This window comes from Gopherus evgoodei, unplaced genomic scaffold, assembly GCF_007399415.2.
Source record: "Gopherus evgoodei ecotype Sinaloan lineage unplaced genomic scaffold, rGopEvg1_v1.p scaffold_40_arrow_ctg1, whole genome shotgun sequence".
Classification (NCBI taxonomy): Eukaryota; Metazoa; Chordata; order Testudines; family Testudinidae; genus Gopherus; species Gopherus evgoodei.
The window spans coordinates 513619-582301 of NW_022060061.1; the positions used below are offsets into that span (position 1 = coordinate 513619).

The 68683-nt window shown below is 61.1% G+C and overlaps 1 protein-coding gene across 1 annotated transcript; it reads left to right on the plus strand.

Moving 5' to 3' along the window:
• The first annotated feature begins 1113 nt into the window (after positions 1 to 1113).
• Positions 1114 to 29498, plus strand: LOC115642400 (translation initiation factor IF-2-like). The gene is made up of 4 exons (XM_030545835.1): positions 1114 to 1156; positions 4364 to 4752; positions 18024 to 18149; positions 29262 to 29498. Exons 1-4 carry the CDS (start codon positions 1114 to 1116, stop codon positions 29496 to 29498), a joined length of 795 nt encoding a protein of 264 aa, XP_030401695.1.
• Positions 29499 to 68683: the final 39185 nt, after the last annotated feature.

Sequence of the window (68683 nt, forward strand, 5' to 3'; positions counted from 1 at the left end):
ATTTCAGGGACGTTCCTGGCTGGTGGAGGGTCTCGGGCCGGCCCTGCGCACCGGGCTGGCCATTGCTTTGGGGGTAGGGGGAGGGTGCCAGGCAAGAGTGACTCTTGTGCTCCAGGGGGATCTCAGAGGACGTCAGCCCCAGACAAAGTGGGCGCAGGGCAGTGCCAGTCTTCGTGGGATGAGAGGGAAGCACTAAAGGACTCTCCAGTTACTCACCCTCCCGTGGCCCGCCTGCAGAGCTCATGCTAGGCAGAGGCGACCAAGCAACTGCTTGGGGCTCCGAGCAGCTCAAGGGGCCCGTTTGCTCTTTATTATACGAGCCTGCCTGTTTTAGTGTGTGTGGGGGGGATATTCCTGCAGGGAGACCCCAGTGGGCTCGCCCAGCTCTGCCAAATTGGCATTACCCTGTGTCCTCCCCAGCGCCAGAGCTGGGCCTGATAGGATTCTGCATACTCCCTTTCCTTCCTCGCTAATTCATTCCCCAGCTGCAGAGTCTGGCTGACCAATGGCTGCGGGGCGGGGGGGGGGCTGCTAGGGGGAATTCTGTCTGTGGCTGCTAGTCACTGGGAGTCCCGCGCTGTCACGGCTCCCCGCAGCAGCCAGCTGAGCCCCTCCTGTGAAGGACCTGGGGATGAGCCTCGGAGCAGGGACAGCTGGGCTGTGCAGAGAGAGGCCCCCCACATGCCATCCCTGCCAGCATGTCCCTGTGAGCAGGTTTGGCCTGTGGGCGGGACCTACAGGCCCCCGCTGTCCTAGCTCACCCCCCCAGAAGGGAGGCAGAAGGTGAGCTGGGCTCCTGAGGACCGGGGCTTTCAGGGCCCTGGATTCAAGCCCTGGATGTGCCGCAGGCTCCCCCGTATGCTGTTGTCCTCTGGGGATGGGGGGCAGGGGGCTGGTGCTGCCAAGGAGCCTGGGAACCTGCTAGGGTGAGGTCCCTGCTGCCAGTTACAGAGCTGTCCCATTGACCCAATGGGCATGAATCAGGAGTGACTTCAGGTGTGAGCAGAGGAGAATTGGGCTCCTAATTCCCTCCTCCATCCAGCCCCTGGTGAATCCTCCCAGCAGCATTTCCACTTCAGGCTCCGTCTGTCTGCTTCACCATTTGTAATAGGGATGGGGGACGGCAGCCGCAGCATCCTGCCCCCTGAGCTGAAAGGCAAAGCCAGTGGCTGTTGCTCTGAGCTTGGCTGGAGCTGGGAGGACATATGCCAAGACCCCTTCAGCCCTTAAAAAGGGGCCAGAAACGGTCCTCGCTCACCTGGGGCCTCTTGGCTAGCGAGGAGATGCAGTAAGGGCCCTGCTTCCAGCCCCCAGTGCAGGGATGGATATGGGGCATTCCTGAAATACACTGCTTTGCTGGGTGGGAGGGGAGAGCATAGGAAGCAGAGTAAGAATTAGAGCAGCCCTGGGGCTGCTCTAACTGCCTCACAGGGGCACCACTGGTAGGGGGAGAGGGATGCTGCTACTTAGGCAGAATTATCCACCAAGCAGTGAGTCCGAGCTGGAGGCTGGAATAGCAGCTGAATTGCAGAAACTTCCTTCCCTCTGGGATCTGCTAGGAAAATCCCAGAGACAACTCACCACTGCCCCCAGCACTGGATTTGCAGGGCAGGCGGAAACCACTCTCTCCCCTTGGCCAATTTGCATAATCTAATTGCCATGTGCCTCATCAAGCCTCACACTGCAATAAATTCCATGCTGTGAAGCCAGGGATTCCAGTTCCTGAGCTAAAAGGGTAAGTACAAAGGCCGCCCGAAGCCTGCACTGCCCCTGCCTGTGTGAGAGGAGCCATATTTGGGGTAAGCGCCAGATAACGCAGCCCACTGACATTCTGCAGTTTGAAACCTTTGAAAATGGCTTGTTTTCCCCCAAACCATCAATTTTAATTTATAACTTTTTCCATTTTTGATGAGAGCGCTGCCCACACCTGAACTACTTCTGTTTTGAGAAAGGAAGAAAAGATGTTTGGTTTGTTTTTCTTTTCCTAGTTATTACACCCTGGCTGCCTGTTTCAGCAGGAAATCGGGGTATAGGGGGAGGTGAAAAACCAACAGGAAAAAATAATTTTAATTTTGTAAACTGAAAATGATCCAGATTTTCTGGGCTATTTTTCTTTGGAAAAAAAATCAGGAACTTTTGAGTTTGGGGTGAAAAATGCTTTCAGAATGTTTAAGAAAAATCTGTGACCCTTTTTCGAATGGCAGTGGTAGTCAAGTGTCACTACCCCTCTCTTTCTGCATTTGCTGGCACTTTCCCATTTTCTGTGGGGAAACTTACTCCTGGGTCATAAATATTCATTATTTAGGAACAGAAGAGCTGCCATAATGGGTCAGCCCAAAGGTCCATCTAGCCTGGTATCTTGTCTGCGACCATGGTCAGTACCAGAGCTTCAACGGGAATGTACAGAACAACCCGTCTTCTTGGTTTCTGTGAGTCAGAGGTTAAGGATGATGGGATTACATCCCTCACTAGCTTGGCTGATAGCCACTGATGGATCTTCCCCCCAGAAACTTACCTAGGCCTTATACTTTTGGCATTTACAACATCCCACAGCAATGAGTTCCACAGGTTAACTGTGCATTGTGTGAAAAAGTATTTCCTCTAGTTTGTATTGAACCTGTGGCTTATTGAAGGGGGTGGCCCCCTGGATTTTGTATTATGGGAAAGGATAAATAAGACTTCACTTTCTCCACACCATTCATGATTTTGTAGAGCTCTATCACAGGGGTTCTCAAACCTTTTTCTTTCTGAGGGCCCCCACAACATGCTATAAAAAAATCCACAGCCCACCTGTGCCACACAACATTTCCTGCATATAAAAGCCAGGACCGGCGTTAGGGGGTAGCAAGCAGGGCAATTGTCCTGGGACCCCCAGGAAACTAAGCTGCTCAGACTTCAACTTCAGCTTTGGGTGGTGGGGCTCAGGGCCCCAGACTTCAGCTTTCTGCCATGGGCCCCAGTGAGTCTGCCAGCCCTCCTTGGGGACCCCCTGAAACCCGCTCGTGGCCCCCAGGGGCCTCGGACCCCGGTTGAAAACCACTGCTCTATCACATCCCCCCTTAATCTTTATTTGTACTAGGGCAGCAGGGTTGTCACTGGAGCAGGTGGTTTCCACACAGCAAGAGACGGAAGGTCTTACCGCTGGACTAGACAAAGCAGGGGAAGGGTTATAGTTCTCGGTTTTCAGATGGGGAAACTGAGGCAGGAAGCGACTAAGTGTTTTAGAGGAATTGTTTTGTTCTGGGAGGTTGGACTAACGGGCTTTAGTCCAAGGGGACACTGGACATCTAATATCCCTTCCTTTGGGGAAGACGGAAGATCCCCCGCCTCATTTTCTCATTGAGGTAGCAGCTGTCACCGAGACTTACCCATGTGTCTGACCTGTCTGCCTGGGTGAGGCTAGCTAAGGCAGGGAGGTCCTGTGGCAGAGGGGCCATGGGGGTCCCATGTAAAGGGGCTGGCCTGGCTGGGGGAGGTGTCGCTTGGCGAAGGGGCTGGTCTGGCCGAGGGGGTCACGTGGTGGAGGGGCCAGCCTTGGCGTGGGGGGGGTCCCTTGGCGGAGGGGCTTGCTGGCCTGGCCAGGGGGTTCCATGGCAGAGGGGCCAGCATGACGTGGGGGTCCCTTGGTGGAGGGGTCGGCCTGGCCGGGGGGGGTCCCTTAGCAGAGGGGGTCCCTTGGTGGAGGGACCGGTCTGGCACTGGGGGGTTCCCTTGGTGGCAGGGCTGGTCTGGCTGGGAGGACACCTTGGTAGAGGGGCTGGCCTGGCACGGGGGAGTCCCTTAGCAGAGGGGCCCCCATGGTGGAGGGGCCGGCCTGGCACGGGGGAGTCCCTTGGCGGAGGGGCCCCCATGGTGGAGGGGCCGGCCTGGCACGGCGGGGTCCCTTGGCGGAGGGGGTCCCTTAGCGGAAGGGCTGGCCTCACACGGGGGGGGTTCCCTTGGCAGAGGGGCCCCCATGGTGGAGGGGCCGGCCTGGCACGGCGGGGTCCCTTGGCGGAGGGGGTCCCTTAGCGGAAGGGCCAGCCTCACACGGGGTGTTCCCTTTGCGGAGGGGCTCCTGTGGCGGAAGGGCCGGCCTGGCACGAGGGGGTCTCTTGGCGGCAGGGCTGGCCTGGCACGGGGGGTGGGTCCCTTGGGGGAGGGGCCAGGTGATGTGGGGGTCCCTTGGGGGAGGGGCGGGCCTGGCACCGGGGGGGCACCTTGGCAGAGGAGCTGGCCTAGCATGGGGGGGGTCCCCGGTGCAGGGGCTTGCCTGGCCGAAGGGGGTCCCTTGGCGGAGGGGCCGGCCTGGCCGGGGGTCCGTGGCGGAGAGGCCGGCCTGGTACGGGGGGGGGGTCCCTTGGCGGAGGGGGTCCTGTGGCAGAGGGGCCGGCCTGGCCGGGGGGTCCGTGGCGGAGCTCGCCCTTGCTGCGCCCTGCTGGGGGGCCGAGCCCCCGGGAACCCCGGCGCCGCGCCCGGCCGCTTGCTCGCTCCGGGGCCGCTCCCCGCCGCCTGGAGAGGGGGAGCAGCCGCCCGCGCTCGCTGCGCTCCCCCTGCGCCGGAATCTGCGCGCCCGTCTCCATCCCTGCGCCGCGCGGGGGGGCGGGAGGGAGCGGCCCCAGCCCCCGCCACTCCGGCCGGCGGCCAGCTGCCCGCTCCGCTGCCGTCGCCAGCTCGGCCCCCGGCCGCGAACAAAGGGCGAGCGGCCGGGGGCGCAGCACGGACCGACCTGCCGGCCGTGGGGACGCGCCGCCGGGGAGCCGTTTCAGCGAGGTAAGCGCCGCGGGCCCCTGCTCCCCTGGCAGCCCCCGGCCCGGAGCCGCTCTGCGCCCCGGGATCCGCCCGCCGGCTGCGGCAGCGTCCTGGGGCGCTGCCTTTGGATCCCCCCCGGGCCGGGCGGGCCACACGGTCTGGGGGCGCTGCCGGGAGGGAGGGGAGCAGGGCGAGGCGGGTCCCGGAGGGGAGGTGCGGGCAGCGCTCGGCCGGCGGGACCGCAGCCTACTGGAGCGTGTGTGAGAGTCAGCTGGGTGTGTGTGTGTGTGTGTAATGCACAGGGACAGTCAGGTGTGTGTGTGTGAAATTCACAGGGACAGTCAGGTGTGTGTGTGTGTGTGTGTGTGTGTGTGACATTCACAGGGACAGTCAGGTGTGTGTGTGTGTGTGTGTGTGTGTGTGTGTGTGTGTGTGTGTGACATTCACAGGGACAGTTAGGGGTGTGTGTGTGTGTGTGTGTGTGTGTGTGTGTGTGTGACATTCACAGGGACAGTCAGGTCTGTGTGTGTGTGTGTGTGTGTGTGTGTGTGTGTGTGTGTGTGTGTGTGTGTGTGAAATTCACAGGGACAGTCAGGTCTGTGTGTGTGAAATTCACAGGGACAGTCAGGTCTGTGTGTGTGTGTGTGTGTGTGTGTGTAATCCATGGGGACAGTCTGTGTGAATGTGAGAGAGCCATAAGGACAGTCAGCTCTGCGTTTGTGTGTGTGTGTGTAATCCATGGGGACAGTCGTGTGTGTGTATGTGTGTGTGTGAGAGAAAGAGAGAGAGAAATCCATAGGGACAGTCAGCTGGGGGTGTGTGTGTGTGTGTGTAATGCACAGGGACAGTCAGGTGTGTGTGTGTGAAATTCACAGGGACAGTCAGGTCTGTGTGTGTGTGTGTGTGTGTGACATTCACAGGGACAGTCAGGTCTGTGTGTGTGTGTGTGTGTGTGTAATCCATGGGGACAGTCTGTGTGAATGTGAGAGAGCCATAAAGACAGTCAGCTCTGCGTTTGTGTGTGTGTGAGAGAGAGAGAGAGAGAAATCCATAGGGACAGTCAGCTGGGGGTGTGTGTGTGTGTGTGTAATGCACAGGGACAGTCAGGTGTGTGTGTGTGAAATTCACAGGGACAGTCAGGTCTACGTGTGTGTGTGTGTGTGTGTGTGTGTGTGTGTGTGTGTGTGTGTGACATTCACAGGGACAGTCAGGTCTGTGTGTGTGTGTGTGTGTGTGTGTGTGTGTGTGTGTGTGTGTGTGTAATCCATGGGGACAGTCGTGTGTGTGTGTGAGAGAGAGAGAAATCCATAGGGACAGTCAGCTGGTGGGTGGGTGTTAGGCTGCAAACCATGGGCACAGTTAGCTAGAGGGGTTGCAATGCACAGGCACAGTCTTTTGCCCTGTGCACTGATGCTTTTCTGAGCACAAGGGCTCTGCCCCGGTCGCTCTCTTTAGTATCTGCAGCATGGCCCTTCGCCTCTCTCTCCACCTGCCCCGGGCTTTAAGGCTGGGTGTGCCCATCACACACCTCTCCCTCGGTTGTGTTCACCGTGGCTGTGGTCCCACTCCATTTCTCAGTGGGGGAAGGGAAGAGCCATATCCCTGTGTGTGCTGGGAGTTGTGGTTGTTTATTTTTCCTTTGGATTCACGGTGGATTCCACCCTCTCCATAAGCTGCCACAGAGACGGGCTGGCTGGATTGATGAACTCCAATCACCCCGTGGCTGTCAATCCTCATTCCAGTCTCAGGCCTTCCCCCTAGATCTGGGGCCTGCACTGCTCCCCACCTGCCCAGCAGCCACGGTGGCATTGGTGCTGTGCTGGAAAAGCCCCTATTTTTCCTCCTCCGGCAGCTTGGTGGAGTCTCCCCTGCAAGGCAGGGCATCCTGCCTCCCAGTGTGCAAGCATAGCAAACGTGCACCACATCGCCAGGCCAAAGCAAAAAAGGGACCAGGAGATTAAGGAGGAGCAGAAGCTCTGGTCTCATTTACACTGGCACAAATCCAGAGAAATTATACTGAAGGATCCAGATAGACACCAGCATTATGAGACCAGAATCTGGTCCCCCTGGTGGTTTCAGCTGATGGGTTAGGAATCCCTCAGGCTAGCACAAAGTGAAGCCTCTCCGTTCAGTGCAAATTAAATTCCTCGCAGCATGGAGGAGTGAATAACTTGAGTTGCCCAGTGATCTTTGGGAGCTAGGGGTCAAGTTCCCAGCATGCAACTTTCTCCATCTCATAAAGCCGCCTATAAACCATCATTTTTGTGCCTTTTATTAAAAATCCCACAAACCTCTGTGGGACTTTTCTGACTCACCACCTCTGACAGAAGCATGTGTGAGCTCTATGCTGTTCTTATGAACATTGCAAATACAGGATGCACAATTCTCCAGTATTTGTAGCCCCGCAGGGAATACCAGGGGACATGACTATTTCTCTGAGGACAGTTTGCTGATGGACATAGCAAAAAAACAATTCAAAGGTGCTGGTGGCATTCACAAAGCAGCTGCAAGTGGTGGAGTCCCACTTCTGAGCCCTAGCAAGGAGCACGGGCTGGTGGGGTCGCGTTGTGGTGCAAGGAGGACGAGCCGTAGCTACAGAACTTTTGGACGTGAAAGGCCACATTCCTGGAGCAGGGTGCCAAGCTTGCTCCAGGCCTCCAGTGCAGGGACACCGGAATAAGAGCTGCACTGGCAGCGGAGAAGCGAGTGGTGGTTGCGCTGTGAAAGCTTGCAATGCCAGATGGTTCCCGGTCAGTGGGAAATCATTCTGGAGCGGGAAAATCCTCTGTTGTGATGCAAGAGTGTGGGGCCATTTATCATCTCCTGCTCTGCAGGACCGTGACTCTCGGCAATGTGCAGGACAGAGTGGATGGATTTGCAGCAACAGGGTTTCTGAACTGCGGTAGGGCAGTCGATGGCCCACATATCCCTATTTTGGCATCTGCATACAGACAGGGCCACTTTCCTGTGGTTATGCGAGTGTTGGTGGATTACCGGGCATGCTTCCCCAGTGTCTGTGTGGGCTGGTCAGGGCATGTACAGGACACTCACATCTTTAAGAACACAGGACTGTTCAGAGAGCTGCAAGCGGAGACCTACTTTCTCAGCCGGTATTACCACTGAAATGCCAATAATGCTCCTGGGGGCCCCATCCTCCCCCTTGCTCCCCTGGCTCATGAAGCCTTACACTGGCCCCCTCAACAGCACCAAGGAATGATCCAACTTCTGGCTCAGCAGAGCAGAATGACAGCTGACTGTGCTTTCGCTAGCCTGAAGGGATGCTGGCAGTGTTTACTCACTGGATTGGATCTTAGTGAGAAATATACCCCCACGATTACAGCTGCCTGGTGTGTCCTGCGAAGTGTCTGCGAGGCAAAGGGGGAAATGCTGGCACTAGGGCGAAGGTGGAGCAGCTGTCAGCTGAGTTTGAACAGCCAGATCGAAGGGGTGGTACGAGAGCCCAGCGGGAAGCTGTGCTATAGAGGGAGCCTTGGAAAGAGAATGTTCACTGCCAGCCACATCTGCGTTCTGAGCCGGACTCTTCCCTGGACCCGGAACGCGGGGAGCTGCTAAGAATTGTGCAGTGCTGGCTGCATGTTTGTAGAGGTGGCTGAGTGTTTTCCTGAAGCCATGGATTCTGTGGTGCTTGCCGTACATTTACAAGCCCTGTTTGCTTTGATTACGGCTCTGCATTCTACAATATTTGTTGTGAACTAAGACGGACAATTTGATTCTCCAAAAATAGAACTTAATTGAGCGGGGGAAAAAACAGTGCAGAAAATCAATGGACACAAAACCACCCAGGCAATGCTTATATACATTCTAACATAAATTAATGTCATGAAACTTTAAAATAAGAAAGGGAGTAAACGTTTACGTCCATTCGAGTGCACAGATGTCGTCCGTTGTGGCTACACGTACACTGTCCTGTGAGAACCATGGCTTGTATATGTGAGGCTATAGCTTTCCTTGCTGGTCCCAAGGGTGGAGGGGTGGGGGTAGGGATATGGCCTGTGATAGAATCTTAGAACTGGAAGGGACCTCAAGAGGTCATCCAGTCCCCTGCACTCATGGCAGGGCTAATGCCATGTGAAATGATGCCAGGTGTAGGGAGCAGTGATCACGTTCTTCTAGGAGTGCAAAGGACGGGGAGTCAGAGTTTTGGACCTGTAGGTCAACCAGGGTCTGCAGCATTTGAGTTTGCTGCTTGAGAAGACCCAGTATGTCCTGGTCCATCTCCCTCTCCTTGTCTTGCTGGCAGTCCTGGGCGTTTCTTCTATCCACCCGCCTTCTCCAGGCTGCTGGTCATATTGGCTTTCCGGGCCCTTTGTTCACGGTCCAAGGCAGCACGGGCTTGCAGGATCTCGCTGAGCATGTTCTCCCTCGTCCTCTTCTTTCTCCTGCTCTTCGGGGTCAGGTGTTCCGTGAGCACGGAGGGGGCCCCCCTCAAGGCCGCAATGGCAAAAGCTGCTGGTAAAAACGGACCAATGTGCCGTTGGATTGACAGTCACAACAGAAAGGGAACAAGAAGTTTCAAAACTCCCTCCCTTTAGTCCCATAAACACTTTTAATAAGACGCTTTTCTTGACCCAGCTCCGCTCGCCAGCAGTAGCCACGTGAGTCTGGCCTGCAAGGGTCAAGGGGTGGGGAGGATTTTCTGTGGGTGATGCTATTATGTTTCCCTATTTCTGGCACTGAATATTGGCACTGCTGACAACAGCGCTGGTGGGTTTAGCTGACTTCTCACTTCTGAGGCTGACAAAGGCACAGAAGGCTCAGATGCTGCTGGTGTCCCGGAGCGGCCAAGGCCTGCCTGCCTGCCACTAGCCTGGTTGCTGCAATGGGGCCAGCGAGAATCGTCCCAGAGTGCTGTGAGGAAGTGTCCTACTGCAGAGGAAGCAATAAAGCAGTCGTCCCTGGAAACCGCTGGGTTGCAGAGTATCTCCCTGAAAGTGCCCCAGATCTCTCAGGAAGTGAAAGGGGACCTCCCTAAGCACCTAAACAAAGTGCTCCGAGTGGCCACCTCGCCCAGCCCTCCAGGGCAATGAAAAGCAGGTGACAACTGTTGTACCTCTACCTCTTCTCCTAGGAGTCAACCACTGACACGTTTGTCTTGTTAAAGAGGAGCTGGGCCATGTTTATTGGCCATAATTCTGAGGAAAAATGCATGGACACCCTTATCAAGGTCCCTTCTCTGACCCTGGGCTCACATGCACTCACCTGGCGGTACTGGTCAGATTGGTGTAGTCTAAAACAAGTCCTGAGGGCTCACGCCATGGCTGGACCCCACCATTGCCTCTTGCCAGGCCCCCTCCTTTTCTTCCTCCTCACTGTTCACGACAGGATCTCTGTCTAGGGTGCTTGGAGGGGCCCAGGGTGCTCTGCGGGGCGCTGGCGAGGGCTCCACCACCAGGTCTGGCAAGCGGCAGGTCCACGAGGCTGCCCCAGATCTATCGTGCCCTCCCTGGCCTAAGTTCCTTCACCTTCACGCAGCATAGCTGCTGCTCACTGTCCTGCCCCTCTGCCCACGTCCCCCAGATAGTCTGCTTGTAGGTGCCAACGTTTCTACAGCGGGCCCATAACTGGGCTTCTCCAACCTCTGCTCCCCACAGGCCCAGGGGTCCAACACGTCCTGTCTGCTCCTGCCAGGAGTGTGTCTACTGCTTGGAGCTGGTGTGGACAGCGGCACGCAGCAAGGGAGAGCTGCCAGGTGTGCTCACCAAGGTGGGTCACCAGGAAAAGGCATTTCAAAAACACACACGTGGCTTGAAAGGGTGTAGGGGGGTCCTTCCAGTTTTGACTCTGACCCCTGGGCAGAGGAGTTTAAAACTGAGCAGGGCAGTCGCTGTGGCAGGGAATGGGGCATTGTGGGACAGCTGCTGGGGGACTCTTAGGGTTGACACAGGTCATGCTGTGTCTACACTTGCACTGCGTCAACCACAGTAGGTCAGCCCTGGCTCCACACCTTTCAGGGAGGCAGTTTTCCTGTGTCACTTGTGCTGACTGGAGCTAATAGGTGACGCATGTCGATGTACAGCAACCTAATGTTGCAGCGTAGATCAGACCTTAGCTGCACCTCTGGTCCGATCCAGCCTGGCTGTTCCTGGGTTCATACCATTACAAATGCACCTCTTGTTTCCCGTCCAAATTTGTCTCGCTTCAGCATCCGGCCACTGGGTCTCATTCTGCCTCTCATCTACCGGATGGAAGAGCTCTCTGTTATCGGAAATCTCCCCCTGCTTCCCAGTGGGTACTTACAGACCTTCATCCCGTCCCCAGTCCTCCTTTCTCTTGGTGCTAATGAGCTGGTGCTTCGTAGGGCCCTGCCAGCAAGGCGGGTTTTCCAGTGTCTGTGTTTATAGATTGCTGGAGCGGGCAGATCTAGAGTCTCCCCCCATTGGACGCACGCTTGGAACAGTTCAGTTGCTTTAGTGCAATTGGTTCTGTGCCCATGAGGGTTAAATTCGCCCCATAGGGCCTAGATACCCCTTAAGTCTCGCTTCATTCCTTTAGGCAAGAAACCTGGGTCTTGTGTGGCTTCCTCTGCAACAGGCTGAATTTCGGAGCCCGTCTCTGCAGCGGAGGCAGGAGTGCATTTCCTAGCACCCGTCTCCCCCTGGCTGGGCTGTGCAGAGAGAGCAGCCAAGCCCCCCAGCCACGCTCAGGAGGAGCCCGTCTTTCGATCCCACTGCCACCCACGCAGGAGCAATCAGGCCACGTTTCCTGTTGGCACGTGGGGCACTGGAGCCAAGAAAATCCCCCCCCCGTCCCGAAACAGCATTCCTGCAGCCAGCCAGCTCTGCGCAAACAGCCCGACGGAGAAGCTGCAACAGTCTTTATATGGCAATTATTATTCCCCCACCCCACCCCTGTGTTCGCACTAAGGCGGGATAAGCCAGCGCTATGGAAGATGGTCAGACGTGTTTCCCTAATAACGCCAGCCATGCCTAGCTAGCGCCAGCGCCCAGGAGAGCGTGTAGATTCCTTTCCAGCTCAGCCATCTACAGCATAGAAACCCTCTAGTCCATCAGGGCAGGACTCCCTCCCCCCGCCCCCCAATCTGCTCCCTCCTCCGCAGCGTTGGGTAGGAATTCTTGATGTTGGGGACAGGGAAAGTAGACGAGGACAGATTGAAACTGTTGACCTTTGATTATTCTGTATCCCCCTATTGTCTCTCCTCTCTGTTTTAGGGTTTGTCTACACAGGGACACTCAGGCAAATTAATCCAAATGAATTTTTAAAGTGAATTAGTTGAACTGCGTTAAACCCCTGCATGAACGCTCTCATTGAGAATTAAAGTGGTCTGATTTTGATTTAGCGTAATTCACTTTGGAAGCTAAAGCAAATTAAGGCCACGTTAATTCTGAATGAGCATGTCCATGCAGAGATTTAACGTGGTTTAACTAATCCACTGTAAATTCACATTTATTCAGATTCATTTTCCTGAGTATCTCTATCTTAGTACTTAGCTGGCTCCTGTCACCGTAGGATCTGAGTACTGCTCTGACACACTGAACCTCGCAGTGTCCCTGGGAGGCCAGGCACTGCTATTACCCCCATTGTAGAGATGAGGAAACTGAGGCACAGATCCTCTAAAGTGCTTAGGCTCCTCACTTCCATTGGAGCCTAAATACCTTTGAGGGCCTGGGCCAGAGAGCATAAGGGGGCATCTGCGCTGTAATTCCCAGCTTGAGGCCATGCAGTCACGTGCGGTCTGATCCAGCCAGCACACTAACAGCAGCAGGGTAGCTGCAGGAGGAGCCACCTGCCCGGACTGTCTCCCATGGGATCATGCTCCTCCTGCTGCAGCTCCACTCCCTACTGGCAGCGTGTGGGCTGGGTCAGAGCTAGCACAGCTCTGGCTCCTTGAGCTGGCAAGGACGGGGACGTAGCCAAGGGTGCAGAGGGATGCCGAGGCAGTGCCGGGAATTGAACTCACGTTGCTCCCATCCCAGCTGGCACCCGAGCCACCAGCCTGCCCTTCTCTGCAATAGTTGGGGGGGAGGTCAACTCCTGTCATTGCACCGGCTGCGGATCTGGCCCCGTGGTAGGAAATGGGGAGCTCCCGTGTCTGCCCGCAGCTCCAGTCCCATCCCAGTTCGACACTCCTCCGGTGCTCGTGTTCTGGGGGCCAGCGTGAACGGAGGGCCCTCTAGGGGCTCGTGAGGGGAGCGCTGGCCCCTGACGTGCGATTTGAGATCCCCATAGGCCTCAGCGGGCCAGTCCCAGCGTACGGCCTGGCCGGAGAGAAGGAATCACTCATTCGTGTTGGCTGCTCCGTTACCTCCTGGGGTGGGGGCAGGGATGGACCCATGCGCTGGGAGGTGGAGATGAGTTGGGATGGATCCATGTTGCAGAATCGGGGCTGGGCAGGGAGTGGACCCGTGCTGCAAGAGTGGGGCATGGGTGGGGATGGACCTGTCTTGGTGCGGGGGAGGGGCAGGGGTAGTGGGGGACAGCAGGGTGGACCCATGTTCGAGGAGGGGAGGGGCAGGTGGACTCTTGGCCACCCAGCTCTGGGCGTCTCAGCTGCCCCTGTGCAATGCTGGCATTTAGGACTGGCAGCAAGGGGCCAGCTGATCTTGTTGCCAGTCAATGAGACCCTCCCTGGGGCTGGTGGGGGCCGTGCCTACGCCCGGTGAGAGAAATGGCCATGTCTCCTGCAGAGGAAGGGGCCCTGCACCCTGGGTCTCAGAGGCCCTGAGGTCTGTCCCTCCCCCCAGCCTGGCGCCCTGCCGTGGACGTGACGTCTGGCCTTCCTGGGGCAGCGTAAATATTTAGGTGTCAGCGGATTTATGGGGAGATGGCTGGGGGCGGGTAGAGTCAGAGCGAGCGGAGGTGGAGGTGGACCTGCTAGCGAGCCTCCCTGAGTGCAGCCGGCCCAGGTCAGGAGCGATGGGGGCTGATCCCATCCGACAGTCCTGCAGGGGCCTCCAGGCGCAGTGAATTCAAAGGGTCTCCACCCGCTTCCCATCGAGTGGGGGGTGACGTCTTCCAAACTCAGCGTGGCATGAATGGGTGTTGTCCCACAAACTTACACAGGATCGTTTTAGGGGTTAAGATAAAGATGCCACATTTATTATTAATTTGTAACTATTAGGAAATACCCTAATGCTTATACACATACACTTACACACACACACACACACCAAAATGTTTTGCAGCTGCTGGGTAGTTACCAGTCCTGATTGCAGTTTGAGTTCGCAGCTTGGGATCGGAGCTCGTGGCAGCTAACTGGCCAGGAAAGCTGAGCACGAGGAGGAGCCGGGTCTCTGTCGGGCGCGCACCGATGCTCCTTGACATTGGTAGCAGAACGTTACCCAAAATCTCTCATTTCACCCTTCCCTTTTTATAGGAGTTTAGTTTGGATTTAAAGTTCCTAGGTCTTGCTGTGTCACGCCGCCTCTGGGTTTGCTTGATCACCCGTCAATTGCAGGCGTGACTGTCAGCCTGGGACCTGGCTTTGATTTTTCTTTTGTTGTTTCTTTTTAGGGTGGATGCTTTTTGCTTGAGTTAGGGCTGTTGTTTAGTTCTTCAGCCGTTGGTATTTGAACTTTATCTCATCAGGACGGGCTGGTGCTGGAGGTTGATTCTATCACCCATGCATACCTCATTCACACATTTCAACTAGACTAATAAAATTACAGTATGGCTTACAAAAATGGGGGCTGCAGCACAAACCTTCTACAAAATGGAGTCAGCATTTTAAAATGGGTTTTGAGTTACAATATTGCACAGAAGTTACAATATTACAATGTAGGCAAAATGAGAAGTTACAATGTTACAATGTAGGCAAAATGGCAAGTGTAATAAAATGGTGAACAGAAGTTACAATGGTACAGTGACTAACTAAAAACAATTTTATTTACATTGGTTCTACATGGGTCCCGGGCAGGGAAACAGCAGAGACTCCCAGGAGCAAGGGGCCACACTCAGGGAGGTGGGGATTGGGACACGGGGTCTTCCCCCCCCAGGGGGCCAGGCTCCGATCTGACGCAAGGGCGGGGCAGGGAATGGGGCACTGGCTTGGATCCAGCAGGGGGCTGTGGCCCTGGGGGGTGCAAGTGGTGCAGTTATGTAGGGGAATAGCCTGCTGAGAAGGTAGATGAAGGCTGCTAGCTGCCATCACTCGGATGGGCTGTCTGGCCTGGCACGGCCGTGCTCCGAGGATGCTTTCTGCCCTCCAGGGTCTGCAGAGTGCCGCTGGGCTACCCACTGGAGGTGTGTATAACAGTGTTCTAGTGCTGGCAGTGTGCGTGTGTGTGTGTGTGTGTGCGCGCGCACACATTCCTGAGCCACTGCAGGGTAACAACCTCCTGCTGCTGCCAGCTGAGATACTCCTTAGTGCCAAGGGTCTGTGCTTGGGCCAGCGGCTTCTGCATTCAGACCCTGGCTGGGCCCCCCGAGCGCTCTTTGCGAACTCAGACCATCCTTTGAACGACGGACCTGCCCCGCTGAGCAGCGTCACCACAGTGCTTCCGCTGCTGTTCCCCCCCAACCCCCCGTGTATGCAATGGAGCTAAACAATTATTCAGGAAATAACTCCCCAGTCTGCTGCTTCATGCAGGGGATTGATTCTGCGAAGGCTCCTTGGCCCGCTCCTCCCCGGCTCGGTGCTGACTCTGGGCCCTGGGCCAGGGGCTGTTTTTGTAGCTCTATAATGTGAGCTGAGAGCGGTGGTGTTGAAATAAGGGAGAGCAGGAGTTCCGTGCCGCCCGCTTCCCTGAGGACATTGCCGCTCTGGGATCCTGCCTACCCCTGCACCCCCCTGGCACCACAGAACGACCCCAGGGTGGGAAGAATCTTCTCTGTGTGTCTTGTAGCCAGCAGAGAGCAAGGGGTGCCAGAATGGGCTGGTGGGTGGGACTCAGGACTCCTGGGTTCTATTCCTGGCTCTGTCACTCACCTGCTGCATAACCTAGGCCAGTCCCTTCCTCTGTTTCTCGTCCCATCCCTGATCTCTCTGGACTCTTTGGGGCCGGGCAGGGTCTCTGCAGTGCTCAGGACTCTGATCTACAGCCGCTAGGTACTGATGTAATGGTCCCGGGATTCCCGGGGCCAGGGGAGAGGGAGGAATCCCAGCGTGGGGTTGGTCTGACGGAGGCCAAATCTGCCAATTGTCCGGACACTTTGCTGGGGTTGGGGCCAGCCTGAGCCCATCCTCCTTTGGACTCCTCGCTCTCTGGTTGACAGCAGCCTAGCCTGCCCCAGAGCCCCCTTTTCCCCGCATCCCCGCCCCACCCCGGCCTTCTCTCTCCAGCACGTCCATCTCTGGGGGAGTCCCTGGCCCCGGCTGGCGAGCTGCAGGACTCTCCAAAGTCTGTCTGATGCGGTTCCCCCCTTGGCTCAGCACGGGGTCCACACGGCTCCCTACTGGGCTTGCCCTGTTAGCACCAGGCCCACAGGCCCCTTTGCAGGCCTGTCCCGGGCTGCTGGGGTTTAGAAACAAGCGCAGGAGCTGCAGGAGGGGGCGGCCTTGCCAAAGCTCTCCCAGCGTCCATCCTGCATCGCTCCCTGGGCCCTGCCCTGCCATTCCCAGGAGAACACCCCTGCCCTGGTGCCCCTTGTTTCTGGGGGGGTGTGATGGAGTAGGGGCTGTCTGCATTTGGGATGGGAGAGCAGGGGAGGACTTTAGGGTATGGACAATACCTGAGCCTGTAACCTGAGCTAGGCAAGGGAGGTGGGAGGTCAACACCTTTGCCCAGGAAGCTGGACAAAGGAAGGGGCTGGCTGGAGGGGGTTAGTTTCAGTTTCGGTTTTGGGCTGGATGAGGGGAATTCAGGGGATCCCAAGCTGGGATCCAAGCACCCTGAAAGCCCAGAAGGACTCGATGGAGGGGTACTTACTGTGCCTGCAAGCCCTGCTGTAACCTGTGTTCCTGTTGTCCAATAAACCTTCTGTTTTACTGGCTGGCTAAGAGTCACTGGGGGTCCCAGGAAGAGGGGTGCAGGGCTGGACTCCCCCACACTCTGTGATGGGGGGGAGGGCAAGTGGGATTCCCCTGCCTACACAGGTCTGTGAGCTGCCAGCTGAGGGTGGGTCTCTGTTGCAAAGGCTCCTGGGGCTCCAGGGTAGAGCTTGGGGGCCCCCGGCTTGCAGCAGAGTTGCACCCGTCTTGGAAGGGCAGCTCAGAGGCTGCTGACTGGCCTCACCTGCTGCTGCTTTCGCCTGCTTTCCCCTGGCTGGAGGGCTATTGAGAGACAGATGCTTCCTGGCAGCGTCGTCCCCCAGGCAGGTGAGAACCGTAAAGAATGAACAAGTGCCAGGTGGGACCTGCTTGGCACAGGCGCTGCTGAGACTGACATCTCACCCATGCACGGATCCTTCCCTTGCCTTCCTCCACCTCCAGAACCAGCTGATCCTCAACTGGGGCTGAGACAAGAATTCCCCACAGTCCCATCTCAGCCCTTCTTGGGAGCCACGTGGTGTTTTTAATTATTTATATTATGGTAGAGTTGCACAAAGCACGTCTGAGATCAGGGCCCTGTTGCGCTGGGCGCTGCCCAGACCCCAACCGAGATCAGGCCCCGTTGCGCTGGGCGCTGCCCAGACCCCGACCAAGATCAGGGCCCAGTCGCGCTGGGCGCTGCCCAGACCGTGGCCGAGATCAGGGCCCAGTCGCGCTGGATGCTGCCCAGACCCTGACCAAGATCAGGGCCCCGTTGCGCCAGGCGCTGCAAATGTGTGTGCACGGTGCAGAGAATTCCGGTTGTGCATGTGTGCGGGGCTGTGCAGGCATTCACATGTATGGTAGGTCCACGTTACACAGCATCCGTCCTGCCGGCCCTTCCCCTGGGTCCTCTGTGGCAGGGTCGGGGTGAACTAAGTGAACCTGCTGCCCCATTTCGCACAAGGGTGTTTCTGGGATGAATTTTACCGCCCGGCCTATCTTGAGCTGGGTCGTTAGCTCATGAAATCGCCCACTGGCGGAGGCTGCACCCGGGCATGGGGAGTGGAGAGAGACGTTGAGGGTTTGGTCTGAGTTGGGCATGCACCAGAGGGCAGCTGGGCTGGTCCTGTGACATGCACAAGCCCTGCCTGTCCTGGGTCTGGCCCCGTTCCCCTCATCGCTGGGGGCTGGGACTGGGAACCAGGACTCCTGGGTTCTGTTCCCATCTCTGGGAGGAGAATGGGGTCTAGTGGAGGGTGGGTGAGGCCGGGGATTTGGAGGGGATGGGGCAGGATCCTGTCCTAAGGGACTTGTCTGCAGGGGGCCCCTGTTGCTGGGGAATGGGAGGGGAGGGGGAGAGCAGCCAGGATCTAACGCCCCCACCCCCGTCACTGTCTTTCAGGTTCCAGGCAGCCAGGAGAGAGCAGCGTTTAACCCTGGCCCTTGCCCTGTGTCCTGGGGCCGCGTGGCTGAGAGCAGAAGGGACATGAAGAAGAGCCGGAGTGTCCTGGCTGTGACGGCGGACGAGGTGAGAGCGGCACCAGGGGGTGTCCCCTCCATCCTCAGTGTCCCTCTTGGGGTGCGGCCTGGCAGGGAGCTGCCCCCTACAATGGGGGGTGAGACCCCATGAGCTCGTGGCATCACCCAATGGGTGAGCAGGTGGCAAGCCAGTCCCCTTGACAGGCACGTGGACAACACCTGCCAGGGCCAGGGCTGGGTGCCTGGGGGGAGCTGCAGGCTCCAAGGGGGCCCAGGCTGGAGTGAGAGGACGTAGTTAAGGCCCTAGGCTGGTGGGCAGGACTTTCTGTGCCACCTCCACTGGGCTGGTCTCCCAGCATCCTGGGGCAGCGAGGGCTCCCAGGCACAAGGCAATGCTGAAACCAGCTGGGCCTGGGCTCTCTTATCCCTCCCTGAGGCAGCCCTGGGGTCCCTGAGCTGGGCCCCCCTATGCACAGGTCTCTCTCCTGGACACCCCTACGCTGAAGGGAGGCGCTTTAGTTGTTGGTGTTTAGCTGTGAGCTTGCACTGGTGCCAGGAAGTAGGCACGGTCTTGCACAAGCACTGGGAAGGACGTGTGGCTTTGCCTGAGAACCAGGAAGTGGGCACAGCCTTGCACTAGCACCAGGAATCAGGCACAGCCTTGCACTAGCACCGGGAAGTGTGCGTGGCTTTGCCTGAGCACCAAGAACCGTGCACAGCCTTGCACAAGCACTGGGAAGCATGTGTGGCCTTGCCTGAGAACCAGGAAGCAGTCACGGCCTTGCACTAGCACCAGGAAGTGTGCGTGGCTTTGCCTGAGTACCAGGAAGCGTGCACGACCATGCACTAGCACCGGGAAGCATGCTTGGCCATGCACAGCCTTGCACATTGGCACACACGTGTGGATTGGCGGGTTCCCTTTGCAGCTACTGGCCTTGGAGAGGGTGGAGGGAGGGCACGCGCAGGGAAAGGTGGTGCGGGGGCGCCCTCTGCTGCCCCGAGAGCAGAAGAACACCAGTAGCTGGGCAGACGAGTGTGCAGCTGTTACCCCTGTCAGTACAGGCTCTTGGGGATCCCTAGCAGCGTGGGGATATCTGCAGCGGGGGGTGGGGGGGGGGCTGATGAAGAATTCGGGAGGGTAGCTGGTTGCACTCGGGGTGCATTGGGATGCGTAGCTGGCTGTGTTCAGGCTGCATTGGGGTGCATAGCTGGCTGCATTCGGGGTGCATTGCGGTGCGTAGCTGGCTGTGTTTGGGGTGCATTGGGGTGCATAGCTGGCTGCATTCGGGGTGCATTGGGGTGCGTAGCTGGCTGTGTTCAGGCTGCATTGGGGTGCATAGCTGGCTGCATTCGGGGTGCATTGGGGTGCGTAGCTGGCTGTGTTCAGGCTGCATTGGGGTGCATAGCTGGCTGCATTCGGGGTGCATTGCGGTGCGTAGCTGGCTGTGTTCAGGCTGCATTGGGGTGCATAGCTGGCTGCATTCGGGGTGCATTGCGGTGCGTAGCTGGCTGTGTTTGGGGTGCATTGCGGTGCATAGCTGGCTGCATTTGGGGTGCATTCGGGGTGCATAGCTGGCTGTGTTCAGGCTGCATTGGGGTGCATAGCTGGCTGCATTCGGGTGCATTGGGGTGCATAGCTAGCTGCATTTGGGGTGCATAAGTGTCTATTGAGGTGCATTGGGGCACGTAGCTGGCTGCACTCAAGGTGCACTGGGGTGTATAGCTGGCTGTGTTTGGGGTGCATTGGGGGGCGTAGCTGGCTGTGTTCAGGGTGCATTGGGGCACGTAGCTGGCTGTATTTGGGGTGCATTGGGGTGCGTAGCTGGCTGTGTTCGGGGTGCATTGGGGCATGTAGCTGGCTGTATTTGGGGTGCATTGCGGTGTGTAGCTGGCTGCACTTGGGGTGCATTGGGTGCGTAGCTGGCTGTGTTCGGGGTGCATTGGGGCACGTAGCTGGCTGTATTCGGGGTGCATTGGGGTGCGTAGCTGGCTGTGTTCAGGGTGCATTGGGGTGTGTAGCTGGCTGCACTCGGGGTGCATTGGGGCACGTACCTGGCTGTATTTGGGGTGCATTGCGGTGTGTAGCTGGCTGTGTTCGGGGTGCATACCTGTTTGTATTTGGGGTGTGCTGAGGATGATCACACAGTCACCTCCCGCGTCTCACATCCGGCGTGCCTGTTACTGCGCCCTGACTGCTACTAGCCCCTTGGCAACGGCAGCACACTGGGGGCTCACATAGTGCTGGTCTACATAGAGGTGACAACCTACTACTGCTACCAGTTCCTCCTTTCACTCAGATGGCAGGGGTCTGTGCAGTTCTAGCCAGGGGGCCTTACAGGCAGCAGCCTCCTTGAGTGCACGGCCCGGATTTATCGCCAGAGCATTGCCCAATGGCTCCTGCCTGCCAATTGCCCTGCTCCCTGCTTCCTGGCTCCCCAGGCCCTGCAGCGTCACAAGGCCCCCCCCAACCCCCATCAGATGGTCTGTGTGGTGGCTGCAGCATGTTCGCGTCTCAGGCTCAGCCGCTGTCTCTGGTCAATGCCCCAGCAGGCGGGTGGGCGGCCTGACACCGTGGGTGCTGAGCACGGTCTCACGCCGTGGCCGGGTGCTGCGCGTCAGGTTAATCCCAGCCGGCTCTGATAGCGGGGCTCGCATTTCCCCTGTGTCCCGGCTGTTCTTGCCAAGCGTCTCACAGGGGGCCGGCGTGCTGGCATTATCCAAGTGCCGGCACACCAAGTGCCGGGCAGGGGGTTAATGAGGGATAAACAGCCCCCTTATACTCACACCAGTTATGTTAGTTTATTAAGAAAATGCCCCTAGGGAAACTGGGCTGGTTCCAGGCAAATGGACAGACATTGTGGGCTTGGGGTTCTATGCCCCCAGTCAGCCACCTCCGCACACCTGCGCGAGGCAGAGGCCAGAGGGGGAGATTCCAGCACACAGGCGCCTAAGGTGTCTGCGCCCAAGGCCTGGAGCTTCCCACTGCTCTGGGGGGGTCTCTACACAGAGCAGGAGCTGCCTTTAGGATGATCTGTGAGGCAGAGACATGGGCAGCTCCCGGCACAACAAAGTTCGTGGTCTGCACAGCGTCCGGCATAAGAGGGCCCTGATCTCGGCTCGGGTCTGAGCAGCACCCGGCATGACGGGGCCCTGATCTTGATTGTGATCTGGGCAGTGCCTGGCACGATGGGGCCCTGTTCTCGGTTGAGGTCTGGGCAGCGCCCGGCACGACGGGACCCTGATCTTGGCTGGGGTCTGGGCAGCACTTGGCACAATGAGGCCTTGATCTCAGCGGGGATCTGGACGATGCCTGGCATGATGGGGCCTTGATCTCAGTTGGGGTCTGGGCAGCACCTGGCACGACGGGGCCCTGATCTTGGCCGGGGTCTGGGCAGCGCCCAGCACGACGGGGCCCTGATCTTGGCCGGGGTCTGGGCAGCGCCCAGCACGATGGGGCCCTGATCTTGGCCGGGGTCTGGGCAGCGCCCGGCACGACGGGGCCCTCATCTCAGTGGGGGTCTGGGCAGCGCCTGGCACGACGGGGCATTGATCTCGTTGGGGGTCTGGGCAGCACCTGGCACAACGAGGCCTTGATCTCGGCCGGCATCTGGGCAGCGCCCGGCACGACGGGGCCCTGATCTCGGCCGGGGTCTGGGCAACGTCCGGCGTGACAGAGCCCTGATCTCGGCTGGAGTGTCAAAGAGCTATTGTAATAGTAGCAATGATAAGAGACAGGTTTTGGCTCTGTTCCCTCCCACTTCTGTGGGAACTGGGGAGCCCTTCCTTTGCCTGCGGGATTCCCCAGTTTCTGTCCTTGGAGTGTTTGTGTTGCTCTGGCTGCAGATTTGGGCCATTTGGGCCTGTCACGGAGCTCAGACGGTTTGGGGCCTTGTGATCTGGTGAAATCATCAGTGTCCCGGCTGGGATCTCCTGGGAGGTGGGGCACAGAGCCCCGCCCCCTGCCTGAGCTGCTGGGGAATCCCTGCTTGCAGTGGAAGGACTAGGACACACAGCTGTTCCCTGCTGCAGAGATGGGGGCGGCTGGGGAAACCCGGGAGATGTGATTCCCTTTCTGCCCACTAGAGGGCAGCGCTGCCCGTCCATGCGCGCCCAGTTGAATGAGTTATTTCCACTAATTCCCTCCCCCGGGTCTCTCCGCCGTTTAATTACATTTTCTAATTAAAAAACCGAGTTCAGATAGGGCTGGAGGGGGAACTCGGTGCTGAGTGTTCCAAGGGTGGAGTGATGATAACCAGCATCAGTGCTTCAGCAGAGGGGTCATACCCAGCCTGGGTTCCCCTGTGAGGGCCAGGAGGGGAACCCAGGAGTCCTGGCTCCCAGCCCCTCCCCAACCCACTAGTCCCCACTCCCTTCCCAGAGCCAGGGGAGAACCCAGGAGTTCTGGCTCCTAGTCCCCCTCTAACCCACTCGAGCCCTCTGCTCCCCAGAGCCAGGATAGAACCCAGGAGTCCTGGCTTCCAGCCCCCCCAGCTCTATCCTACTAGACCCCCACGCTCCTCCCAAAGCTGGGATAGAACCCAGGAATCCTGACCCCCCAGCATGGGTGGCAAGTTTGTAGAAATTTTGGTGGTGCTGAGAACTCGCCCCCCAAACTCTGCCCCCACCAGCCTAAGGCTCTGAGCAGGGTTTCAGGGGGAGGTCTGGGGTGCAGGTCCTGGGCTGGGGATTAGGGTGCAGGAGGGGTGCAGGCTCTGGGCTGGGGCTGGGGGTGTAGGAAGGGGTAGGTGGTGCATGCTCTCGGAGGGAGTGCACGCTCTGGGAAGGAGTTTGGGGATAGGGAGTGCAGGGGTGAGGGCTGTGGGGCTGAGGATGAGGGATTCATGATGCAAGAGGGGGCTCAGGGCTAGGGCAGAGGGGTGGGGTGTGGGGTGAGGGCTGTGGGGCTGAGGAGGGGTTCATGCTGCGGGGGGGCTCAGGGCTGGGGCAGAGGATTAGGGTGCTGGGGGATGAGGGATTCATGCTGCGGGGGGCTCAGGGCTGGGGGCAGAGGATCAGGGTGTGGGGGGGTGAGGGTTGGGGCTGGGGGATGAGGGGTTCATGATGCAGGAGGGGGCTCAGCGCTGGGGCAGAGGATCAGGGTGCGGGGGGATGAGGATTGGGGCTGAGGATCAGGGTGCGGGGGGATGAGGGCTCTGGCTAGGGCTGGGGGATGAGGGGTTCATGCTGCGGGGGGCTCAGGGCTGGGGCAGAGGATCAGGGTACGGGGGGATGAGGGCTCTGGCTAGGGCTGGGGGATGAGGGGTTCATGATGCAGGAGGGGGCTCAGGGCTGGGGCAGAGGACCAGGGTGCGGGGGGATGAGGGCTCTGGCTGGGGCTGAGGGGTTTGGGGTGTTGGGGAGGCTCAGGGTGAGGGCGGAAACACGGGGTAAGGGCAGCCTGCCTTGCCATATGCGGTTGGCAGGCACTAGGACCCTGGGGCAGCAGACAGCAGTTCTGCCGGGAGCCCAAGCAGGTAGGGGAGAGACCCACGAAGCGGCGGTGGGGGGGGGCGGGTGGCAGGAGGGGGCTGGGACCTGCTCCAGGCAGGGACATGGGGGGGCGGGGTGGCAGGTGGGGGCTGGGACCTGCTCCAGGCAGGGACGTGGCGGGGGGTTGGATGGCAGGCGGGGCTGGGACCTGCTCCAGGCAGGGACGCGGCGGGGGGGGTGGGGGTGGCAGGCGGGGGCTGGGACCTGCTCCAGGCAGGGACGTGGCGGGGGGTGGGAGTGGCAAGCGGGGGCTGGGACCTGCTCCAGGCAGGGACGCGGCGGGGGGGTGGGGGTGGCAGGCGGGGGCTGGGACCTGCTCCAGGCAGGGACGTGGCGGGGGGTGGGAGTGGCAAGCGGGGGCTGGGACCTGCTCCAGGCAGGGACGCGGTGGGGGGGGCAGGTGGCAGGCGGGGGCTGGGACCTGCTCCAGGCAGGGACACGGCGGGGCGGGGATGGGGAGACCCGCGGGGGCCAGGGCCCAATCCAGGCAGGGGCTGGAGCAGGGCACCCGGCCCTGACTATTCCTGGAGCCCAGGCACCGCAAACACATATAACCCGCCGCCTATGCCCCCCAGGTCCTTCAGCCACTGGACCCTGCGCCCCTCCCTGAACTGGGCCTAGAAGAGGGCGGTGCTGGTGCCCCCACATCTGGGGCAGTTCCGAAGGACCCCTAGTCACCTTGCTCCGTGCTGGCTCTGCCCCCTTCCCCACCTCTGCCCCAGCCTGGGCTCCCAGCTGCTGTCCCTGCCTTGTCTGCTGTGGGGCTGAGGGGCAGCCGGCTCCCGGCTGGAGAGGGAGGAATCAGCCTGTTTGGGAGCCTGCGGCGATGGCCCCCTTGCTGTGTGCGAGGCAGGGGAAGGACCCGGTGTGTCCTGGCAGCGTCTCCCACCCTCTGGCCAGCCCCGCTCAGCAGACAGGTCCCCACGCGGTGTCCCACGAGGCCGTTCTGCCCTGGCCCAGCTTGTCTGTTTGCTGGGGGCGGGGGGCAGCAAGGGCTGGGCCCTCAGGCCTGGGACTTACCCTTCCTGCCCTGCGCTGCCCCGCTCTGGCAGGGTGCTGATAGACCCCCCCCCCCGGTCTGGGGATGGCTCAGTGGGGGCCTTGTGGGGCAGCAGCCGCCCAAAGGTTTGTGGGAATGTAAGGGGCCCTCTGAGCCAGCACTGCCCCTGTGTGACGCCAGGGGGCACCGCCCCGCATGGAGCGGGGTGGAGGCGCTGCCCTCATGTGACGCCGGGGGACACCGCAGGGAGGGGGGTGGGGGCACTGCCCCCGGGTGACGCCAGGGGGCACCGCAGGGAGTGGGGTGGGGGCGCTGCCCCCATGTGACTCCACGGGGCGCCACCCCGCAGGGAGTGGAGTGGGGGTGCTGCCCCCGTTTGACTCCAGGGGGCGCCGCAGGGAGCGGAGTGGGGGTGCTGCCCCCATGTTACTCCAGGGGGCGCTGCCCCTCAGGGAGTGGAGTGGGGGCACTGCCCTGTGTGACTCCAGGGGGTGCCGCAGGGAGCAGAGTGGGGGTGCTGCCCCCATGTTACTCCAGGGGGCACTGTGCTGCAGGGAGCAGGGTGGGGGTGCTGTCTTCATGTGACTCCAGGGGGCGCCGCCCCGCAGGGAGTGGAGTCGGGGCGCTGCCCCTGTGTGACTCCAGGGGGCGCCGCAGGGATTGGAGTGGGGGCGCTGCCCCTATGCGCCTCCAGGGGGCGCTGTGCTGCAGGGAGCAGGGTGGAGGTGCTGCCTCCATGTGACTCCAGGGGGCGCCGCCCTGCAGGGAGCGGGATGGGGGCACTGCCCCCATGTGACTCCAGGGGGCCCTGCCCCACAGGGAGTGGAGTGGGGGCGCTGCCTCCATGTGACGCTGGGGGGCACCGAAGGGAGTGGGGTGGGGACGCTGCCCCCACGTGACTCCAGGGGGCACCACAGGGAGCAGAGTGGGGGCACTGCCCCCGTGTGACTCCAGGGGTGCTGTGCTGCAGGAAGTGGGGTGGGTCGCTGCGTCCGTGTGACGCCTGGGGGCACGGCAGGGAGCGGGCTGGGGGCTCTGCCCCCATGTGACTCCAGAGGTGCTGTGCTGCAGGGAGTGGGGTGGGTCGCTGCGTCCGTGTGACGCCTGGGGGCACGGCAGGGAGCGGGCTGGGGGCTCTGCCCCCAGTGTGACTCCAGAGGTGCTGTGCTGCAGGGAAGTGGGGTGGGTCGCTGCGTCCGTGTGACGCCTGGGGGCACGGCAGGGAGCGGGCTGGGGGCTCTGCCCCCATGTGACTCCAGAGGTGCTGTGCTGCAGGGAAGTGGGGTGGGTCGCTGCGTCCGTGTGACGCCTGGGGGCACGGCAGGGAGCGGGCTGGGGGCTCTGCCCCCATGTGACTCCAGAGGTGCTGTGCTGCAGGGAGTGGGGTGGGGCGCTGCGTCCGTGTGACGCCTGGGGGCACGGCAGGGAGCGGGCTGGGGGCTCTGCCCCCATGTGACTCCAGAGGTGCTGTGCTGCAGGGAGTGGGGTGGGGCGCTGCGTCCGTGTGACGCCTGGGGGCACGGCAGGGAGCGGGCTGGGGGCTCTGCCCCCATGTGACTCCAGAGGTGCTGTGCTGCAGGGAGTGGGGTGGGTCGCTGCGTCCGTGTGACGCCTGGGGGCACGGCAGGGAGCGGGCTGGGGGCTCTGCCCCCATGTGACTCCAGAGGTGCTGTGCTGCAGGGAGTGGGGTGGGGCGCTGCGTCCGTGTGACGCCTGGGGGCAGGGCAGGGAGCGGGGTGAGGGCGCTGCCCCACGTGACTCCAGGGGGCGCCGCAGGGAGCAGGGTGGGGGCGCTGACCCCATGTGACAGGCCCCTGCCCCATTCCCTGCCCCCCTAAGCCAGCCAGTCCCCGCCCTGGGGCCGAGTGGGAGCTGGCACCCCCTAGCGGGGACAGGCCCCTGCCCCATTCCCCACCCTCCAAGCCAGCCAGTCCCTGCCCTGGGACCAGTGGGAGCCGGTGCCCCCTGGAGCTGAAAGGCCCCTGCCCCATTCCCCACCCCTGAGCCCTCCGGTTCGCCTCTCGGCACTGGCTCCAAGGCCCAGGCTGCTCAGCACAGAGGCCGTGTCCCGAGCGCGGCGGGTCCCTCCAGCTGTGTGAGCAGCCGCAGCTGAGAACCGGATTCCATCCTTCGCTCCCCGCCGCAGTCGGGAGGGACAGGGGGCTGATCAGTGCAGCCTGACGATGCTGAGCATAAGCATCCGCTCAGCCACCCCCCACCCGCCTCTGAGATGGGCTGGTAAACAACAGCACAAAGGCAGCGGGCAGGGAATGGGGCACGGGGCCTGTCCCCTCTGGGGGTGCCAGCTGCCATCCGGCCCCAGGGCAGGGCCTGGCTGTCACCAGGGAGCAGGGAATGGGGCACAGGGCCTGTCCCCTCTGGGGGCGCCAGCTGCCCTCTGGCCCCAGGGCAGGGCCTGGCTGTCTCCAGGGGGCAGGGAATGGGGCACAGGGCCTGTGCCCTCTGGGGGTGCCAGCTGCCATCCGGCCCCAGGGCAGGGCCTGGCTGTCTCCAGGGGGCAGGGAATGGGGCACGGGGCCTGTCCCCTCTGGGGGTGCCAGCTGCCATCCGGCCCCAGGGCAGGGCCTGGCTGTCTCCAGGGGGCAGGGAATGGGGCACGGGGCCTGTCCCCTCTGGGGGCGCCAGCTGCCATCCGGCCCCAGGGCAGGGCCTGGCTTTCTCCAGGGGGCAGGGAATGGGGCACGGGGCCTGTCCCCTCTGGGGGCGCCAGCTGCCATAGGGCCTGGCTGTCTCCAGGGGGCAGGGAATGGGGCGCGGGGCCTGTCCCCTCTGGGGGCGCCAGCTGACATCCGGCCCCAAGGCAGGGCCCGGCTGTCTCCAGGGGGCAGGGAATGGGGCACAGGGCCTGTCCCCTCTGGGAGCGCCAGCTGCCCTCTGGCCCCAGGGCAGGGCCTGACTGTCTCCAGGGGGCAGGGAATGGGGCACGGGGCCTGTCCCCTCTGGGGGCGCCAGCTGCCCTCCGGCCCCAGGGCAGGGCCTGGCTGTCTCCAGGGGGCAGGGAATGGGGTGCGGGGCCTGTCCCCTCTGGAGGCGCCAGCTGCCCTCCGGCCCCAGGGCAGGGCCTGGCTGTCTCCAGGGGGCAGGGAATGGGGTGCGGGGCCTGTCCCCTCTGGGGGCACCAGCTGCCCTCCGGCCCCAGGGCAGGGTCTGGCTGTCTCCAGGGGGCAGGGAATGGGGCACAGGGCCTATCCCCTCTGGGGGCACCAGCTTCCCTCCTGGCCCCAGGGCAGGGTCCTGACTGTCTCCAGGGGGCAGGGAATGGGGCACAGGGCCTGTGCCCCTCTGGAGGGCGCCAGCTGCCATCCGGCCCCAGGGCAAGGTCTGGCTGTCTCCAGGGGGCAGGGAATGGGGTGCGGGGCCTGTCCCCTCTGGGGGCACCAGCTTCCCTCCGGCCCCAGGGCAGGGTCTGGCTGTCTCCAGGGGGCAGGGAATGGGGCACAGGGCCTGTGCCCTCTGGGGGCGCCAGCTGCCATCCGGCCCCAGGGCAAGGTCTGGCTGTCTCCAGGGGGCAGGGAATGGGGCACGGGTCCTGTCCCCTCTGGGGGCGCCAGCTGCCATCCGGCCCCAGGGCAAGGTCTGGCTGTCTCCAGGGGGCAGGGAATGGGGCACAGGGTCCTGTGCCCCTCTGGGGGCGCCAGCTGCCCTCCGGCCCCAGGGCAGGGTCTGGCTGTCTCCAGGGGGCAGGGAATGGGGCACAGGGCCTGTGCCCTCTGGGGGCGCCAGCTGCCATCCGGCCCCAGGGCAGGGTCTGGCTGTCTCCAGGGGGCAGGGAATGGGGCGCGGGGCCTGTCCCCTCTGGGGGCACCAGCTGCCCTCCGGCCCCAGGGCAGGGTCTGGCTGTCTCCAGGGGGCAGGGAATGGGGCACAGGGCCTGTGCCCTCTGGGGGCGCCAGCTGCCATCCGGCCCCAGGGCAGGGTCTGGCTGTCTCCAGGGGGCAGGGAATGGGGCGCGGGTCCTGTCCCCTCTGGGGGCACCAGCTGCCCTCCGGCCCCAGGGCAGGGTCTGGCTGTCTCCAGGGGGCAGGGAATGGGGCGCGGGTCCTGTCCCCTCTGGGGGCGCCAGCTGCCCTCCGGCCCCAGGGCAGGGTCTGGCTGTCTCCAGGGGGCAGGGAATGGGGCACGGGGCCTGTGCCCTCTGGGGGCGCCAGCTGCCATCCGGCCCCAGGGCAGGGCCTGGCTGTCTCCAGGGGGCAGGGAATGGGGCGCGGGTCCTGTCCCCTCTGGGGGCGCCAGCTGCCCTCCGGCCCCAGGGCAGGGTCTGGCTGTCTCCAGGGGGCAGGGAATGGGGCACGGGGCCTGTGCCCTCTGGGGGCGCCAGCTGCCATCCGGCCCCAGGGTAGGGCCTGGCTGTCTCCAGGGGGCAGGGAATGGCATGCGGGGCCTGTCCCCTCTGGGGGCACCAGCTCTAATCTGGTCCCAGGGCAGGGCCTGGCTGCTTCAGGGGGGTGGGGAATGGGACATGAGGGGGAGGCTGTCACCTCTGGGGGGCGTTGGCTGTGATCCAGCCCCAGGGCAGGGCCTGGCTGTCTCCAGGGGGCAGGGAATGGGGCAGAGGGCCCATCCCCTCTAGGAGATGGAGGATGAGGAAAGGTTGTGGGTCACCCCCCCCCAGTCCTTGGCCTGACGCTCGCTCTCTGCTCTCATTGGCAGAAGCCCAAGGACCTGCTGGACCCCGGGCTCTGCAGCCGCTCCTACACCGCTGGCAGCATGCTGGGCGCGGACCTGCGGCGTGGCCGGCGCCGCCTCTCCTCCAGTCTGCAGGTGCCACCATGGAGACCCCTGGACCGGGCACGATCGCCAGAGCCCGACAGCGTCCAGAGGCCGACCACCCTGCCCCTGTGCATCCCGCCCCGCATCGCCATCACCCACGCCGAGCTGGACAGGTAGGGCACGGGGGGATCACGGTGTGTGTGCACAAATACACCGGGGGAGCGGCTGGTTATCCTGCCCTGAGTGTGCAAACACCCAGGGGGCTGGTTATCGTGCCTTGAGCATACAAACACCCGAGGGAAGGGCTGGTTATCATGCCTCGTGTGTGCAAACACCCGGGGGAAGGGCTGGTTATTGTGCCTTGAGTGTGCAAACACCCAAAGTAAGGGCTGGTTATCATGCCTAGAGCGTGCAAACCCCCGGGGGAAGGGCTGATTGTGCTCTCAGTGTGCAAACACCCAGGGGAAGGGCTGGTTATCATGCCTAGAGCGTGCAAACACCCTTCGGAAGGGCTGGTTATCGTGCCTTGAGCGTGCAAACAGCTGGTGGAAGGGCTGGTTATCATGCCTAGAGCGTGCAAACACCCGGCGGAAGGGCTGGTTATCATGTCTTGAGCGTGCAAACACCCGGCGGAAGGGCTGGTTATCATGCCTAGAGCGTGCAAACCCCCGGGGGAAGGGCTGGTTATCATGCCTCGTGTGTGCAAACACCCGGCGGAAGGGCTGGTTATCATGTCTTGAGCGTGCAAACACCCGGCGGAAGTGCTGGTTATCATGTCTTGAGCGTGCAAACACCCGGCAGAAGGGCTGGTTATCATGCCTAGAGCGTGCAAACCCCCGGGGGAAGGGCTGGTTATCATGTCTTGAGCGTGCAAACACCCGGCGGAAGGGCTGGTTATCATGTCTAGAGCGTGCAAACACCCGGCGGAAGGGCTGGTTATCGTGCCTTGAGCGTGCAAACAGCTGGTGGAAGGGCTGGTTATCATGCCTAGAGCATGCAAACACCCAGGGGAAGGGCTGGTTATCGTGCCTTGAGCGTGCAAACAGCTGGTGGAAGGGCTGGTTATCATGCCTAGAGCGTGCAAACACCCGGCGGAAGGGCTGGTTATCATGTCTTGAGCGTGCAAACACCCGGCGGAAGGGCTGGTTATCATGTCTTGAGCGTGCAAACACCCAGGGGAAGGGCTGGTTATCATGTCTTGAGCGTGCAAACACCCGGCGGAAGGGCTGGTTATCATGTCTTGAGCGTGCAAACACCCGGCGGAAGGGCTGGTTATCATGTCCTGAGCGTGCAAACACCCAGGGGAAGGGCTGGTTATCATGTCTTGAGCGTGCAAACATCCGGCAGAAGGGCTGGTTATCATGCCTAGAGCGTGCAAACACCCGGCGGAAGGGCTGGTTATCGTGCCTTGAGCGTGCAAACACCCGGCGGAAGGGCTGGTTATCATGTCCTGAGCGTGCAAACACCCGGCGGAAGGGCTGGTTATCATGCCTAGAGCGTGCAAACACCCGAGGGAAGGGCTGGTTATCATGCCTCGTGTGTGCAAACACCCAGGGGAAGGGCTGGTTATCATGTCTTGAGCGTGCAAACACCCGGCGGAAGGGCTGGTTATCATGTCTTGAGCGTGCAAACACCCAGGGGAAGGGCTGGTTATCATGTCTTGAGCGTGCAAACATCCGGCGGAAGGGCTGGTTATCATGCCTAGAGCGTGCAAACCCCCGGGGGAAGGGCTGATTGTGCTCTCAGTGTGCAAACACCCAGGGGAAGGGCTGGTTATCGTGCCTTGAGTGTGCAAACACCCAAAGGAAGGGCTGGTTATCATGTCTTGAGCGTGCAAACAGCTGGTGGAAGGGCTGGTTATCATGCCTAGAGCGTGCAAACCCCCGGGGGAAGGGCTGATTGTGCTCTCAGTGTGCAAACACCCGAGGGAAGGGCTGGTTATCGTGCCTTGAGTGTGCAAACACCCGGCGGAAGGGCTGGTTATCATGTCTTGAGCGTGCAACCCCCCGGCGGAAGGGCTGATTGTGCTCTCAGTGTGCAAACACCCGGGGGAAGGGCTGATTGTGCTCTCAGTGTGCAAACACCCGGCGGAAGGGCTGGTTATCATGCCTAGAGCGTGCAAACCCCCGGGGGAAGGGCTGATTGTGCTCTCAGTGTGCAAACCCCCGGCGGAAGGGCTGGTCAGGCCAGCGCCCCCTGCAGTCGGGTCTCAGCAGTGCTTGTGGCCTGCCAAGGGTGGGCCCTGCAGATCAGCCTCCTCTGGCTAAGGGGCTGGCGCTGGGGTGCGGGGGCAGCATGGTAGGAGGGGGGGGCACAGGGGAGGGTCTCTCAGGGTCTCTCTGATCCAGGGCGAGTGGTGATTTATTCTAGCTCTCAGCCCAGCTGCACTATTTGGCTCAAATAGAGATTTATTGGACATGGTGGAAATCTCCCTAAAACCATCATCTTCTTCCTGCCCCCCCTCCCCCTCCTGCCCATGGGGGATCCCAGCCCATAATCCTTCTGCTGCCGTTCGGCGCCCTGTGGCGGCGTCAGGGCTGGGAGACAGTTACACCTGCAGGGCCATGCAGGCTCCAAGGCAACTCCCTCAGCGGAGTGGGCACCACGACCCGTCGCCTGCAGAGACTGCCAGGGGCCTGGCTCCTTCTCTCCTTCCCTGGGGCTGGGCTAACCCACCACCCCTGGCAGATCCGCTCCCTCCCTTGTGCGGGGCAAGGAAGGACGGCAGTGGAGGCTGTAGTTGCTGCTTCCTGGCAGGCGCGGGCAGGAGGAGCTGTGCCAAAGTGTGTTTATTTGTCGCGGGGTTTGGGGGGAGCCCTAGGAAGCCCGATTAGCTTTGGGCCCCCCATGGGGATTTGTCTGAACCGTGGGCGGTGGCGGCTGAACGTTGAACCTCCCACTCGTCAGCTGGGAATCAATCGTCTTTTGACACTGGAAAAGCAAAGTCCTTGTTCCTTCAAGGTTCCTTGTTTGTTCCAGTCATTTCACCTCCCCTGGGGCCCGGGCCCACGCCCAAACGGCGTTCCCACGCCCGCGGAGGATGATCCGCGCTGGGGGGAGCTGCGGTTCACGCTGGTTACCTCTGGGCTTTTGTCATGAGCGCAGACAAGCCAGTTGCATTCCCTGCCTGTTCCTCTCGGAGCCTGGGGCCCCTGGCCAGGGCTGAAGCACTGATTGTGCTACAGAAGACTACAAAACGAGAAAATCCTGGTCGAAGTCCCTTTGTCACAGGCTGCTCAAATGTGGGAAGGTGGGCGCTGGAGGGAGGAGACAGGGGGATGATGCCAAAGGCAAGAGCTTTCTGATTATCCACGAAGAAGGGAGTTTGGGTCTAGTTCGTGGGAGGTGATGCCAGAGTTTGGAACTAGGGTCGTGTGATGAACTAGGAATGTTCTTAATGTTTTCTCTGAATACGGTGTTGGTGCCTCAGTGTCCCCATGGCAGTTCTTAAGTATCTGGCAGAGCAAAGGGCCAGTGCCCCTAAATGCCTGACACTCTGTCTCCTAGCAACTGATGGCCTGGGCCCCCCCCCTCTGCAAAGGTGCCAGCTGAAGGTGTTGGAGACAAAGGGATCAGGTGACCTCCTGGCCCGGGAAAGGAGCTGAGCAGAGCGGAGGGGCTGGAGGGGGTTGTTAGTCAGGAGCTGGCTGGGGACGAGGAGTGAAGTGCAGACATGGGGGTCTGGCTCACTGCCCCCCAGAATGGACCCAGCCGAGGGGTCTGGTTCTCTGTACCTACAAGCTCTGTTTTAAACCCTGTTCCTGTCATCCAATAAACCTCTGTGTTACTGGCTGGCTGAGAGTCACATCTGACTGCAAAGTGGGGGTGCAGGTCCCTGTGGGTTCCCCAGGACCCCACTGAGATGGGCTCGCTATGGGAAGCACACGGAGGGGCAGAGGATGCTGAATGCTCCAAGGAGAGACCCAGGAGGTGAAGCCGTGTGAGCTTCTTGCCCTGAACAAGTCTGCTCCAAGGGAGAGGAGGCTCCCCAAAGTCCTGACTGGCTTGGTGGGGAGCAGTTCCAGAGCATCGCCCGGGGACTCCGTGACAGGTTGCTTGGGTGGTTGAGGCCCCAGCTCTGCCCCTGGCTGCTGGCGTGATCCTGGGCAGCGTTTCCCTGGGGCTCAGCCCCATTCAGCAGAAGTGAAATCTTGGTTTGAAATAACGTTTGGGTTCACCATTTTCCCCCCGTTTGTTAAAAATGAATCACAAACATTTCACAGGGTCCCAACAGAAACAGTGTTTAGTTCAACCCGAAACAATTGTCTTCAACTCTTTGCTTCACTGAAAATTTTGAAAGATGTCCTTTTCAGTTTGACCTGCAACGAGAATTTAAAAAAAGCATTTGGAATCGCTAGTGAACCACAACATCTGTTCTTCAGTGGCTCTAATGAAGGGTGGCGTTCCAAGCTTTTCTCTGCAGCCAAAAGGGCCAGAAACTGACTTTGCTTTTTTCAGTGCAAACTGTGAGTCTTCCTCATTCACGTGACTCCAGGAGCTGGGGCTTTAAGCAAAGCCCCCAGGGTCTCGCGCTCCCAAGAGCTGCCAGTGCGGATGTGACTGACTGGCCTCGGGGCTAGCTGGACCTTGGAGGTGTGTGTCTGTTTGCTAGAGGGGCAGCTGCCAACCTGGGAGGGAGGTGACTACTGGAGCTGCACCACTGTTGGTTGTCAGCGTTAACTCTCAGGCTAATTAAGCCAAGCTAACATTATGCTAAGCATGAGTGCCGTAATTGGACCCAAGGTGCTGCTCAGGAATTATAGGCAAGAGCTCAGCAGCGAAATGTCGCCAGAAGAAGCCATTAGAGCAGCTGTTCCTCAGCGCTGGGAGGTCTGCATGACAGGCTGTTTTCAGTGACTGGCGTGTCACCCCAGCCCCGTCCCGGGATGCAGCCCCGTGGAAGGATGGGCCTGGGGCTGAGGTGGTGGGCGTGTAGCCCCAGCCCCGCCCTGGGACGCAGCCCCATGAAAGGCTGGGCCTGGGGCTGAGGTGGTGGGCGTGTAGCCCCAGCCCCGCCCTGGGACGCAGCCCCGTGGAAGGCTGGGCCTGGGGCTGAGGTGGTGGGCCTGTAACCCCAGCCCCGCCCTGGGATGCAGCCCCGTGGAAGGCTGGGCCTGGGGCTGAGGTGGTGGGCGTGTAGCCCCAGCCCCGCCCTGGGACGCAGCCCCGTGGAAGGCTGGGCCTGGGGCTGAGGTGGTGGGCCTGTAACCCCAGCCCCGCCCTGGGATGCAGCCAGGTGGGAGAGCTGGGATCAAGGCCTGGCTCCATGATTAGCTCTCTCAGTGGCCGCCGGGCGGCGCTGTGCTGCAGTTCTCCGCCTGGGAGCTGGGAATTCGAGCTCAGCCTCACTGGGGGTGCCCTGCTGCTTAGGGGCTGGCCGTGTGGGCAGGACCCCTGGGTTCTGTTCCCTGCTGTGTGACCTAAGGCACCTCCCTGCCTCACTCGCTGCCTCAGTTTCCCCTCCCACCCTGTGTTTGTCGCCTGAAAGCTTTCCAGGGCCGGGGTTGGCCCTAGCTCTGTGCAGCGCCTGGCCAGTCAGTGTGGTCTAACGCCTGGTGCTGCCCTGGGGACAGGCAGTGTGAGTCCGAGCCAGACTCAAGCAGGGCAGTTTCCGTCTTCCCTTGCAATAGACTGTGCCAAGCACCTGGACGGCGATAAATGGGCACCTCTGGCAGGATCCCGGGGGGACTTTCTTGGAGTGCGAGCCTCAGATTCGTTGGTATTAATCACTCCCCACAGCCAGCCGTCGATCTTCCCTGCCGCGCCGGGGCCAGGGCCGGGGCAGGGGCCAGGACTGCCTGGGAAGCTGAGGGGCACTATCACACTCTGCTGAAGTGTGTCTATGTCCTACATCCTGGCTGCTGCCATGGGAAGTGAAGGCTGGGAAAATCCTGCTTGGCACAGGCGGGGGGCAGAGCTAGGCAAGCAAGGGATAGCGTGATCTAGTGGGCCAGGGACTAGACAGGGGCCCAGGCAAGCTGGGTTCTGTTCCTGGCTCTGTCACTGACCTGCTTGGAGACCTGAATCAGCCACTTCCCTGCTCTGTGCCTCGGTTTCTCCTCACACCCTTTTTCCTGTCCGTTTAAACTGAGCTGGGCAGGGCAAGGTAAATGTGTGTATCTGTGCCGGGACTGCTAGGATCTGCCATAGCCCTAAGAACTGTCTGGTTAGGACCCGGTCTCTCGGAGGCAGGGCCTGTATCTCACTGTGTCTGGGAGCGCCCAGCACAACAGGGCCTTGCCCCCTGGCTAGAGCCTCTAGGTGCCACCGTAATAACAGGGCTGGGGAACAAACGGAATCGTTAAAGCCTGGTTAAAGCCCAGCAGTTGTGCCTCTGAAGGGCTCTGTGGTTTTTTCCTGGTTCGGTGTCTCCTGGCTGGATGCGATTGGGGTTGAACTTCACATGATTTTCAGTGCATGGTTCCCCCCACCCCTGCTGCCCTGTTTCCCCTCGAGAGGGGAGAGTGTTGGCTCCTGTGGGGCCTGAGTTGGTGACCTCACACTGAGTGAGTTTCACACAGCGTGGCAGGGGGTGCGTGTGTGTGTGTGGGTGTTCACGCCTCTCAGCCACACAGCTCCCGAGCCCTGGACGTAGAGCCTCTGTCCCCGTGTAACCTCGAAGTCTCTGCAGTCCCCCAGGAACGCAGCCTGCTGTGCAAAGCCCAGAGCTTTCCCTTTCTCGTTGGCGCCCCCGGGGAGCAGCTGGCTGGAAAATCCCCTGGCTTGGTGGAAAGGGGGGATTCCTGCCTTGCCCAGTTGCCAGGGCTCACAGAGGTTGGTGGGTGAGGGAAGCAGCTTTCGATTGCTCTGCAGATTGGCCCCCCTGGGTAGTGAAGTGACTGGAGCAGACGCGTGAGCAGCGGGGCTGCAAGAGGATGCAGTGACCTTTCCGTGTCCGCCCAGGGCAAGGGAAGCTAGGGGGGTGGGAGGGAGCTGCCTCCATCTGCCTCGTGCTGCCAAAGGAAGCCGGGGTGGGGGTGGTGGGAGAGCCGCCTCCATGTGTCTTGTGCTGCCAGGCTGCGTCACCCAGGCCAGGAGAAAGGGTTCCCTGGGGCAGTGGAACTAGCTGGGGCAGCTGGGTGGGGCTGGATGCAGGACTGGTGCTCTGGGTTCAAACCCTGGCTCTGCCGGTCACTGCCTGGGGTGAATCCCTGCCTATTTCTCTCCTTCCCTCTGTGCCTGTAACGCAGGGCTCTCAATGCTGCCGGCATCTGTCACGGAGTGTGGGGAGTCCAGCCCTGCACCCCTCTTCCTGGGACCCACAGTGACTCTCAGCCAGCCAGTAAAACAGAAGGTTTATTGGACAACAGGAACACCGGTTACAGCAGAGCTTGCAGGCACAGTCAGGACCCCTCCACCGAGTCCTTCTGGGCTTTCAGGGTGCTTGGATCCTAGCTAGGATCCCCTGAATTCCGCCCACACAGCCCCAAGCCCAAACTCCAACTGCTTCCCTCCTGCCACTCCCTTCCTTTGTCCCCTTCCCGGGCAAAGGTGTTGACCCTTCCCCTCCCTTACCTAGCTCAGGTTACAGGCCCTGGCATCGTCCATCCCCTAAAGTCCTTCCCTGCTCTCCCACTCCCCACACAGACAGTCCCTACTGCATCACAGCGTCTCTGAGCCCTCAGGGCAGGGCTCGCACCCGCTAGGTGCTGCTGGACATTAGCTGTGGCTCTGCGGGGCCAGTACTGCCCCTCACCCCAGTGGCCGCAGCTCTGCCCTGAGCCATTCCGAGAGGGCTTGGCGAGCCACCGGAGAAAGGAGTCACAGAGGTGGCCGCCTCTAGCGTCACTTTCATTCCATGGCTTGTGTTATTACCTGTCCTTGCCTTTTATTCCCCAGCCGGCCGTGTGGGCCGAGGGCCTGGCCCGGGGCACTGGGCGCCACTCAGCCCCGGAGCAGGACGGGCAAGCCCCGATCCCGTCCTACTGAACCACACCAGTGAACGAAGCCACTACCAAACTGGCTCGGGCGGGGAGACACGTCTCACCCCCTCTCCCTTCACAGCCCCACTGCAGCATAAAGCTAAGCATGTGCTTGGGGCTTCGCAGGGCCCGGCTCAAATCACTCTCCAGGGCCGGAGGGTGGTCGCGTCGTGCAGGGTTTCTTTGCAGCCGTGAGGGATCTGACAGGAGAGCTCAGGCTCTGAACTTAGCTTTGCAGCCTGGGGGGGTCAGGAGCCAGACCCCATGGCTGCGAAATTCATGTGGCCATGGCTGCCTCTGCAGCTTATTGCCGAGCTCTTTCCTTGGTATTTGCTTTGTCCATTTATTCTAATAACTTCAAGGAGCTCCCACGTCGCCCGACCTCTCGCGCCCTGTCTGGGTGCAGCCAGCGCCCACTAGCTATGGGAGATGCGTGGCCGTTTCCTGAGGGCTAGGAATTACCCATCAGGGCTGGGCCCTGCACCGTCGGTGCCTCCTTGCTGCCCGCGGGGTGTCGGGCCGGATCAGAGCACCCAAACAGTGGGGCTGGTGCCACACGCATTGCGCCTCTGCTCATTTCGCTCAGCAAGTCCAGTGGAGTTTAATTAGCGAGGAGAACACTTTGGAACGGGCCTAGCGGGATGTTCCTTAGTGGATTTTGTACAAATGACTGAGGTCCTGGGAAGCAGGCAGCTTTCAGCCAGGCTGTGCTGGTCCGTCTCTGCTGTGCGCGGGGGCCTTTGCTGTGCGCAGGTTAGAAAGCCTGGACAGTAGCCATGTTCCAGAGGGCAGTGGTGAGGCAATGTAGGGTGCAGAGCTCTGTTGGGGGAGCTTGTGCAAATCTCTGCCCTGCAGGCACCTCGCTTCCCCTCTGGAGAGTGATCTAGAGCTGGGAAGCGGGTGCAGCTGGAGAGGATGTGAGATCGGTCCCGTCACTAGCAGCTGAGGAGGCGTTTAGATCTGAGACAGTGACAGAAACCTGGCGCATGAGGACCCAGCAGCCAGGGCTGGCTGGGAAACAAGAACTCCATTTGGCAAAAGGTTCCAAAGATTAACAGCTGGGGGAAGGAATGCAAGCCAAAGCAGTGAAAGGTCGGGTTAAAGAATATTCAGGTGTGTTGAAGTCGGCAGGAGCTGAGGAAATTCATCTGAGGCACCTAAGGAACTGGCTGAAGGAATCTTGGAACCATTAGCAATGATCTTTGAGACTCCTGGGGGTGGGGAGAAGGGCAAACAGAGCCCCTAGCACAGAGGACCCAGGGACGACAGACCACTCTAACGCCGGGAGCTGGACAGAGACTGGACCAAGTGATGGAACAATCCGCCTGCCAGCACCTGGAGCCTGGCGGGGTTAGGAGGAATAGCCAGCAGGGCTTTCCCAAGGACAGACCTACCAAACAGCCCTCATTTCGTCCATCGACGCGGCTCCTGGCCTGGTGGATGGATGTGATCGATCTTGGTTTTCGTCAGGCTTTTGACGCAATCCCACGTGATGTTCTCAGGGGCAAACTAGGGAAAGTTGGTCTAGATGAAATGACTGTAAGGAGGGGGCGCAGCCGGCTGGAAGGGAACTCCCAGCGTTGTTCTCGCTGTCGAGCAGGGAGGGGTGTCTACTGGGGTCCTGCAGGGGTCACTCCTGGGGCCGGGACTGTTCAGTATGGTCATTAACGACGTGGGTAACGGAGTGGAGAGTGGGCTTATAAACTGTGCAGATGACACCCAGGTGGGAGGGGCTGGGAGCACTTGGGAGGCAGGTTTAGGATTCAAAATGACTGTGGCAAGTTAGAGAGTTGGTCTGAAATTCAATAAAGACCAGTGCAAAGTGCTGCACTGGGGAAGGAAAAGTCAAAAGGACAACCACCGAGTGGGGACAACCCAGCTGAAAAGGATCCAGGAGTCACAGTGGGTCACAAGTTGAGCCAGAAAGAGGAGTATCGTTCTGGGGCCAGGTGTAGCGACAGGCGTGGGGGGGGGGTAAGACACGAGAGGTCGTTTCCCTGCCATGCGCAGCACCGGGAAGGCCTCAGTCCAGTTCTGGGCAGCGCACTTGAGGAAAGATGGGCACAAACTGGCGAGTCCAGAGGAGAGTAGCCAGAATGATTAAAGGTTCAGGAAACCTGAGCTCCGAGGAACCGCTAGGAAACCTGGGCATGTTTAGTCCGGAGAAAAGACTGAAGGGGGACCTGGTAAGTCTTCAAATATGTTAAGGGCTGGCACAGAGAGGACAGTGACAGTTGTTCTCTGTGTTCCCTGGAGGTAGGAGAAGCCGCAATGGGCTTAATCTGCAGCCGGGGAGAAGTAGGTGAGAGATTAGGAAAAACTTCCCAACTCTCAGGCTGTGCAGCTCTGGAGCAGGCTCCCCAGGAGGCTGTGGCATCCCCAGCACTGGAGGGTTTAAGGACAGGTGGGCCAATCCCTGTCAGGGCTGGTCTCACTTTACTCGGCCTGGCCTCGGTGCGGGGGCTAAGCTCGGTGACCTCTCGAGGTCTCTCCCAGCCCCACGTTTCTGGATTCTGTGATGTTCACATTCGTTCTGTATTGAAAGGAAACAGAGACCTTGTGAAACGTTTCATGAGACACAGGCGCAAGCAGTGAGGCTGCTGCTCACGTCACTCCCCGGGGCCAGGGAGATGCGGGTTCAAGTCCCGGATTGGGAGCCCTGGCTCTGACTTGGAGAGCCGGCTCTGGTCCCAATGCCCGGCCTGCCACAGGCCTGGTTCCCCACTGTGCTGCTCTTTGGAGCCGCTGGCGTTTGCTGCTCACTTTGCACAAGGAGAGTGAGGAGCTGGGCAATGGTGAATTGGGCTCCTGGTGTGAAGGAGATTCCCATTGGCCAAGCAGCTTCCCTGGCACCGGCTCCGCACTCTCCCGGGTTCCTCCCTGAGGCTCAGCCTGGCCTGGGTCTTGGGGCAGGCAGCATGGTGCCCTTCATGTGGGTGGTTGGTTGTTTTTACAGCAGGGCGCATTGAATAATTACAGCAGGAGCGTAATTCCCCCCCAGGCAGGCTGGAGTGACCCCCCCCCCGACCACAGCTGGGCCATTAAGTACTAATTAGTGATTTGAGGGCAGGAGGGAGAGGGACAGAGGCCTAGTTGTGTCCCTTGGAATGGCCCGACCAGATCAGAACCATGGCCCACCCAGCCCAGCCTCCCACAGTGACTGGCACCAGCGATTCTGCCCATGCAGGGCAGTGATGGTGCCAGCAGAGTGCCTGGGGTGAGGCAGGTGAGTGGTGTGGATAGGGCGAAGCGCTGGAAATCTGTGTTCAAATCCTGGCTCTGCCACAGACACTCTGGGGGACCTTGGGCACATCCCTGCATCTCTCTAGGCCTCACATTCCCCGTCTTAGTACAAGCGACTGGGCACAGGATATGGGCAGCTGGGTGGAAGCTGATGGCTTGCGGCACACAAGAGTCGGCTAGTGTCTTTCCTGGGCCTGTTTGGCCCTCGGGGCTGTAAACCTGGTCACAGGTGTTTCCTAGTGTGTGTGACTTGTTCCCAGCGTGGCAGAGACGTCCCGAGCGATGATGCCTTGCTGGAGTGGGGGAGGGAGCGGGTTTCAGCAGCTCCATCAGAGCGTCTGGGTCGGCTGCTGCGCTGATTACCCAGCAGCGAGCCCCTTGGGGCTGAAAGGATGGGGGGCTGCTTTTTAGCAGACGCGGGCAAGTCTCGTGCCCCATGGCACTGCACTAGCCGTGCTGCTGCTCTGGCGAAGGCTGGGTGCTGACCAGCCTCACCAGCAATGCTAACCCAGCTCTGAGCAGGGACCTGCCCCCAGGTGTATTTCATACGGTGTCGGGGCCTGGGCTTTGTCATGACACGAGTCTGTCGCTTCCTCCTAAATCCATTCCCAAGCAGGTTCCAGTCTTGGAGTGTGGGGGGGTCAGGGCTCTGCACCCCTCTTCCTGGGATTCACCGTGACTCTCAACCCGCCAGTAACACAGAAGGTTTATTGGACAATAGGGATGCAGTCTACAGCAGAGCTTGTAGGTACAACCAGGACCCCACAGTCAAGTCCTTCTGGGGGGCAGGGAGCTTAGACCGCAGCTTGGGGTTCCCTGCATTGCACCCCCGAGCCGAGGACTGAAAACAAAACCTCCTCCGTCGGCTGTCTTCCCCCTCCCCCTGCTCCTCCTCCCCTTTGCTCAGTCTCCAGGGCAGAAGGTGTCACTTCTCCCAGCCCCCCTCCCAGCTCAGGTAGCTTCCTTCAAGGGAAGTCCCCCATCCCCATGTAACCCCCCTGTGACGTTCCCAGGTCAGATCCACCCGGCTCCCTGCTCTGTCACAGTTCCACGGTGGGGCCCTCGGGCACAGATGATGCGTGCAGAGGAAAGAGGATTTAGGTGTCTCAGCTCAGGGGAAAGCGTTTGTGCTAATGAGATGCTGGCCGGGTGGGCTTGGGGCACTGGGGGGCTCAGAGGGTTCCTTGTTTTCCCCCTGTCAGGGCTGCTCAGCGAGGCTGGTGCAGCCGGGGGTCCTGCCGGGCAGGCGGAAGAAGGGAAGGTGGGAGACCTCTGGAGATGGGGGAGCGGAGTAGATACCTTGTTATTAATGAGATGACAATAGCACCTAGGGGCCCTCGGGAGTTCAGGGCCCCACCTTCTGCCTAGGTTGGCCGCTCACGATTCCTACCTCTCCCGCTCAGCGAGACCTTGCACGGGGGGGGTATGTGTGCACCCCCTGCCCCTGCATGTGTGACCTTGCATGGGGGGGTGCGAGGTCACCGGTGGGGGCACAGTGGCCCGCCCTTCGTTGTGGCGTCTCCCATCTGATGCTGAACAAACCTCAGTACCGGACGGGGGGTGCACATTAGAAAAGCAGGATGGTCCAGGTTAAAGCCGGGTGAATGCAGGGGGGATGGAACAATGTGTACAGTGGGGGGCTGAGAGCCATTGAACTGAGCCCTAAACCCTGGATGTGATGGAAACCCCTTCCAGCCAGGGGGTGCGGCACCCCCTTGTTCCAGCACCTAGGGATGAATGGCCTAATTGTACCAGGCACTGCCCAGACCCCGACCCAGATCAGGGCCCCGTTGCTCTGGCTGTTGCCCAGACCTTGACCCAGATCAGGGCCCCATCGGGCCAGGTGCTGCCCAGACCCCAGCCGAAATTAGGGCCCCATCGGGCTGGGCGCTCCCCAGACCCCGGCCGAGATCAGGGCCCCATCGGGCCGGGCGCTGCCCAGACCCCGGCCAAGATCAGGGCTCCGTCGCTCTGGGCGCTGCCCAGACCCCGACCCAGATCAGGGCCCTGTTGCTCTGGCTGTTGCCCAGACCTTGACCCAGATCAGGGCCCCGTTGCTCTGGCTGTTGCCCAGACCTTGACCCAGATCAGGGCCCCATCGGGCCAGGTGCTGCCCAGACCCCGGCCGAGATCAGGGCCCCATCGGGCCGGGCGCTCCCCAGACCCCGGCCGAGATCAGGGCCCCATCGGGCCGGGCGCTGCCCAGACCCCGGCCGAGATCAGGGCCCCATCGGGCCGGGCGCTGCCCAGACCCCGGCCGAGATCAGGGCCCCATCGGGGCCGGGCGCTGCCCAGACCCCGGCCGAGATCAGGGCCCATCGGGCCGGGCGCTGCCCAGACCCCGGCCGAGATCAGGGCCCCATTGGGCCGGGCGCTGCCCAGACCCCGGCCGAGATCAGGGCCCCATTGGGCCGGGCGCTGCCCAGACCCCGGCCGAGATCAGGGCCCCATCGGGCCGGGCGCTGCCCAGACCCTGGCCGAGATCAGGGCCCCATTGGGCCGGGCGCTGCCCAGACCCCGGCCGAGATCAGGGCCCCATCGGGCCGGGCGCTGCCCAGACCCTGGCCGAGATCAGGGCCCCATCGGGCCGGGCGCTGCCCAGACCCCGGCCGAGATCAGGGCCCCATCGGGCCGGGTGCTGCCCAGACCCCGGCCGAGATCAGGGCCCATTGTGCCGGGCACTGCCCAGACACTGACCAAGATTATGGCCCCTTGGGTGAGTGAGTGGGCCAGCCAGGTGCTGTACTGATGTGACAGCCAGCAGAATTGGCCAACGCACTGGGGGTGTTGAACTTGTCAAGCGTGAGTCACAACAGCTGGAGCTAAGGAGCCAAGCTCCCTAGCTGGGGCTAGCACAGACTCCCCCCAAGAGGGATGTGTCACACACACACTCTTCCACTGCCCAGATAATCATCTCCATCTTGCACCTGGGAGACTGAGGCACAGCGCTTGCAGGGCTGGATTCAGTGACGCTGAGCAGGGCTGGGATGACTCACCCAGGCTGGGTGGGAGAAGGAGAAGCCCCATGGGTGGGAGAAGGAGTAGAGGCCCAGAGCGGTGCCCTCATGCAGTGCCCTGCCCCCTGGGACGCATGGCCTGGCGTTTGTGTCCTGCCCGGGCCAGGCAGCCTGTGGGAGCGCCACAGCCCTGCGGTCCTCCCTCCCTAGCAGGTGATTTCTGACCTGGCCTCTGGGGAGTCGGGTTTACAGAGCCCAGCGGGCCCTGGACCCGCCCCATGCCAGCTGCCCCAGGAGCACCAGAGCCGTTGGCTGCAGTGAATCAGCAGCCCAGCCTGGCCAGGGCCTTCCCCCGGCTAAGGCACTGCTGCCCCAGTGCGTCCCCCTGCCCTCCACTCCCCAGCGGCCTGTTTGGGCGTCTCACAGGTGCCTGCTCCTCCTGGTCCCCCCTCAGCCTCGGAGCAGGAGGCCAGGTCGGTCCAGGGCTGGCAGGGCCCCATGGCAGCGGGCGGGTGTAACCTGCCCAAAGCCCCATCAGCTCCAGCGCAGAGCCGCGGGGCCTTTGCAAGGCGGCAGCTCCAGGCTGATGCGCGCAGGGTCCGCACAAGGGTGCAGGCTGCTGCGCACCGCGCAAGCCGGGAGGGGCATGTCGCCCCCTCGTGGCGGCGGCGGGCAGGACGCGCCTGCTTTGCTCCCGGGAAGGGGCCCCGGACTGTGGTAGGGGCGGGGCTGGAGATTGTGTGTTTGGGGGGTTGAGCAGGGTGAGCCCGTCGTCTGGAGGGGGGAGATATGCGGAGTGTTAGCGGGGCTCTGTGCATGGCGGGGGTGGGGGGAGGAGATGGAGGGCTCTGTGCGGGGGGGAGGAGATGGGGGACAAGGGGCCGGGCTCTGTGCGGGGGGAGGAAATGGGGCGGGGGCCGTGCTCTGCGCGAGGGGTGGAGATAGGGGACTGGGTTCTGGGCGGGGGGTGGAGATGAGGGGGTTCAGTGCGGGGCGGGGGCCGGGCTCTTGCGTGGGGATGGTGGGGGCTATGCGCGGGGGGTGGAGATGGGGGGCCCTGCGCGGGGCGGGGGGTGGAGATGGGGGGCCGGGCTGTGCGCGAGGGGTGGAGATAGGGGACTGGATTCTGGGCGGGGGGTGGAGATGAGGGGGTTCTGTGCGGGGCGGGGGCCGGGCTCTTGCGTGGGGATGGTGGGGGCTATGCGCGGGGGGTGGAGATGGGGGGCCCTGCGCGGGGCGGGGGGTGGAGATGGGGGGCCGGGCTGTGCGCGAGGGGTGGAGATAGGGGACTGGGTTCTGGGCGGGGGGTGGAGATGAGGGGGTTCTGTGCGGGGCGGGGGCCGGGCTCTTGCGTGGGGATGGTGGGGGCTATGCGCGGGGGGTGGAGATGGGGGGCCCTGCGCGGGGCGGGGGGTGGAGATGGGGGGCCGGGCTGTGCGCGAGGGGTGGAGATAGGGGACTGGATTCTGGGCGGGGGGTGGAGATGAGGGGGTTCTGTGCGGGGCGGGGGCCGGGCTCTTGCGTGGGGATGGTGGGGGCTATGCGCGGGGGGTGGAGATGGGGGGCCCTGCGCGGGGCGGGGGGTGGAGATGGGGGGCCGGGCTGTGCGCGAGGGGTGGAGATAGGGGACTGGGTTCTGGGCGGGGGGTGGAGATGAGGGGTTTCTGTGCGGGGCGGGGGCCGGGCTCTTGCGTGGGGATGGTGGGGGCTATGCGCGGGGGGTGGAGATGGGGGGCCCTGCGCGGGGCGGGGGGTGGAGATGGGGGGCCGGGCTGTGCGCGCAAGGTGGGGCAGGCGGCAGAGCCGTGAGGCGGCGGCTGCGGGAAGCCGGGGTCCGCGCTCGGGGCTGCCCCAGCCCGTCTCTCCCGGAGCGCAGCGGCCGCGGGCAGGGACGGGGCAGAGGCTCCGGCCATGCGGAGCCCGGCGCGGGGCAGAGCCGTCCCGGGGGGGGGCTCCCGGCCCCCCGCGCCTCACTGCGCCGCCCCGTGACATGCGGCGGCGGCGAGACCCGGCTCCGAGCAGCCGCCGCCCCCAGACAGAGCCACCCGGCGGCCGCCCGCCCGCCCAGCAGCGCCCCGCGCCGGTCCCGCTGCCCGCGGAGCGGAGCCGCCTCGGCGGCGCGGACCCGTCGCTCTCCCCGCCGCCGGCCAGCGGGGCTCCCCTGCCCGCCGCCCGCCATGGAGAGGGCGCCTGGAGCCGGCGAGCTGGGGGCTCGGGGCCGAGCTCGCCTCTGACCCGGCTCGGGGGCAGCTAGTGCCTCGCTTCGGCTCCCGCTTGTCACCGGGCTGCGCCGGCCCCGGGCTCCAGCCTCCCTCCGGAGCCGCCGGCTCCGCGCGCCGCGATGGAGCCGCCGCCTTGCTCCAGGAAGAGCCTGTCGCTGTCCCTGCCCGTGCCCCGGGAGGGCCAGGCCACCCTCAAGCCCCCCCAGCACCTGTGGAGGCAGCCCCGGACCCCCATCCAGATCAAACACCGGGGCTACTCGGATACGGAGCGGCCCCCGGCCCGGCACATCGAGCGGGCTGACGCCGTGGACACCAGCGACCGGCCGGGGCTGAAGAAATCCCGCATGTCCTGGCCCTCCTCCTTCCACGGGACCCCCAGCCACGGCACGAGCAAGCGGTAGGTGCCGGGGCGCAGGGGCAGGGAGCGGAGCGCTGGAGCAGTGGGGGGGGGGGCAGCCCCGGAGTGAGACCCGGGATTGCTGAGAAAATATGAGACACCCCCCATCCCGTGTAAGTGTCCAGCCGGGCCTTGGCCCAGTGATCTGTGTGAAAGTCTGCGGGGGGGGGGGGCATTGGCTGGCTTAGCCATTAGCCCCCACTTCCAGGCTGTCCCTCTCCTCCGAGCGCAGCTCTGGGTGTATGTCCTGGGACAGCCAGGGACCGAGGGGGGCGCCGAGCCCCCCCCCCCCCCCCGCAGTCTGTCTTTGGCAGAGCCACTTTGGTGCTAACTAACCCCGAGCCCTGCAGGCGGGAAGCTGAAGGGAAGGTGGCTCTGAGACTTGCCAAATGGTCGCTGGTGCTGGGGCTGGGAAAGATCCAGCTGCTTTGTCAGCTTCAGGATGGGCAGAACACGGGGCGAAATGATCCAGGGTCTGGTCCTGATCTCAGCTTCCCATGGAGTAAACCCACAGGAGCCAGGCCTCGCTCACTGGATTTACACCCCTGCCAGGCAGGCCGGGGCGCCCAGCCAGCCCAGCTCCTCAGGCCAGTCCTGGGATCCTGGGGAGGAAACAGCCCGGATTGGCAGCCGTGCCGAAGCGTGAGTGCCTGGGCACATGGCCATGGAGTCACTGGGTGCACACGCGTGTGTGTGAGCGCGTCCGCCCCATTGCGAAACCAACGCTGTGGGCAGTGCTTGAAGGCGTCTGAAAAAAGTGTGTCTGGGGAGGAGGGTCTCGTAATCTGGGAGCTGCAACTTGGGTCTGTCAGCTTGGAGCTGCAGCTTAGCTCAAAGCCAAACCAAACCATGAGGTGTTGCTGGGCCTGTGAGCCACTGCGTGGCCTCTCACCCGCCCCGCCCTGTAGGTCTGTGCTCCTGGGGGCGGTTTGGCTCCGCAGCTGATCCTGGGGGCTCAAATGGGCACTTGGGGCTGGTTGGTTTTGCCCTTTCTTCTCCCTGCTGGAAGAAAGAGAAAGTCGGTGCGGCTCCCCAAGGAAGCGCTGCTGGGCTCCCCATCCCGGCCGCGAGATGCTGGGTTGTCAGGGGCCGGGAGGGGCAGGGTGGCAGCTGAGCCCTGCCCCGCGAGAGGCGATAAGCCGTTGGTGGGTCTGTCCGATTGCACCAGAGCTCACCGTGGCCCTTGTCATCGGGCTGTTGCTGGCACCTGGGCTTTCTGGCTCCTTGTCCCGTTTGTAGCGTGACTCTGCTGGGCTGGGGAGACTCCTTGGCTGGGCCTTGCTGCAGCTGAAGTAAAGGTGCGAGGCGCTGGCAGGGCGCGGCTGATGTGGGTTAAGAGCAGCTGTTTTCAGTCGGTGTCAGTGGCTTGGCCGGGGGGTTAAGCTAACCCAAAATAAGCTGCTGTTACATCGGCGCTCTGCGCAGGCGATCGTGGCCGTTTAACTGAACCCATTTGAAAGCTGGTTTCAATTCGGCCTGGTGCAGCTGTCCTGTGTGCGGGGGCCCGGGGCTGCATCTGTGTGGCACAGCCAGGGAGCCAGGGGCAGGGTGGGCAGTGCCTGGTGTGTGCTGGAGAACCACCTGACGTGGCATTTTACCCGGAAAGGCCCCGTACCTCATCCCCCCTGAGCCAGCCAGTCTCCCTGCTCTGGGGCCAGAGAGGAGCCGTCCCCCTCTGAATAGGGAAGGGGCTTGTGTCCCAGTCCCCACACCCCCAGAGCCAGCCAGTCCACCCGCTCGAGGGCAGGATCAGAACCAGTGGGTCAGATCTTGTGCCTTCTAGGGGGAAAAGGCCCCAGCCCCGACCCAGCCTGTCCTACAGATTTGCAAGTCTTTGAGGGACTTACACTCTCTGGTATGGAAGCATCTTTGAGCTGTGGGCTGGCCAGGGGCTTCACTGGATGTGCAAAGTGTGCTGTGCTTGCTGTAGGAGGCTGATTTTGATTTCCCAGGAAGTCTCTTAGTCCTTTGCTGCGTCTGTCTCCTCGTTTCTCACAGCAGCGGGTGGTGTTTAAAAAAGAATCCTCCAGCCCTGGGCTGGCTCATCTGCAAAATGTACTACCCGGGACAGTCGTTTATCTGTGGGAGAATGCTGGGGGCATTTCAAATGTGCTGCTTCCTCAGACCAAATGGAAATTAAAAGGCCTCTAAGTTTCTTTTCAAGTCCTCCCTTTGAATGAAAGTTTCCCCAGCATTGAAGCCGCACATCAAAGCGGCGTCGAAATAGGACGTGGGTACTGGAACGTTCCCTCCAAGGTCCATTATTAGCGCTGGCCCTGTGATTAGTTCCTTGCTGAACGGCTGCCTCAGCAGCTCTAGTTCTGGGGGGCTGGGTTAAGCTGCTTGTTCTTTTCCCCCGCGCATGAAGCTCAAAGGCCTGCCTGCCTCGTGCATGGAAGGCCAGACTGGATGATCCTGTGATGCCTTCTGGCCTTAAAACCCAGGGAATGGAACTGGGCTCAGATCTGCGCTCTGCGCGGGTGGGGCCTGGGGCAAATCGCATCCCTTCCTGGGGCTGCACACTGGGCGGGAGGGTGCTTTCCTGAGCTCGGGCGTTCTGTGGGATGGATGGTGTAGTGGCTAGAGGCGCTGTACGAGGACCCAGGAGACCCGGGTGCTAGTCCTGGCCGTGCCCTTCTTTGTGATGTTAGACAGGTCTTTTCCCCTCGCAGTCCTCATGCAGTTGGCTTTTAGGGCAAGGCCCATGTCTCGGCATGCGATGGCACAGGGCCCGGATCTCAGCTGGGAGCTGCAGTAATACACCTCAGTAATAAGACCAGATAGTAGGTGCCTTCGAAAGGGCTTCTCGACGGGGATCGCTGGACAAACCAGGTGGGCTGGGTTAGCCCCAGAGGCATTCCCCCCTCTTGCCCGTGAATCCCTCAGGCACCGGCAAGGAAGTTTCCGAGCCGTGTCGCAGCTTATTCAGACAGTCTGTGGATGGAGGTGATGGGTGGATTTAAGTGTGCCGAGGCTAATGTGAGGATTGCATCAGTGGGCCCCCGCTCGGCACTGTGGGAGGGGATGTCTATCCAAGGACCACGGGGCAGGGGATATATTCCCAAGATCTGCGGCTGGGGGGGAGTGAAACAACTGTTAGATCCTGACCCGAGGCCTGAATGTTTGGTGGGAGCTGGCAAAGGCGTTTCTAATCCAACCTAATCCGCTACCTCTCTGGGAGCAGGCGCTGCGTCTGAGTGATTGACTGTCCCCACCTCCTCAGCAGGAGCTCGGCACCTCCTTCACTGGTGCTAAGTGGCCATGAAGCCTGGCAGGGATTAATAGGTGCTGGAAGCCAGGTATTGGCTCTGACTGTTTCCTTGGAGCCTCAGGAAGGAGGGCGTCCCTGGGAACAGGACCAGGACGAGCTGGGCCGTGTCTCCTAGCAGCCTGGCTATTCCTGTTATTGTGTGTTATGGTGGCACCAGCTGATCTCAGAGCCTGCGCTCAGCCCCAGGAGCCCTGGGTTCCATGCTCTGCCCTGCTGGCTGTGCTCTGGCCCCCTTCCAACCCTGCCCAGCCCAATGCCTGAACCTCTCGGAGAAGGCTGGACCGCCACCAAGCCAGCCTGGCTGCTGTTTCAAACCTAGTGCTCTGATGCTGAGATGGGAGGGGGAATCTCTGAAGGCACCGAATCAGGGCCTCTGAGCCTCCCCAGCCCACGATCCTGTTGGCCAGCACAAAGGTTGGCAGCTATTGGGGGCAGAGCCTTTCTCTCCATTCTGTATCTGTACAACACCTTGCACAAGGGGGTCCTGGCCAGGACGTGGCCCCCAGGTACATTGCTGCTCACCCCGCTGAGGAGATGGCCACAGCCACGGCCGAGGGTGGAGCTGGGACTGACTCCCTTGGAGCAGGTCCGCCAGCCAGGCAGGAGTGCAGCTTCCTCACCCATCTGCTCCCTCTCTGGGCTCTCCAGTGTTCGCTTCGAGCCCAGCCCAGGCTCTGTGGTGGTTCTGTGCCCAGCCGGGAACGGAAGGATTGGACTGATGGCTTGAAGCCAACATGCTGGTTAGTTAGCAGTGGGAACAAAGCACCTGGAGAAACGGGATTTTCAAACCAGCAGCCTCTCTGCACCAATTACCTAAGGCTCCCCATCCCCTGAGGGCAGCCTGGGCTGGCCTAGTTTCTTCAGACACCCCAGCGGGTCCTGGAGGTCAGGCGGGTTCCCCCAAACATCTCCCCCCCCTTGTTACACCTACCCCAGTTCTTTGCTCTGCCAGTTCCCAGGCCTCTTCCTACTCTGCCCCTGTCAGGTAACAGCCTCGGAGCCTGATCTCCAGCTGTTCCTCTTCCTTCCTGCTGGTTTTCCTGACAGCCCCGTTAAACGGAACCAATATAGACGCAGAGTAAATATCCCGATCACCCAGCCAACATGCAGCGTTCATCAGCTCCACATCCATCACAGCTCCTGTCCTGACTTCCGTTCCCAGGCTCTTATCTGTATTCATCTCTGGTTCTCCAGTGTCTTCACCCCCAGGATAATGCTTTACGGATCATTCATTAATGAGGGAGTTCTTCTTGTCCCCCTCTGGTTTCATGGCCATGAGAACAGATGCGAAGAGGGGAAGGGACTTGCCCCAGTGTCCCACAGTTAGTGGAAGAATCAGGAAGAGGACACGGGAGCCCTGACTACAAGACCTCCTTCATTCTAACCCACCAGATCCTGCTCCCCTCCCTGAGCTGGGGAGAAAACCCAGGAGTCCTGGCTCCCAGCCCCCTGCTCTAACCCACCAGACCCCTCTCCCCTCCCTGACCTGGGGAGAGAACCCAGGAGTCCTGGCTCCCAGCCCCCCTGTTCTAACCTATTAGATTCACTCTCCCAATGTCTCTTCATTACGCACTAACATTGACTCTCCAGACCTGCTGCCTCTTTGCGATTCACTGTGCTGATTCCGGTTCTATACGAGCTGGTGCCTGGATCTGTATGACCCCCTGCAGCCAGAGAACAATTGCTCTGGACCCACCCGGAACCTGCCAGCTTCCCCGCGTGATCGGGGGGCCCAGCCAGAGGGATTTGCGCGTGCAGGGAGCTGCCCAGCCTGGGGAAGCGTCGCCGTCCAGCACGGAGGTTTGGCTGTTCAAGCCATTAGCAGCCACTTGTAGCAGGTGAATGCCACCACCTCAGCATGGGCTCCAGAGACCTTCCCCTCCCCAGTCTTGGTCAGTTGCACTTAACAACATGGGGGCTTGAGCGGGAGCAAACGATTTCTGTGTTCTCCCCCCCGCCCCGCCCCGTCCAGTTGTGATCTGCATCCCGGCTCTGTAATTGTAACAAGCACTGGCCCCTGGCGTGCCATGCCACCTTCTGAGTGACAGTCTGGTAGCCCGCAGAGCGCCCCGGCCATCTGCCTGGTCCGACAGTGCTGTGTGCCCTCAACTCAGCACCTGTGTGCTCGGAGAGGCGCTGACAGTAGGAGGCCTGCTACCTCCCGGAGCACAAATGGCTCCTGCTTCATTTGCTGTTGCGCTGGGTTTGCTGGTTCCCTCTTTCTTTAGCTGCACAGTCAGACCGAGAATTGGTTGAGAGACGGCGCACGGAGACTTTTGTTGGTCTCCGCATAGAAGAGCTGTTACTTTGAGCGGGCCAGGGCAGGGAGTTCCTGGGTTCTGTGTCCAGCTCTTGGAAGGGAGCGGGGTCTAGTGGCTAGAGCAGGAGGGTGAGGCTGGGAGTCAGGACTCCCGGGTTCTGTCCTAGGAGGAGTTTTCTGGCCTGTGTTCTGCCAGGAGGTTCCAGTAGAGTAGATGGTCACAGTGGCCCTGCCTGACCTTCACACCTGATCAAGGGCTGGGGCTGGCTGTGAACCCACCAGGTAACAATTTCCAAACTGCTAAGAAGAAACTTCCTTTCCCCTGATGCACCATGGGCCGGTGGAACTCCCTGCCACCAGACGTGAGTGGGGCGTAGCAGGCTGCTGAAAAGATCAGATATTTTGTATGGGCAGCAGGATAAGGATTTGGGAGTGGTCCCCGGGGGGCCGGTTACCCCAGTGCTGCCTCTGGCCCGTCTTGCACCTGTCTCTGCAGCTGCTGTGTCTGGTCGTGCTGCCTAGAGCCTGGCAGTTCCTGTGTTTGCTTTCGCCTGCTCTGATTCTGTTTCTATCCTTTCGGTTCCTGCAAATGGGTGCGTGGCCTGTCCCTGATTATACTCTCGTTCTGCTGCTGTTCCCTTGCCCCAGTGAGAACGCTCCTGCTCCATGGTGGTGACAAAGCACTTATCATCTCTAGAGCGCTCTGCGGTGACCTGCCCATCAGTCTTCACTCGCTTCCGGGCCAATCCCGCTTCCTGCTCAGACAGTCCCCGTTTCCTCAACGGAAACCAGGGCCGTGCGTCTTCTCCGCCCCGGCCTGCATGCTGCCGCCTGTCCCAGCGCTCACTCTGATCTGGCAGCTTTGTACGTGAGCGACAGCGTATTGGGCATTGTGAAACTAGGCAATTGGCACCAGCTTCACTGGACGGATTTAACCAGCGCGTTTGGGGGTTCACCCTCACTCAGATCAGCTTAGCTTGTGTCGTGGGCATGGGTCACGAGAACTCCCTCCGCTTTCCATCTGGCGCCTGCAGTCCTTAAACCTGGGACGTGAGTTCCCAGAGCTTCTGGCTGCATGTGAGCGGGGGGCTAGTGGGTAGGACGGGTCTGGGGGTTGCACTAGTGCCAAATACTCCTCCCTATTCGCAACTCCCTGGTTCAACCCACCACGAGAATTAAACCAATCTCACTGAACTGATTTAACTCAAACTTGTGTGTGGAGACAAGGTCTTAGTTCCTTTCATGCCAACTGGGAGCAGGTTTAAGCTAAACCAGAAACGAACAGCGCTGGAGCCAAAATCAGCATCTCTGGGGGAGTCACACTAGCCTATGGGCTTGTCTACATAGGGGCACTCAGGAGAATTAATCCAGATTAATTTTCAAAGTGGATTAGCTAAACCATATGAAACCCCTGTACAGTTGCTTTTGTTCAGCGTGAAAGTGACCATAATTCAGAGTATTTTAATCCACATCCAAAGTGAAGCGGCACCGAGGCCTCGTCCCAGCCTCTCTGCACTGGGCTGGATTTTAAGGTCCTTTCGCGCTGGCTCTGCCAGGGGCCTGCCGATGCTCTTCCCATCCAGCCGCGCATGGCACTGCCCAGCACAGCTGCCTGCTCCCTGGTGTCCCACTGGGGCTGCTGAGCAGGAGCCTCTGATGGATTCATGTGGCTGGGATTCACTCTGCTGGTGCAGAACTGGCATAAGGGCCCTGGACGGTGGGGGCAGATCTAGAGCGTGGCTGCGGTGCCCTGCGCTGGGGCTATTCCCTGCTCCCAGGGGCATGGCTGGAGCCAGGCGCCTGCTGGCCGGTCCCTGCACAGAGCAGTCCAGAGGCTGGGCTGGTTGGGGGACCGGGGAGGGGCCCAGAACAGAGCTTCCATCTGCCTTCGCTCCTGGGAAACTGCAGCTCAGGCCCACAGAGCTGGGTCCTGGAGGGACTTGCGTTGACATCGGCGTGCTCCTAGACCCCAGCGCTGGCAGCCAGAGGCAGGAGACAATGATTCTGACTCACTCCTTCTCTTGCCTGTTTACCGAGCCTCACTTTCGGCAGTCGGCTCCCCGCTCCCTCCCCCCAGCCAGCCAGGCCTGGCCTCCTTGTGCTCTTCCGGCTGCAGTGACTGAGTGAGACGTGTCTCCGGACTCTCGCTGGGCAGCGCCGATCCCCACGCGCTTGCCACCTCTGCTCGGGAGCAGGGTGGGAAGAACCCGAGAGCTGGGTCCGGTGTGGACATGGCTCCCCCTCGCCGTCGGCGTGATGCCGACTTGGAGACCCTGTCTCGTGTCAGCCACTCCTCTCCCACCGGCGGGCCTGCCGCCTTCAGATTTTGCTGAGATCTTCCCCTGCTCGGCGCCCACTTCCCTTGGCCCCAGGACGCTGCCTGGCAGGTCCCTGGCCCGGGGTGGGAGCTGAGAGAGCAAGCGGGAAGCAGATCAACGGGACCCTGAGCCTTCCTTGGGCCAGCAGCCATGATGGCCTAGTTGGCGTATGATGGTCGCGCCTAGCAGCAGACCAGGGCCAGGAGCTGTACAACGCCGGCCATTTGCGTCTGGGAAGCTCTTCCCTGGCTGTCACCACCGCAGCTAACTGCAGAGCGGTTTCTGTGATGTAAGACGGTAATTTCATTTCAGATCCATCAGTCGCTGTCTAATTACAGGTAAAGCTGCAGCCCTCCTATATATAGGCTGCACCCAGGCTTTGTGGAGGTCCAAAACTGCCTCTAATTTGACCCGAGGCATTTCAGAGCCTCGATCCCTGGTGGGAACCCAGCTACTTTCCCCAGCCCCACCCGTTCGTTATTGCAGATGTACATGCAGAGTCATTTCATCTTGGGTTTCCAGCAGCATAACAAGCGGCAGAGCTCTCATGCCAGGATACACAGGGGGCCTGGCTTCTAGGTAATAAGGAAATTAACATTTGGTCCAGGGTGTCTTTCTCCTGGGGCAATGAGCCGTGAACGCGCGCCGGTCGCTCGTCAGGAAGACAAGTCCGCTTTGTTTTAATTGTTCATTATCTCTGCATGTGGGAGCTGGACGAACAGGCTTCAGGCGCAGCTGGAGGCCGGGGGGAGCAGAGAGATCAGGACGATTTACCTTAGAAAGGAGACAAGTCAGGAAGCGTGGCCAAGCGGATAGAGTGCTGTGCTGGGGAGCAGGAGACCTGGGCTCCAGTACCTGCCCTGCCACTGACCCACCAGGCAACCTTGGGCAAGTCCCTTGCCCACTTTGAGCTTGTTTCCCCTCCCCTCTTTGGGGCAGGGGCCGTGTCTGTGCAGCACACGGCGCAGTGGTGCCTGGCTTTGGCAGACAGGAGCACAAAGGCCAATCGAGAGCTTCCATTCACCCTGCCTCATGCTACGAGAACAAGGGGACACGTCATGGAAGGAAATGTAAATCTGAGCCAAGGAAATGCCTTTTCCCTGTGCAAGCTGCCCATTAGCCTGTGGGACTCATTGCCTCAAGATATCTGTGTGGAGCTGCCAGGCTCCCAGAACAGGCTGGATGTTTACATGGCTAATGAGAGTCACTCAGAATTAGGGACTTTATCAAAAACCTGCCCAGAGCTTTGGAAGGTTTGTAAATGCCCAGCTGCAGGGCGTGACACCCCAGCAGGAAAGGTGGGGCCGGGAAGGAGCGTTCCCCGGGGCCAGATTTCCCATTGGCTGCCTCCTGCCAGGTATCTTCACCCTGCCCCAGAAGGTCTGGGGTACGGGGCTCCTCTTCCCAGCGTTTGCAGGTGCTGCTGAGGTTTAGCACAAGGGCTGGGCTCGTTGTTGACGACGCTGATTGGTGGAGTGGTATATAACGATGGTGCCAGAGCTGTCTGGATCGCTGGGAAGCTGGACCTGGCCTCTCAAACACAGTGCGTTTGCAGACAGCCAGTGCAGAGTTCTGCCTTCCCTGCAGAATGGGGAACTGCATCCTGGAAAGCAGTGACCTTGAGAAGGATCTAGGGGTCATAATGAGCAAGCATCTTAGCATCAGGTCCCAGTGCCGCACTGTGGCAAAAGGGCTAATTATAGACTCCCCAGGACTGGAAGGGACCTCGTGAGGCACCTAGTCCAGCCCCCTGCACTCCTGGCAGGACTCCGGATTATCCAGACCATCCCTGACAGGGGTTTGTCCAACCTGCTCTTTAAAAGTCTCCAGTGACGGAGACTCCACAAGCTCCTTGGGCAGTTTAGTCCAGTGCTGAACCACCCTGACAGTGAGGAAGTTTTTCCTAATGTCCAACCTAAACCTCCCTTGCTGCAATTTCAGCCCATTGCTGCTTGTCCTGTCCTCAGAGGTTGCAGAGAACAATTTACCTCCCTCCTTCCTGGAGCCACCTAGTGCGAACCTTGGACATACGGGCAGGGCAGTAGGTGGGGGGAGGTGACTGGAGTGCTGTGTACGCTGTCGGTGAGGCCAGCGCTGGACATTGCAGCCAGTTCTGGGGTCCTCATTTTAACAAGGATGTTGAACAATAGTCAAGGCTGCAGACGAGCACCACAGAAACGAACTGAGGGCTGGAGGAACCCCCTGGTAGTGAGAGTTGCAAAGAGCTCGAATGGTTTAGCTAGACGGATCGGTGAGGGCGGCACGGGAGGCTCCCTACCCCTGCCGAGCGAGGGCAGACCGAACGGCAGGGGCTGGAAACTCAAACCAGACAAATTCCAATGGAAAACTGATGGACCATTGGGACCAGCTCCCAGCGAGGGTGGATGCACCATCCAGGAATGTGGTCAGACCCCATCTGGAGCATGGCTGGAAGATGCTGTGATTGGGGTCAGGGCAGGGGTACTGGGCAGGAATTCCACGTCCTGTGCTATAAAGGGGGTCAGATCACATGATCTAATGGTCCCTTCTGGCCTTAAACTCCGTGACTCTCTGTAAATCCTTGAGCGAGGCTGTGAGTAGCTATGCCGAGATCAGGGCCCCATCGCGCTGGGCCCTGCCCAGACCCTGACCGAGATCAGGGCCCCGTCGCGCCAGGCGCTGCCCAGACCCTGACCGAGATCAGGGCCCTGTTGTGTCAGGCGCTGCCCAGACCCTAATCGAGACCAGAGCCCTGTTGTGCCAGGCGCTGCCTAGACCTCGACCGAGACCAGGGCCCTGTTGTGTCGGGAGCTGCCCAGACCCTGACCGAGACCAGGGCCCTGTTGTGTCAGGCGCTGCCCAGACCCTGACCGAGACCAGGGCCCTGTTGTGTCAGGCGCTGCCCAGACCCCGACCGAGACCAGGGTCCTGTTGTGTCAGGCGCTGTCCAGATCCCAACTGAGATCAAGGCCCCGTCTCACGGGGTGCTGCCCAGACCCTGACCAAGACCAGGGCCCTGTTGTGTCAGGCGCTGCCCAGACCCCGACCGAGACCAGGGTCCTGTTGTGTCAGGCGCTGCGCAAACCCCAACTGAGGTCAGGCCCCGTCATGCCGGGCGCTGCCCAGACCCCAACCAAGACCAGGGTCCTGTTGTGTCGGGCGCTGCATAGACCCTAGCCGAGATCGGGCCCCGTTGTGCCAGGTGCTGCCCAGACTCAGTCCTTGCCCCCGAGAGCTCGCAGGCAACGCAGCCAGAAGCTGGGAGAACAGCCGCGTGGTCCAGGCAGGTGCCTTCGATTGCCTTGGCAGTGGCGCTGAAGGGTGCGTGTGAAGGGCTTTGCAGCACAGAGGCAGGAACCGACGGGCACTGACAGCGATGCCTGGGCTCCTGGGAGGACATTCCCAGAGCTCGCAGCCCTGTTTAAATGTCGGGGCATGGCTCAAAGGAGATGGTAGAAACGTTGGCGTTTGATGTGGCAGGGGCTTCTCGGAAGAGTCGAGGGCTAACGGCAGCGCCTGGACAGGATGACTGGCTGGGGTGTGACTTTGTGACCTCTGCTCCGCCACGCGCTCTCTGTGGCCATGGCCAAGTCACTCGGCTCTGGGACTGTCGCCATGCCCTGCCCCTGGCGGCTGGGAGGTGGTGCCCAGAGAGCGCGGTAATAGGGAAATAGCAGAGACAGCGAGGTCATGTTCCAGCTTGGGTAGCTCCCCAGCAGCGACCGTGCCATCGGAGGCTCTTCGCTCCCTGTGCTGACTGTGTTGCTGTGCCCTGCTGATGGGTCCTACCCCAGAGGCAGCTGCGTTTCGGAGGTGCAAGAAGTGACTGCCTACCTCCCAAGACAGATACCGTTTGTAAAGAGATTGGAGGGGCTGGGATGGAAGGTGCAATTCTTTCTGGAATTTCATATTTATGTCCTTTGCTTGGGCCTAGAGGAACCTGGGGGCTGCCTGTACACAAATGAGCTGATCGGATCCTGGGCACAAGTGCTGTGTGCACGCAGGTAAATCTGCACCAGCATTGCCTCTGTCTATTAGCAGTGATGTGCTGCAGAGCGGGTGAGTCATCGAGCCCATGTTAGCAAGGAGAATACGCGCTGGGCGGGGGGGTCTGGTTAAATGAAGGTTTGCATTGACTGAAATAACATCTCTGAGAGAGAGCCGACCAGGAAACCAGTTCCGCTGAGCCTTAAATTGTAACTTTCCAATGAGCTGACTGGATATTTTGGACTCCTGGGTCCTATCTCAGCTCAGGGAGCTCTAGTGGTTAGAGTAGGGGACATTGGGGCTGGAGAGCCAGGACTCCTGGGTTCTCTCCCCAGCTCGGGGAGGGCAGTGGGGTCTAGTGGCTAGAGATGTAGCGTGTGAGCTCTGGAGGCTGGAAGGCTGTTGCGAAGGTTAGAGACAAGAAGCTCTGTGGTGCTGGCATCTGCTCCATCCCTCTGTCTCTGACGTCTTAATTGCCCCAGGGCTGCATCTCTGGTTGACCTGCCAGGAACCCCCTTCTTCTGGGGCCTCTCACTCCTGAGCAAAGGCCTGACCACACATGATGCTCCAAACGGTCCTGAGCTCGTCTTCCCAAGGCGTTTGGTCTTGGCTGGGAAGACGAAGGCTGGAGGCGTTAATTCAGCCTGTAATTTCATCCCCCCTTGTGGGAGCGCTGCGTCTCTCCCAGCAGCTCGAGCCATATTAAACCTGATTACTCGCTAATTGAGGGGTCTGATGAAAGGAGCATGTTAAGAATCCCAGGGATTACTCTGTGCCCAGCGCAGAACACGGCTTCCAGTCGCAACCTTTCTTTGAACGGGATGGGGAGGGAGATAAACACGAGGTTTGTGCTTTCTGCAGATTAATGGGGTCCTCTGCTTTAAAGTGCACTGCCTTGTTAGTGAGCTTGTGGGGCAGAAAGACATAGATTTCCCGTCTTCCAGATATTCCCTGGTTGTGTTTGTTAGCCTGGCTGCCCATTATTGGGAACTTTAATTAGTGCTTTTGGTTGTAGGGATCGGAGCAGTTAATACTGCTTTCCAACCTTTGCTGTTATGCCCATTTTGTCGATGGGGAAACTGAGGCACAGGGGGATGTGACTTGTCCAAGTGGGTAGGTGGCAGAGCTGGAAAAGAACCCAGGAGCCCTGACTCCTCTTTCGCCTGTTCTGTGCCCCCAGCTTACGCTGTGCTGGGCATTGAGTCTGGGGGCAGAGTGCATCTAATGAGCCCCCACTTTGCTCCCCACAGCACTGCTCTGGGGCTGCATCTCTGGCTGAACTGACAGGCACCCACTTCAATGGAGAAGCCGACATTTCTGTGACTCTGTGGTGTGCAGTCGTCCCCCTACGCCAACACTGAAACGAAATCTTCCAAGCGAGGAGACGTGTGGTGCAGGGAGGGGGACGGGGCTCAGTAAGGGGCGTATTCCCTCACTGTCTGTGCTGCCCAGACCCCATCCCAGAGCAGGTCCCCGTCGGGCCCCGGAGAACTCGTAGTCTGAATAGATGGGGGGAGAGAGGCGCAGAGCAGGGAAGGGACTTGCCCAAGGTCAGCCAGCAGGGCAGTGGCAGAACCAGAAATAGACCCCAGGTGTCCTGAGCCCCCCAGTGCAGGTGCTGAGGTTTTCCGAGCTCCTTGGCATCCGGAGGCAGGATTTTATCTAATGTTCAAATTCTTCTTTGCCACCCTGTGAAGTGCCAGTGTCCCCATGTGCCATCCCGAGCCCTCCAGCATGGCCAAAGGGCTGTGGAGAGATGCTCAGTCCCAGGCATCCTGCTGAGCGGGCAGAGGGAGCCTTAGCAAGCCTGCAGGTCTCTACTCAGGGGCTGTAGAACAAAATCCTGACCTAGAGACCTCCGAGCCCGTGGAGGCAGGGCCAGGGCTCCCAGGCACTGGGCAGGACTGTCGCGTTCGCCCTGTCATGGAGTTTGGAGTGTGCCTTCCTTTGCTGCTGCTTGGCCATGGGCTGCTGGGAGGAAAGCAGAGGAACAGCAAAGGTATACGGGGGGGGGGTCTAGTGGTTAGAGCAGGGAGCTGGGAGCCAGGATGCCTGGGTTGTGGCCCAGCTCTGGGAGGGGAGGAGAGTCTGGGGGTAGAGGAGAGGGGTGAGAGGCAAGATCTCTTACTTCTAGTCCCAGCTCTGGGAGGGGAGCGTGGGTTAGTGGTTAGAGCAGGGGCCGGGGAGTCAGGGCTGTTGTCCTGGCTCTGCGTATGACCCTGGGCAGGACACATCAGATCTGTCTTGTCAGGGAGCAGGAGATGTGCTGTCCGGCTCGGTCTGACCGAACTGGTGTGTAGCTATCGCTGTGGAGGGAGCAACTGCCCAGGGGAAGAAGCCTTCTGAAACCCACAGTGCGTATTGGGGTGAGTCACCTCTCCCACGGCACCCCAGCGCCGTTGCTAATTCCGGTGCGGTGGTGCGGTCCGCACGGGCATGGGCACGTCTAGCCACGCTGGAGACGACGTGCTCTCGCTGTGCCCCTTACTTCTGCTGCTGCCTCTCTTGGGGGGAAGGTTAATGAATGATCCCTTGGCAGTGACCCGGCACTTTGCAGCCTCAAAGCGTTGTGCAAGCAGTGAGCAATTAGTGACTGTTTGCTAAGTGCCCTGCGACTGTAGCTGGTGAGGGGAACCGGGCTAACACCCCCCTCACACCTAGGCTGGACGGCTTCATGAGTGAAGATTTGCAAAGCGCCTGGCTGCTGGAAAGTGCCGCCGCCACGGCGTGCGACATCTCGGGCTGAAGCAGGCTCCTTGTCCTGGCCCAGCTTGCGGTGCGAATAGCAGCACTGGTGCATTTCAGAGCAGCGTTCCCGTCTTCGTCTGCAGCACCGGCCAGTGCAATAACATCCGGTCGCCTGGCTTTGGGATCGAAGCTCCGATGGCACCGTTCTGGGCACCTCAGGGTGGTCTCACAGCTTGTGTGACACGGGGCAGACCAGATGAGCACAGTGGGCCCTCCTGGCCTTAGAATCTAGGACACTGTGGTGCAGGCCTAAGAGATCTGCCCAGTAACTCGCACCAAGCCCATAGCTTGTGGCTGAGCTGGATTAGATCTGGGAGGAGCCAGCCAGCCTCGACCCAGCAGCTCCAAGTGATGGAGAGTCCTTTGTCCCTCCTGATTTCTGGTACGGTACTTGTACTCTTAGCGGAGAGACCCCAGCCCAGACCAGGGCCCCGTCGGGCCGGGCGCTCCCCAGACCCTATCTGAGACCGGGGCCCCGTCGGGCCAGGCGCTCCCCAGACCCTGTCTGAGACCAGGGCCCCGTCGGGCCGGGCACTCCCCAGACCCCAGCCGAGACTGGGGCCCCATCGGGCCGGGCGCTCCCCAGACCCTGTCCGAGACTGGGGCTCCGTCGGGCTGGGCGCTCCCCAGACCCTGTCCGAGACTGGGGCCGCGTTGGGCCAGGCGCTCCCCAGACCCTGTCCGAGACTGGGGCCCTATCGGGCCGGGCGCTCCCCAGACCCCGGCTGAGACCGGGGCCCCGTCGGGCCGGGCGCTCCCCAGACCCTATCTGAGACCGGGGCCCCGTCGGGCCGGGCGCTCCCCAGACCCTGTCTGAGACCAGGGCCCCATCGGGCCGGGCACTCCCCAGACCCCAGCCGAGACTGGGGCCCCATCGGGCCGGGCACTCCCCAGACCCTGTCCGAGACTGGCGCCGCGTTGGGCCAGGCGCTCCCCAGACCCTGTCCGAGACCAGGGCCCCATCGGGCTGGGCACTCCCCAGACCCCAGCCGAGACTGGGGCCCCATCGGGCCGGGCACTCCCCAGACCCTGTCCGAGACTGGCGCCGCGTTGGGCCAGGCGCTCCCCAGACCCTGTCCGAGACCAGGGCCCCATCGGGCTGGGCACTCCCCAGACCCCAGCCGAGACTGGGGCCCCATCGGGCCGGGCGCTCCCCAGACCCTGTCCGAGACCAGGGCCCCATCGGGCCGGGCACTCCCCAGACCCTGTCCGAGACTGGCGCCGCGTTGGGCCAGGCGCTCCCCAGACCCTGTCCGAGACTGGGGCCCTGTCGGGCCAGGCGCTCCCCAGACCCCAGCCGAGACTGGGGCCCCATCGGGCCGGGCACTCCCCAGACCCTGTCCGAGACTGGGGCCCTATCGGGCCGGGCGCTCCCCAGACCCCAGCTGAGACCGGGGCCCTGTCGGGCCAGGCGCTCCCCAGACCCTGTCCGAGACTGGGGCCCTATCGGGCCGGGCGCTCCCCAGACCCCAGCTGAGACCGGGGCCCTGTCGGGCCAGGCGTTCTCCAGACCCTGTCCGAGACTGGGGCCCTGTCGGGCCAGGCGCTCCCCAGACCCCAGCCGAGACTGGGGCCCCATCGGGCCGGGCGCTCCCCAGAGCCTGTCCGAGACTGGGGCCCCGTCGGGCTGGGTGCTCCCCAGACCCTGTCCGAGACTGGGGCCCCGTCGGGCCAGGCGCTCCCCAGACCCCGTTCGAGAGCAGGGCCCTGTTGCCATTGTGCTGGGCGCTGCCCAGACCCTAGCCGAGACCAGGGCCCCATCGGCCCGGGCACTCCCTAGACCCTGTCCGAGACTGGGGCCCCGTTGGGCCAAGCGCTCCCCAGACCCTGTCCGAGACTGGGGCCCCGTCGGGCTGGGTGCTCCCCAGACCCTGTCCGAGACTGGGGCCCCGTCGGGCCAGGCGCTCCCCACACCCCGTTCGAGAGCAGGGCCCTGTTGCCATTGTGCTGGGCACTGCCCAGACCCTAGCCGAGACCAGGGCCCCATCGGCCCGGGCACTCCCTAGACCCTGTCCGAGACTGGGGCCCCGTTGGGCCAAGCGCTCCCCAGACCCTGGCCGAGGGTCCCCAGGGCCCCGTTGCCGTTGTGCTGGGCGCTGCCCAGACCCTGGCCGAGACCAGGGCCCCATCAGGCTGGGCGCTGCCCAGACACAGAGTGAGAGACAGTCTCTGCGCTGAAGAGCTCATAGTCTGAATAACAAGATAGATCAAGAGTTGGGTGGAAAGGAAGGATTATTATCCCCATTTTAAAGATGGGAAAACTGAGGCACAGAGCGACGGGGCAGAATTTGAAGGGTTCGGCGGCTTCTGTTGTGATGAAGCTGAATCCCTCCCCTCCCCTGCACCAAAAACTCTGAAGTCTCAGCCTGAAGCAGGAGGGATGGCTGGAGATGGAAGCCCTGATGGCCCAGAACTCCTGGGTCAGAGAGGTGCAATGGGTCCTGCCCCTGTGAAATCCAGATGGGGCGTCGTCTGACAGCTGTGATCGGGCCCAGCCTAGGGACCGCTGGGGGATGCTTTCTGGCCTGTGCGCCGCAGGAGATCTGGACTCTGGCTTTGTCCTGAGGGTTGTGATGGGCCCAGGCTGAGCACCCACACCAGAGGCTGAACGTGGCTGTTAGGCAGGTGGAGGTAATGGGCTGTGTTTGGCATCGGCCCTGGGGCTGGATTCAGTCACAGAACCGGGACCTGGCTGTGAACGAGGGTCTGGCTCGTTACGTCACCAGGTTCTGGGGTCGGCGTGCACTGCTAGGCTCTGCAGCCCGCCCGGGGCGAGGGAGGGGAGTTGTTGCGATTGGTTCAATGGGGCAGAAGCGTGGGGCGGTGCTGCTGTTGGTTAAGTGCAGGGGGACTGGCAAAGGCTGGGGTCTGCTGACACCCAGGGTTGTTGGGAAGAGGTGCTAGGCTAATTTATTTGCAGTGTAATGATGCGTGTGCTCCAGGAGAAGTTCTACTGGAAAACCCTGCTCTCCTTGTAGTGTGAGGGGAAAGAATTTTCCGGCTTTGTCTTTCTGAAAAAGTGTCACATCCCCCCCCACACACACAATCGCCCGCTCGATTTATTGGGCTTCTCTTCAGATGGCCGTACCGATAATGAAAACGAGCTCGTTTGCACTAATGAAGTCGTGCCGCGAGGAATGCAGCTGGGGGGAGCTGGCATTGGATCGAAGACGCTGGCCCAGCCCGCTCTCTCCTGGGCTTGGCGGTTCTGCCCCACAAAACGGCTGGAGCGTCGTCCTGCCGTCCCTTTGGGTGCAAAGGCTTGTGGGGTGTGGCGGGGGGTCGGGCCAGTACAGAGCCAGTCCCAGGGCTCACTGCATGGGGCATGTCCTATGGAAGCCTCCTGCCAGCCGGCCTGCACCTGCAGCAGCCTCGGGCAGGAGCCAGGCAGCGCTGATTGCAGGGGAGGAACATGCTGTTTATTAAACTCCACAGCCGAGAGGCGACCACGTGAATCCAAGGGCACCCCAATGATTAGATCATTTCATACCCTCCGCCCTGCGGGCCTGGCTCAGGCTGACAGCTGGGTTTGGGGCTGAGACCCAGAACTTCCATTCCCAGCTCTGTGACCCCCCACACAGAGACTGGGGTCCCCGTGGGCTGGGAGCTGCTCAGCCGCAGAGGCCGTCCCTCTGCCGATCTGCCCAGACAGCAGAAGGATTATCTGCCTTTTAGGAACGGGGAACTGAACCGTGGAGAGAAGCAGGGACTTGCCCAGGGTCACACGGGAGGTTCTGGGGGGGAGCCAGGGATTAAACTCAGATCCCCTAGGTCCCAGTCCCTGGCCTTACCTGGCCCCCAACCCCTTTCTCTCCCCTGTTTGTTACGGCAGCACCTCGGGACCCAGTTGAAGCCAGGGCCCCACTGTGCTGGAATGAGACAGCCCCTCGTGTCCTACTCCTGGGCCATTTGGGACTCCCGTCCTGCAGCTGGCGGGAAGGGACACGAGTGAGCGACCTCCATGCGAAGGAGACGCCGGCCCCGCCGCGCCCCGCCCCCGTTCCTTGCCCCTAGGTGCGAATGTAAAGAAATCACCTGCACTGGCACAAAAGGGATTAGACTCGCTAGGTTTCCTGAGAGCTCATTTGCTGCTTTGGCAGCAGTTTGCAGCTGCTAATAAGTTCGGCTGGTGCCTTTTCCGTGCGCTGGCAGCCGCGGGCCAGGAACGCCGCCTGCTTGCGGTCCTGTCACATCCTCCTCGCAGGGGCTCCCCTCCGCCTTGGGCAGGGGTGTCGTTCGGTTGGGAGCGATGCTGAAAGGGCGCTGCGGAAAGCAAGACCAGTGCTGCAGTGGCAGAGCTGGGCGCTTGGGAATGCGCTGGGGGTGGGGGCTACGGGACTAGGCCACACCAAACCCTAATGCAGCAGGGCAGAAACCTGGATTTTGCTGAGGTCACACCGGGAGTCAGTGGCAGGGCCAGGAATGAACCCAGGAGTCCTGGCTCCCAGCCCTGGCTCTAACCACTAGCCCCTACTCCCCTCCCGGAGCTGGGGAGAGAACCTGGGAGTCCTGGCTCCCAGCCCCTGCTTTAACCACTCGACCCCACTTCCCTCCCAGGGCCGAGGAAGCCTTCATGTATGCCGGTTCCTGTTCTCTGGAGCTGACCTGCTCTGATGGTCTGACCCCGTGCTCTGCCAACTCCGTAACTGTGGCTAGGGAATGTTTTCTGTAATGTATGGAGCCTCCTTCGCCCTCCCCCCGCCCGTCCTGATGCGCAGTTGAGCGCAGCCCAGTCAGACTGCCACGGCTCGAGTGCTTGATGGAGATGCCGAGATAAAAAGCCCCTTCACATTTATCACATTTTGCCTTAATCTTTCCCCAGCCCTGATGAGTCACCTGCGTCCATTAAAAGTGAGTCACATTTGTCTTAAGCTCCGGGATAATATTCAGTTTACTAGACAGTCCCACGCCAGCAGGCGTAACGCACACTAGCTGCCTGCCAGAAATAGCAGCCGAGGAGGAAGGCGAGCAGTGATATTTTCCCCCTCACCCCCACGATTCCCTGCTGCGCGGTAATGGTGCCGGATGCTCCCCTGGGCGGTGGGAGTCTTGCAACATTCCTGAAATGTAGCTGCAGTGGAAATGGATTGTTGGGGGGGGTACCTGCAGAGTGAAATCAGTGTGTTCGTCACAGGCCCTTTGAAACCTGTCCCAGCCCCATGCCTCAGTTTCCCCAACCTGTAATATGGGGTGATGACGCTGACCTGCTTTGCAGAGGGCTCTTCGAGACCTGCTGCTGAGATGTTCCGGATGGGCACTAGGTGTTGCAATGACGTTTTAGACTCTAGGGCAAGCAAGTGATTCTGGCTAACAGCCCCCCAGTTCGAACCCTGGGAGACTGGGCTCGCCTTGGGGAAGGGTTAGATTTGTCAGTCGATGGTGGCACTACTGTTTAGCCTTTCTAACGCAGGAGCACCTCGAGGCCCCAGCCCTGGTGCGCCAGGCACTGTACAGACACATAGCAAGGGCCCCTCATCCAAAGATGGCGTAAGACTTGAGAGCTTGACCCAGCGGCACTAGGTAGCGGAGAGAATTGTATTCCGGAAAGCCGAGTCTGTTCCATGCGCTAGCTATGTGGTCCAGTGTGGGGGACACCAGACTGAGGTGTTCTAGACCCATCTCTGCCACTGACCTTGGGCAAGTTGTCTGTCTCGCTGCCTCAGTTTCCCCTCCTGCCCATTTCAGTCTTCTGAAGGCAGAGCTGTTGTGTGTGGATGGGACTCGTGTTAACTCTGCAGCGCAGCCCAAGTGCCCCGCTTCAGTAGGAGAGGAGAGGAGAAGGGGGGAGTGGGACTGTGGAAAATCTGCAGCTTCCTGGCTGGAGGAGAAATGCCCTGGTTTCATGGCTTTCTTGGGGAGCTGCCCTGGCAAGAGGAAATTAGAATGAAGCTGCAGAAGGAAGAGAGAGAAGAGAGAGAGGCTGTTTCTCTCCCCAGATGCTTCATCCAAACGCTCAGCTCCTGATTTCCCAAACAGCATTTGCCCAATCTCGTTAATTTCAGTTAATTGGCAATTAGTTGACTTGAGTCAGAGCACCACTGAAAATGGAGCTTGTAGATGCAAAGTGTGTGGGGCTGTGCAGATAAGAGCATAGGCTAGTGGGTGGGGGGCTGGACACAGGCTCAGGGGGCCTGGGTTACATTCCAAGCTTGGCCATTGACCCGCTCAGTGCCTCAGTTTCCCCTCCCACTTCTCATCCCATTAGGCCGTGAGCCCTTCGGGGCAGGGTCTGCCTGTCGCTCTGAACCTGTGCAGGGCTTGGCCCAAGGGGGGTCGGGCTCGGTTTCCCCCACAGCAATGCCTGGAGGAATCCATTGAGTGTGGAGGGGCATAGCTTGCAAGAGGAGCATGGTGGATGGTTCTTGAGGGGCAGGGAAGCAGCAGCTTGGGTCCTGTAGCAAGGAGTAATTAGCCTGAACTCAGGGCCTGTTAATTAGATTAATTGACTAACATTTGACTTGACTGACCTCCAGAGTCACTGATGCTCTGAGCAGGGAGCAGACGCTTCTAGCTGGTGCCTTTCACTACCAGTCCGAATCCCTGGGCGCTTCTGCTCAGAGGGGGGAGCCCTAGCAATCCTGGTGACTTGCTGCAGGCCAGACTGGAGGGAGGGGTAATTCCCAGAGGCTGAATGGCACCCCCAGCCTCGCAAACATGACAGCGCAGCTCCTGCCGTCCTGGGATCTGATCTCTGCTGGTGCCCTAGACTGGAGCGGGGGCCTCGGCTGGAGCAGGCAGGGGCTCTGGGCCGGGGGAGCTAATTTCATAATGAGGAGAAAAATCTCCCACTTTTCCTACTTGGCATCTTTAGTGAGGCATGGCTGAATCTGATGTGAATCCAGAGCCATTGAACCAAACCGCAAACCCTGGATGTGATGGAAACCCCTTCCAGCCAGGGGGTGTGACACCCCTGCACCCCTATTTCCAGCACATGTGCAAGAGCCAAGATTTTGCAGGGAAGCCTGCAGAGCTGCAGCTGGCTGGCCTGTGCCCAGCGCGCGGAGCCTCGCGCCTGCTTGGTATCCCTGGGACAGGAGAGATTCTAGACTGGGGGGAGTCACAGGTTCTAATCTCAGATGGCAGCCGGGACTCCTGGATTCTCTCCCCAGCTCTGGGAGGGGAGTGGAATCTAGTGGTTAGAGCAGGGGGCTGGGAGCCAGGACTCCTGAGTTCTCTACCCAGCTCTGGGAGGGGAGTGGGGTCCAGTGGTTAGAGTGGGGGGCTGGGAGCCAGGACTCCTGGGCTCTCTCCCCAGTACTGGGTGGGGAGTGGGGTCTAGTGGTTAGAGTGGGGGGTTGGTTCTATTCCCCACTCCTGTGCGTGCTATGCCTGCTCTCGGTGGCATTCCCATCTCATGGTGAGCTTGACCACGCCCCCACCTTCTCTGGGGTCCAGACAGAACTACCAGGTCAGGCTGGACAGTCTGGGATCAGAGCAGTTAAACTGCAGCCCCTTTGTGCCTTTTAGCCACCCCCTTAAGGGCGGGCTGCACCAATGCACCTGGAGAGCCAGGGGCGCCTGGCCCCCGGACTGGCTGCAGCTGGGGGGGTGGGAGGGAACAGCCATGCTAGGCCAGCCCTCAGTGCCAGGCGTTGCGTGGGCCCTCGGCCAAGATCGGGGCCCCCTTGTGCCAGACACTGTGCAGTCGCCCTGTCACCAACCCGTCTGCCCTGGCCCTGCGTGGTGAGGTGGGTATCTTGGCTCCCAGCCCCCCACTCTAACCATTAGACCCCACTCCCCTTCCAGAGAACACAGGAGTCCTGGCTCCTGGCCCCTGACTCTAACCACTCGCCCCCACTCCCCTCCCAGAGCTGGGAAGAGAACCCAGGAGTCCTGGTTCCCAGCCCCCCACTCTAACCACTCGCCCCCACTCCCCTCCCAGATCTGGGGAGAGAACCCAGGAGTCCTGGCTCCCAGCCCCTCACTCTAACCACTCACCCCCACTCCCCTCCCAGAGCTGGGAAGAGAACCCAGGAGTCCTGGCTCCCAGCCCCTCACTCTAACCACTCACCCCCACTCCCCTCCCAGAGCTGGGAAGAGAACCCAGGAGTCCTGGTT

Bases quoted from the DNA above. Each gene is read 5' to 3' on its own strand.
- LOC115642400 (XM_030545835.1), top strand. From the start codon at position 1,114: ATGGGGGACGGCAGCCGCAGCATCCTGCCCCCTGAGCTGAAAG. The intron at 4,753-18,023 runs GTAAGCGCCGCG...ACTGTCTTTCAG, and splicing joins CGGGGAGCCGTTTCAGCGAG to GTTCCAGGCAGCCAGGAGAG. The intron at 18,150-29,261 runs GTGAGAGCGGCA...TCTCATTGGCAG, and splicing joins TGGCTGTGACGGCGGACGAG to AAGCCCAAGGACCTGCTGGA.